Here is a 60,948-nt window from a genome sequence, read left to right on the forward strand (position 1 = left end):
GTATTTGCCGTCGCAATCACAGTCGTTGTTGCCCAAAAATACAGACTTGAATTGAATTATAAATATGTCTATATGTATAGGATTTGTGCTGTCCTGCCTTATTCAAATATTCAACCTTATTTCTTATTAGTATCTCAATTTTTAATTTCTTTTGTATTCTTTAGCTCAGAAAACAAGAATAAACAATAATAACTGGAAAAAGGAGAAATGCAAAAAATTGCTTGAACTAGAAACATGTCAAGTTTGAAAGTATTTGAACTTTCTGTTTTCGAATGGATGAAGAGTCCTTTGAAAGCAAAGAAGATCCATGAAACTAACTAAATTGTTGTTATAATTTTGAGCGCAGATGATAGCAATCACAATGATGATGAAATTGAGAAGACACTAGCCATCCTAATTGGTCTCATAGCTGGTGTTGCTCTAATCATCGTTTTCCTCTCCTTCTTGTCCAAGGTCTGCGAAAAGCACAAAGGTAATCTATGCTTTCTAATGTGTTTAAACATTTAATTCATCATCATGCATGGTTCTAATACGTGGATTATTCTTTGATTATGCATGTAGGTGGTAAATAAATAAAGAATGCTTTTTTCTTGGTAAAATTATTAGTCTTTTGGTGGCTAAATTTGTAGCATATAGGCTAAGATTTGTAGAGATGGTTGTACCCTGTGGAGATCCGAACGATCCACATTATAGAAAAAATGCTTTTGGTGCTAGGGAAGATGGCTTGGGAAAAAATGCACATTCTCTCAAGAAGGTTTCAGATCACATATTTGTAACATGATTTATTTTTTTCAAGAGAAATTTATGTATCAATATTTAAGTTTAATGAAATATCTCATTTTGTAGTAATTAATTTCAGTATATTTATATTATGCATAATGATAATAATTGTTAACAAAAATAATTGAGGTTTTAGAAAAACAAAAAAGATAGTTCATTGTTTCTAAAAAAATGAGTATAATATAACTAAAAAAAGTCTTAAGATTTTAGTGGTAATAGATAATGGCAACTAAAAGTGAATAACATTACTATTTTAGAATAATTTTTAGTGGCCATATAAATTTCCGGTAAAATTGGTATTGGTGGTAATAGTAATACTAATAGCTATTAAAAGTGAATAACATTACAATTTTAGAATTCTTTTTTGTGGCCATATAAATTGTCAAGAAAATTGTCACTAAAAGTTATATACTTTTTATGGCTATTAAAGAGACTTTTACCGGCAAATGTTATAATTGCTGCTAAAACCTTTTAGCGACGAAGTATAAGACGGCTAATGTCTAATTGCCGGTAAATGTATTAGCGACTATTTTTATTGCCACTAAAAGCAAAATAAATGGCTGCTAAAAGTGATTTTTCTTGTAGTGTACACAAATACATTAGTGGCTGATTTTAGTGGTTAATTTCGGTGTACAAAGCTACAAATAGCATTTTTTTTAATTAATGTTATATTAATTTGATTACCTATTTTAAGAACAACTATTTTAAAGTTAAACTCTTAAGAATTGCAACTAACTTGATTGATCGAGTGATAATCTTTTAATTCGGTGGGGTTTAATGGAAACCATATTCCTAAAAGTAGCTTCTATATTCTCATTTATATGCATGTTACAATAGTCATTTCTCATTTCTTATATATGATAGATGTATGAATAAAAAGTAGTGTTTACATATTCAATTCTTTAAATGAATTACCTTCACATCATGGGTTAATGCTAACGCTCTATATAGGGGATAGAACCATCACTCTCTATCTCCAACTCTCTAATAAGCTTCCATAATGAAATCAGTATTCATTATTTTTCATATTATACGTTGCATCTTCATCTCATCCTACTAATAATGTGGCTATCAATTCTTAAACAGGTCTAACAATGACCAATATATCCTTTCTACTTATCCTTACACCTGAAAAATTGACAACACAACTCTTAAAATTAAATTTCACAATACACGATTTGTAGCCCACAAATGCATTTTATCCTTGCCCACTATCTTGTCAAGCAATAAATTTTAAGGAAGCTTGGTGAGTTTACTAATTAGATTTTATCCATTTTTATTTATTTTATTATTTAATAAATTAATTATTAATTATTTTTGTGATTTATTCTCTTATATAAGGAATTTGGAACCTTAATTAGCAAATGATTGGCCAAATCTAATAGACAAAACATACAATAGTTATTTTTTGTCAAAATAATGAAAAAAAACATAAAACTTGTAGCCTTGTGAAGTTTAATCAAGTCATTGCTATTAAAATACTCCTGTAATATTTGCTTGTACATAATAATAATAATAATAATAATAATAATAATAATAATAATAATAATAATAATTATTATTATTATTATTATTATTATTATTATTATTATTATTAGGGTAAAGTATATTTTTTGTCTTCGAAATTTGGCAAAAATTTTAAAAATAACCCTAAATTTTATTTTGTTTCAATTTTGTCCCAGAAGTTTTCGATTTGCATCAAATATACCCTCGAAGGCTAAACTTTCAAAAAATTTAAGACCAATATAACAATAATTCGTGAAAATTATGATTGATTTACTTGTGTTGAGGGGTTGTTCTTATGAAATTGTTGTTGAATCGATCTTAAATTTTTTGAAAAATTAGCCGTCAGGGGTATATTTGATGCAAATCGAAAACTTCTGGGACAAAATTAAAATAAAATAAAATTTAGGGATATTTTTAAAAATTTTGTCAAACTTTAAAGACAAAAAATATACTTTACCCTTCTTATTATTATTATTATTATTATTATTATTATTATTATTATTATTATTATTATTATGTGAAAAATAGAGATCAATTATTGATTCTTTAGATATAAATAAATATTACTAATGACAAGAAGCAAATTTTTAATTTGAATCAAATATTACATGTGTACAAAGAGAGGAGGCTTATTAATGAATTAGTGTTACAATTACAAGAATAACATATGAATTTGTATATTTATTAATCAATTAATTCTTGTGGTGAAAGAGAGGAGGTTTTCTTTGTAAATCCATGCACCAAACCACTCTGCTTTGATACCAATATTGTGAATTATTTTGCCTGTGATGACATCAAAGGAAGCCAATTCATCGTTATAGTTTTCGATAAAATATATTACATCACATTTGTTGCCCATTCCAAATGGAAAATCAATTTCTAGAAAGTGTCTAACTGTAAAAAGCTTCACCCAAGATTCTTTCACACCAATTTCACCCAAAATGGATATTTCAATACAGCTATTCTCAGCAAGAGAGGAAATTAGAGCAAGAGACTCGTTGAGCACTACCAAAACTCTAATAGGGGGAGCATCATTTCTTTGCACCAAAACAATCGATGTGGTTTGAAACGTTTCAGTGCTGAGGTTAAATGACACAATTACTTCTTCTCCATACTCTTCACAGCACCAATGGCATACTCCATTTAAGTACTTTACAGAACCTTGTTCTAAAAATTCATTGTGATTCATTTCAAGCTCAAGTTTTTTCCAACAATTATTTTTTAGACTATAAATTTGCCAAATTGGAGAAGGTCCATCTAAGTAAAATTCATAATCAATATAATATACACATTGAATCACTTTATAGTCATCATTCATATTATCATAACCAAATCCATGAACACTTACCTCTAGATCAAAGCCGGGCTCATCGATAATAATACTCGGAGGAATAATTTTACGCTCATCAGTTTTGGGGTTCCAAAGTCCAATTTTTAGTTTTTTTCCCTTACGACCATAAGTTTCAGAGTAGCATATGATACCATTAACACATTCTATAACCATGCCGGGAACATCATATTCCTCAACCAGACTTGGCAAAACTAATCTAACTATGTTTTCATACTTCTCTCCAGAAAGCAAATACACATCTTTTTTATAGACGTTGTTTCCATCACCTCTTTGGTCATAAAAATTTCTCCATAGAAGCAGAGACGATGAATAAGCAGTTTTGGATTTTAAATTCTCGTAGTACATACTCTTGAAATTAGAATTCTCAAGTAAATTTAGCCAAGACTTTTGCACGCAACTAAACCGCTTCAAAGATTTAACAGGTAATTTTGCTAGAATTTCTAATGCAAGATCATTAGAAATCTGATCGTATTTTTTCTCCATTTGCATTGAAGATGAAGATGCAAAAATTATAGGATAGGATTTTGTGCTTGTGATGTGCCTCGCAAAATGTAATGAAATAAAGTAAAATTTTAAAAAATTCAATGGTTTTACATTTTTGTCGCTCTATTTATTTCTCTCCTAATTAAGATCTCTAATATTTAAGAGTAAACATCAAACCAATCAAACGATTGATGGGTTATATATATAGAAAACCTAAATAAAATAAAAAGAAAGCCAATATAAATTGTGAGCATTTGAATTACATTTGCAATCACAAATATAAATGTATAATTATTATTCATTACGCTTGATTTATTTATAAATGTTACCTAGATTATTTTTTATTAGTTTAACTAGTGTATGTTCCCGTGTCTTGCACGGGTAATACATAAAATTATATAAAAAATTTTATTAAAATTTAAATGAAAAATATATATAGTAATTATTATTATAAATATTTTATAATTTAAAAATATTAAAAATAATTAATATTTATTTTAATAAATTTAGATTGGTTGAACAGTTATCTCATTTGTCTGCTTAAGCAAGTATTTGGAGTTCGAATCTCACCCTTAATAATAGAGCATCAATATGTGGTGGATTAATTCTCAACTTGTCGAGTTAGAAAATCCGTAGAAAACAATGGTATTTGTTTTTAAAATTGATTAATTTTTCATTAATAGCAATACTTATGGACTTTTGTCTTTGTTAAAATTTACTTAGGACAATTTTATTTGTTGGTATCGTATTCATTCTTAAAGTCAAAACAATATGATCAACATTGTTATTTGTTAAAACTTCACATGTTATGAAATAATTTTTAAATTTTCAAATTCATAAACTTATGCCATTACAAAAGTTATTAGATCGATTAATATTTTATGATAACATGGTGTACCGAAACACCATCGTTGAGTATTAGTTAGTGTGAAGAGAAACCAATAATAACTTTTGTTATTCAATATATAATTTATTATATTGAAAAATAAAATAATATTTCCTAAATTTATAAATACATTTTCTTCTAATTTCTTACACCATTTTATTTGACAATATTTACCATTAAAAAATAGCAAATGACCATATTATCCCACAATATATATATGATGTGCAAAATAATTTCTTGTCTTGAAATTAATTCTAATTAGTGAGATAAAATTTAAAATATTTTTTATTTTCTTACTTAAATTTAAATTTAGAATTGATTAATGACTATTTTTTTAATTTCAATAAAAAAATAAATTGGTTAAATGTAAAATATTTAGCATTTAATAATTTCAATCATTTAAATTTAATTACCAAAAATTAGATTAAAAATTAATTATAAACTTAATAATCGATAATATATATATTATATTAGTACGTAAATAATAATATCTAATGTATTAATTATTTATTTTTTTGACAGAATTAATGTATAATCTATTGAGGATTGATTTATTATCCAAAATATTTTTCATAAACTTTGTAATATGTAAAAATAGTGATCTTATTTGTTATTATTATTTAAACAATTTTTTATAATTTTTTAATTAGGTAATTAACTTAATTAATAACCTTTATTATTGCTTTTATACTAAAAAAATATCAATTTATACTATTTACATATTTTTTACTACTAATAAATAAATAAATAACTAAATATTTATACTATTATATTTATTGTCCTAGATGATGACTTAATTTACTTATTTTATATGTTAAATAATATTTTGTATGTTAATTTATTAAATATTAAGATAAAAAAATTGTTCAATAAATTATATAAATAGTCATTACAGAAAAAAAATTATATATCATATATAATAATCGTTGATATATATAGTGTCATGTATATTTTAAAATTATTTATTTTAATTATATTATGTGAGTTATTATTGTTATTTTTACTTTTTTATTACATTAAAAAATAATATTTAAAACTAAAAAAGAAATAATTAATTTTTTAATTTGAATTAAAAAAATATCTTGTAAATATATTCAAGTTTTACATATACTAAGTGTTATAATATTAAATAGTATAGTATTTACTATAACAATGACTCAAAATATTAATCCAAGATATATTTGGGCCTAGTAAGACCTCAATGCAAGCAAGATCAACTAAAATCTATTGTTAGGGTCCCAAATCTGACTTAGGTTCATTACCTTAAAGGCCCAATGCAGACGAAGTCCACGCGTCCCCTCTTAAATCGACTCAGATTGGATCTCTGTTGCTAGTTAAATATGGTAATGAGTACTCAGAGGAGCGTGAGAAGCCCCCTTCCCATCCCTCACTCGTATTTAAAAAAAAATACCCCCGTTCCTTTTCCATCATTGCAAGTTCTTGTTTAATTACCCCTTAGAGAATGCAGATCTCCTCGGTAAACTTTTGAAAAAAATTAATACAAAAAGATATAATATAATAATCATAAAATAATCAGTTCAATATAATTCAACACAATTTATAACATATTATTTATGAAAAATAACATTTCAAAAGGATAAAACATAAAAACATATTCCAACATAATAACATAACAAAATTTTTTGGGACGATACTGAGCGACGTAGTGACGGACTTGAGAGGCAGAGAAAGTGAGTTAGAGAGAGAGGATCGAGGCTGAGAATGAGTCTAAAAGAAAAAGGAAGAATTCAAATTGGAGGCAGAAATTAGGGTTACTAAATTCAAGAAATGAATTTATGTATATATAAATTAGAATAAATTAATAATTTTATTCCATGGGGCGGGTACTTATGTCTGTGTCCCATTAGAGGTGGCAAACAAGAAAGTCTGCCCTGTCTCGCCAAAAGCCCGCAATTTGGTGGGCTAGCCTGCCCCTGCCCCGCCTAGTAAGGCGGTTTTAAATTTCTCTCCCGCTCCGCCTAATGGTAGGCTGGCGGGTTGGCGGGCTCTCCTTTTTTTTATAAATCATTAAATATTAAATAATATATATAATTTCACAATAATTTCAATAAATTTATAATTTCTAAAAATATAAAAAAATTATAATTATAAATATGTAATAAACATAATTATAAACCAAATTTTTAAAACAAAATAATAAAATTAATATTGTCCAAAGCAAAACAAATATTGTCTAAGATATATAATTAAACATCTTCAAGTTTATAATCAATCAAACATAAAAATATAATCCAAAATATAATTTAGAAAATTTTCAATTATCATCTTTATCCTCTTGTAGATTAATAACATCATAGAAATTTGTAAAAAAATGGTCTTGAAAAAATAAAAGCTTGGCCCAGCGGAAAAATCTGCACCATCCCACCGAAGCCCGCCAAAGCTCATGGATTAGGCGGTGCGGGGTAGGCAGGCTCTTTAAGTTTGACAGTCTCAAATTTTCAATCCAATCCTCTTTTTTTGTCGGGTTATGCGGGTCAGCTTGATAGATTTTGGCCTGTTTGCCATCCTAAGTCCCCATCCATTTTCGGGTGGCAGGTCGTGAGAATTTCATGAGTTCCCATTTAGCTCCAAAATGTGAGTATTCCCAGTAAATACCTTTTTTGGCTGTTTTTGTGATCATTCCTATTGCTAGTATTCATTAGTTTGTGACGTGGAGCTATTCTAGCCACTCAATAAATTCTCAGATAATCAAAGTTTAGGTTATATCACTTTTATACAGTCACATGTATCTTTGTTATAACAATATTAATAGAAGATAAATAGATAAACACTAAGCTATTGTTTGAATATAAGATAAAAAATAAGAGGAAAGAAAATAGAAAGAAAGAAAATAAGAGAAAATAAAATGGAAAGAAAAGTATATTTTTGTGTGTGTTTAGATGAAGAAAAAATGAATGAAAAAAAATAGAGGAAAAAATTTCTTTTGGTTGGATGGAAGGATAAGTAAGAAGAGAAAAAAAATTATAATAGAGTAAAATTATATTAATGTTTTTATATATTATATATAAATTATAATTCAAATGGTAACTCTGTATTTTAACCCATGTCTGCACTTCTGCATAAGTTTTTTTCGCAACTTTGAAGAGAAAAAATTTACATGAGCTCCACATACATTTTTATGTTTTTTATTCAATTTTTTTGTTGATCCAAACAATAAAAAATTGATTTTTCATCTATTTTCTTCTCCAACATTTTATTTTTCTACAAATTCTTTTAATCCAAACAATGCATAAATAACTCACATTTTTCATATATATATATATATATATATATATATATATATATATATAACAATAACTAATATCACATATTAGGTTAATTTATGTTGATAAACCAAAGGCACCCAAAATTACCTAAATTTTCCAAACCCAAAAACGTTACCTAGTTATCTCCATTTACATTTCTATATAAATCGAATTTAATGAATTCAAATTAAATTAGGGTAATAAGTAATAAATCGAATCTATAGGATTCGAAATACTTGATATTTTGATTCGAAAGTAAATTGAATTTAATGAATTCAAATTATGTCATCCCCCACTAAATCGAATTTATAAATTTTGATTTATATGGTCCATGCTAAATCGAAGCAATAAGGTTCGATTTATACTCACTTAATAGCAATCCAGCTCATTGTAAATCGAATCTCCTTCATTCGATTTAGTAGCATAGATAGCATCCAAGTAATTTGAATCTTATAGATTCAATTTACTACGAAAACACATAATTCGAACTCCATAAGTTTGATTTACATAGATATGTAAATTGGGACATGCGCGTAATTTTTTTACTTTGGCAGATATACGTAAAATTAGTTTGCAAATGGTTTATAAAGGTGATTTACTCCACATATTATAACTTGTGAAATCATAATATTTTGAGAAATGATGTATAAACAACTTAAATGTTGATAAGTCTGAAAAATTTTAGAAAAAAATAAAAATATAAAAAAATTACATGTTGATCCATAAAGTTTTTTTAAAAATTTGTCCATAGTCTATGATTAATAACTTTAAAATTATATATATTTTTTATTTTTATTTTATAGAGACTTATAATTTTGTTATCGGCGATGTTAGTGGTTATAGAGAGATTTTTACCTTTAAATAAATTATAGAGAAATTAAAAACAAAATTGGTTACTATTTTTCTGACAATTTATTTAATTTTTAGTTTAAATTAAAATTAAATTATATATTCAATTTATATTTATTTATTTATCCTAATGATTGTATATAATAGATAATATATTTAAGCATGTTTTGAAAGAAACTATTGAATTTTATATAATTGAAAGTTAACTATGAAATTGAAGCTAAGATGAAGTGAAATACAATAAACATATGAGGAGTGAAATTAAAATAAATAATTAAAAAATAAGGTAATAAAATAATTAAACAAAGTAAAAAAAAGGCAAAAAAAATATGCATGTAGTTGATAAAAATACACTATAAAAAAATTAGTATAATTAATGAACATAAAAGATGAAAGACAAAAATTAAGATATATTTTTGTTAAAAAATTCAAAAAAAACATTGCGAAGAAGAACCTATTAATCAAGTTTTATGAAAATATTATAAAAAATTTAAAATGTTAGTAAATAAAATAGTAACTCCTTTAAGAATTATTAATCAAAATACATAAAAATACGTTCTGATTTCTAGATATAAAAAATAATAAGAAAATAATTCAAATTAAATTTATTTATTTTATTTATTTGTTTATTATTTATGAAATAATTTAATGTTTATTTAATTTTAGTCAAATTAGATAATATAATTAATTAGTTATAATTAATGTTGTTCACTCTAATGGTTTAATTGAAACATATTGAAACTCTAAAGGTAAAATTAAAACTAAATGTTAAGGATAAAATAAAAATAAAATTGAATTTGCTATCTTAAATTTTTTTTTAATAAAAATTTTATTTATACATCTTTAAAATGCATCACTTTAATACAATGATATTTTTATTAAAAATAAAAATTATGATAAATATCTTATATATTTGTTAGTAAATTATATACAAATATTTTTGAAGTATATCATTTTTATTATATAAAAATAACTTAAATACTTTTAAATGTGATTATGATAATTCATTAAGTATTATATTTTTTTACTAACTTATATTTAATAATTTACCTCTAACTTCTAATTATAGTAAAAATGTAAGATATGATGCCAAAAAAAAAAGCTAAAGCGACATAAATTTTTTACTAACAAATTTTTTTTTTAGATACATATCTATTTTTTTAAGTTATACATTTTAATTTATATATATTAATGACAATTAAATGTATAAAAAAATACTAATTAATAAAGAAATAAAATTTAAGATAAACATGTCCTGAACAAATTGAAATAAATAAAGACTTTTAATTATGATAATTAATTATAATCACATATATTTACTTCAAGATTTATACTTTAAAAACTCAGTATATTAATATTTTGTATTTTTATCTTTTAATTTTAGACTATCACAAATATTAGTTATTCTCCAATAATGACAATGCTTTTAAAAAATAAACATAATTAAATAATTTTAAAATTATATAATAATTTTTAAAATAACAATAAAATATACAATTACTTAAAATATAATATTTGTATAGTAATTAAAATTTAATTGCCAATATAAAAGTAACATATAATATCATTTCGTAATCAAATAAGTATTTAATCAAATAATTTAATATTTATATATATAATAATATGACAAAATAAATAAAAGTTTGAGTTTAACCATAACATAAATTGTACTTGATTTGATTTAATAATTTAAAAAAAATTGACTAACCCTTTTTAGAAATATGCCAATCTAAATAATATAGATTGAAGATAAAAAAATATAACTAAATTATTAATACAACATAATATTCTTAAAAATTTATTTTATAGCAGATCTAATATCAAGATATTTATCATCATCTGTGGTTTAATCTAATTTTACAATTATTTAAATGTTGTTTTTATGAAAAATCACATTATTTATTTTAAAAAAAATATTTACTCATTATTATAATTTAAATAGAATATAAAATAGATATTAAATCAATTATTTCTTTTAATAATTACTCAGTCACAAATATCCATCAAGGACATGAGATTTAAGAGCATACAAAGTAAATATAATACTTACAACTTTTACGCTACTACGATAAGATGATTATCACAAGTCTTTTTAGCATAAATTAAATAGAACAACATATAATAATAAAGAAACAATCAAATAAAAAAAATTATAGAACACCTGTCATACACTACGACGGTTAGTATTGAGAAAGCTTTCAAAATTCTATATATTCTTGCCAAACACAATATTATTATGCTTTTTTTTATAGAAACCATTGAATGGAAGAACCGTTAGTAAAAAGATGAGGTTCTCTTATAATATGTATGACTTTTTATGATAATAAAATAAAAATGAAAAACATAAAATAATGTTTTGTATATTTAAATTAATTTTAATCGTTTTTAGTAACCAGATTTGTCATAATGTAACTGATAAATAATCACAGTTAATACTGATTGGATATGTTTTGAGTATGCTATACATTTTATGATTTTGTACGGAATAATATTAATTTTAATTTATATATTTGTTATTGGGTATTAAAAATAAAAAGTATTTGTATGGTTAGCATTTTTCAAACCTTCCTCAACTCTGATCGTGATTAGGCCTAAAAAATCACCTACCTCGTTGGACATAAATGTAATCCAATCAATTTTCATCTGATAGTGCTATGCATTCGCATAATCATAAGAGAATCACATTCGCATAATCATAGGAGAATTAATTTTAGCGAGATAACAATATGGTATTTAGTTACCACATGAGTATTTTTATATATAGAATTATCAATCAATTATGTATGGCTTCTGTTGAAAATAATATATTCAACATGGATATTGTTTGTTAGGTAAAAGATAACAGATTGATAAAGAAAATTAATTACAATGGGTATATTCATTTTAAAAAATATTTTTTTATATAATACTATAAAAAATATCATGGTTACCCTGAATTACTACAGATTCAACTTCCATCGACAGCGGTAAAATGTCTAAATTGAGACACTTTTAGACTATAATATTTGTGAAACAAACAATTAATGAAACACTCATCCATACATTCTCATTTTGAGTATATTTATACATAAAAAAAATTAAAATAGCAAAAGTGATAAAAAATGATGATTTTTATAATTTTGTGTGGCTATCTATATATAGAAGACCAGAAGACTATGATTATCTAACAAAATTAATTTTATTTATTGCATTCAATTTGAATAAGTAAAAAATCATCTTATTTTATTTTAGTCCTTAATTCACATGATTTAAATTTAGCTCAATATATATGATTTGATTTGATTTAATTATTAGTGAAAAAATATGTTGAGAACCTATTTTATGCATAGATTTGTTATTTTAATAATTAATTAATTAATCTAATTAATTAATTAATACATATAATTAGTATAATTAATTTGATTTAATAAATTAAAAAAATAAATTAAAAAAATACTACCAAATCAATTTGATATAAATTATAATAAATTATGTGATATTTAAATATCTAATCAAATTAATGAGTTGATATAGTTGATTTATCATAATAAATTGTATTTAAGGAGTTAAAATAAACAAATCGCTAAATACTCTCATAAGCATGCATGTCACGTCAACTCCATCATTAAGTACAGAAAGCTGATTTTTATATAATAGAATAGATAATAAATAGAATATATGAGAATATGATATGAGACATATTTTAATTATAAAATATTGAAATTGGTATTATATAATAGATTTTTTCTAAATTCTTATTGCTTGTTCGTTGCAAATTTTTACGTAATTACTTAATAATTTTCGCCTATGAAACTATCAACTACCTAATATTATGATTTAATTAATAAAAATGATGACATTAATATTTTTTCATAAGTCTTGTTATTATTTATAATTAGGAAATACCCATAAATAAATTTATTTCCTTAACGAGTGTTAAATTTGTTGTCAAATTCTATATTACCTTTAAAATTTTAGCGTAATTAAGTCTAATTTTTACATTTTGAAATGAATTTACTCAAAAAATTAATATGTAAATCACATTATTATTACAAATTACTTTTTTAACATAGTTAGTGGTGCTTATTTGAACCATTAAATTTAGCTTCTAATGATATTAAAGTCAACCTATTTTATTATCTTGTGCCTTCAAAGAATTTACACGACTAACATAAAAATATAACAATTGAAAAAAAATTGTTACAATGGGTATATTCATTTTAACAAATATTCTTCTATCTAATACTATAAAAAAATACATTGGCCACTTTGAATTGCTACAGGTCAACTTCCATCCACATTAGTAGAATGCCTAAATTGAGATATATTCATCAAGCAAACAATCAATAAAACACTCATCTGTACTTTCTCATTTTGGGGACATTTATATATAAAAGAAATTATACATAAAGAAAAAAAAGAAGAAGAAAAAAAGAGTTGAAAGAGCAAGAGTAATAAAAATTATGATTCTTATAATTTTATGTGGCCATCTATATATAGTAGACCAGACAACTATAATTATCTAACAAAATTAGAGAAAAGGACAAATAGGTCCCTGACCTTTTGCCCTGCGAATATTTTCGTCCCTGACCATTGAAAAATACTTTTAAGTCCCTGACCTTCGCAAAACTCGGACGGATCAGTTCCTCGGTCAACGGAAAATGCTTGTCACGCGTACACGTCGCCTGAAAAACTTCCCTCTCACGCGTCATGCGTACGCGTCGCCATGAATTTAACAATACCTCATTTTTTTATTAATTCTCCACTTTGTATTTTTTTTCCATTTCTTTCAAGCCATTCTTGCCTTCAAAACTTTAAATCATTCAAACAAATATATCAAGATATCGAATGATAGAAAAGTAAATTAAATTTAGCAATTTAGGATGTGTTTAACTTAGCGTTTGAAGCATCAACCGTAGGTTTAATTTTTCTTGTTTATATACATTTTTTACCTATTATTTTTTTTGTATGGAATAATAATAGTAAAATTATAGCGTACTAAAAAAGAATATTAAGAGTATTAAAAATATCTATATAAAAATATCATAAAAACTTTTAGATTTATTTTCATCATTGTCAAGATAAATATTTAATTTTTATTTTTTTTAGTACTCTCTTTTATAATTGTAATTCTTGTGTACTATATTTTAGTGTAATTTTTTTATAATATAATCATAGGTAATAATATAATCATAAAGGTTGAATTCCAAAATAATATTACGAATAAAATTATTGAGAGTACTGTAATAAGAGTACGATGTAAAAGAATACTAAATTAACATTTTGATATATAATGCAAGGCTATGATGATGCAAAAAATAAAAAAGAAAATGAAAAAAAACGACAAAAAATGTTACTAATAGTCTCATCATTATAACTTTCTTTAATCATGTAGAGGCTGTATCATTCTTACTTTTCTCTCATTCAATACTTTGATATGTTTGTTTGAGTTATTTAAAGTTTTGAATGAAAGAAATGAGAAAAAAAATATGCAAAGTGAAAAATTTATGAAGAAATGAGGTATTGTTAAATTCATGGAGTTTTCCACACGACGCGTACGCGTGAGAGGGAAGTTTTCCAGGCGACGCGTACGCGTGACACACGCGTACGCGTGACAAGCATTTTTCGTTGACCGAGAGACTGATCCGTCCAAGTTTTGTGAAAGTCAGGGACTTAAAAGTATTTTTCAATGGTCAAGGACGAAAATGTCCGCGGGCAAAAGGTCAGGGACCTATTTGTCCTTTTCTCACAAAATTAATTTGTATTTATTGCACTCAATTTGAATAAGTAAGAAATTATCTTATTTTAATTTAGTCTTTAATTCACATGATTTGAATTTAGCTTAATATATATTATTTGATTTGATTTGATTTAATTATTAGTTGAAAATATCTCAGTTGTCTATTTTATTCATAAATTTATTATTTAATCACTAATAAATTAATCAAATTAATTAATTAGTACACACAATAAATTTGGTTTAATAAATTAAAAGAATTAAATTAAAAAATACTAACAGAATATTAAAATAAATAAATTAAAAAATATTACCAAATCAAATTGATATAAATTATAATAAATTATATGATATTTAAATATCTAATCAAATCAATTAGTTGATATAATTAGTTTATCGTAATAACTTATATTTAATGAGTTAAAAGAAATAAATCGAAAAACACTCTTAGAAGCATGCCACGTCAACTCCATCATTAAGTGTAGAAATCCGATTTTTATATAATAGAATAGATAGATAGATGTTGATTATAGTTAATTATGATAAAAATATATAATAGGTCTTTTATCTTATATACTCTTCGCCTATTTATATTTTTCAACGATATAGAACTAATTTTTTATACTACTCATATCTACAATGTAACGATCCTCAATTTTAAAAATATAAATATAAATCAGTTATAATTTATTTTATAAATTAAAGTTTCTTATTCTTAAAAATTATGTTATTAAAAATAATTAAATTAATTTATAACTATTTAAATTGAACTAAATTCATATTATTATATATTTTTGTTATGATAAAATATTTTACATAATTAAAATTATAATTTTAGTAATTTATAAATAATAAAAATTATATATATATATATATATATATTATAATTTAAGTAATTAATATTTTTAATAAAAAAAAAAAAAGAGTGGCCGGAAGCCGTTATTATACATATATATGCCATTATATATATATTAAAGAAGGAAAAAAAGCAAGCCGAATGTGGCTTACATGCTTTCATATATATATATATATATATATATGACACCTAAACCCCTTTGTATGTGTAACATTTTCCATAAATCATGATCATTAGCACCTAATTAGCATTGCATTGCTTCATTCTTGGGTGGTACAAGAGAGATAGAACCGAGAGAGAAAAGAAAGAAACCGTGAACTTTTCAAAAACTTTCACTTTCGATTTCTTGAGATTCGTAATTTCAATCAAAAATTTAATTCAGTAAGAGTGTTTGATGAGCGGATATTTTATACGCTTTTTGGCATCACTTTCATATAGTTTTTAGTAGTTTTTATTTAGCTTTTACTAAATTTTTATTGGTTTTAGTGTTAAAATCACAGTTTTTTATTCTACTATGAGTTTTTGTGTTTTTGGACAATTTTAAGTATTTTCTGGCTAAAATTGAGGAGTTGGAGCAGAAATCTGATTTAGAGACAGAGAAAGCACTGCAGATGTTGTCTAGATCTGATCTGCCTGCATTCGAAAGAGCTTTTCTGGAGTTATAGAATTTCAAATGGAGCGTTCTCAACGGCTCTGAAAAGCTCACTTCCAGAGCTTTCCAACAATATATAATAGTCTATACTTTGCTTCGAATTAGAAGGCCCAAAACTGACGTCCAATGCCAGCTTCTTGCCCCCATCCAGGCGTCCAGCGCCCAAAGAGCAGAGCCTAGTGTCCAAAGGCCTAGAGAGGACCTCCTAGCCAGCGTTTCACGCCCTAGGAGCCTCATAGCATGTGGATCTCCCTAAATCTCAGCCCAAACACTCACCAAGTGGGTCCCAGAAGTGAATTTTAGCACTAAATAGACTGTTTTACCCTTACTAGTTATCTGTTTCGTATTTAAGGGTTAATGTTTATGTAATTCAGGAGTTCTTCGAACCTTTTACTCCTTTCGTTGAGGGAGGTCTGCTGTATTTTCGTTTTTCTATTGTATTTTTACTTCAGTATGAGTCTCTAAACCTCCTAAGTTGAGGGGAGGAGCCCTGCTGAGTCCTATAAATTAATAAAAGTACTACTATTTCTCTTCGATCCGTGCGTGATTAATTCTAAGATGATCTAACCAATTAGCTCTGTTCATCACATTTAGACAAACGTGCCTGACACGCGTCTACTTGGATGCATAACGCGTCTTTCACCGGACAGTGACGAACAACAACTTGAATATACATCTCTCAGACGGCTAATCCGTGACTTCGTTGGGGACTTCTCGAGACATCAGTTTAGCCGATTTCCGGGGAGATTAGGGTCTCTGTGGTAGAGGCTAGAACCCAAATGCAGCATTCTCTGATTCGGAAGATCCAACCTTATCTGTGGCGTTTTGAGTAGGATCATAAAGGAGAATGGACTGTACGTGCTTCACCCTCAAGTAGAGATGGATCCACAGTAAACCTGGGGTTCAGATCTGGAGGAGTATTGGCAGCTGCTCAAACCAGTGTCAATCATATACAACCTGTCATTGAAGAAATCACTCACAAGTAAGGAGAGCAGTAGTACCAGAGATAATTCAAAAAGGCAAAGCAATTCCAATCCTCAACTCTATCTTTAAAGTATCAGCACCCTGTTATAAAAATCCAACAACCTTATGATCTACCTGATTAAGACCTGTAAGATAACCATAGCTTGCTTCAAGCCAACAATCCTCGTGGGATCGACCCTGACTCGCTCAGGTATTACTTGGATGACCCAATGCACTTGTTGGTACAATAGTACGAAGGTGTGGGGAATCGTGCTACCAAGTTTTTGGCGCTGTTGTCGGGGATTGTTGAGTTTGGACAAACTGGCGGATTGTCTTGCTCTAGTACTTTATTTTATTTTATTTTATTTGAGTCTTTTATGTTGTTTTCTTCTACTCAATTTTCGAAAATTTCAAAAGTTTTTTTAAAAATATTTTTCTTATCTTTGTTTAATTTGTGTTCTTAATTTGAGTCTTTTGTATTTGTTCTTCTTGAGTTACACGTTTTTCTTGAATCCTATTTTCTAAAAATTTTCAAAAATAGTTTCTTTGTTTAATTCATGTTCTTGGTTTTTGAATCCTGCCTGTTCATGCTCTTCAATTACAAAAATTTTGAAATTTTTTAAAAAAATATTTTCCATATAGTTTATTTTTGGCATCCTCTGAATTGTCTTTAAGTCCTTCTTTCAAAAACTTTTCAAAAATAATTTTTCTTTGTTTAATTCTCGTTTCAATTTTTTGTTTAGTGTTTTCTTGTTTATTTTCTTGTGTTTTTTGACAATTGTGTCTTGGTTTTCTAAAAATTTTAAGTTTGGTGTTCTTTTTCATGTTCTTGATTTCTTTGAGTCTTTAATTTTTGTTCTTTATGTTCTTTTTAGTATTCAAAGTGTTCTTGAGTCTTGCATATGTTTTGATCTTAGAATTTTTAAGTTTGGTGTCTCTTTGTGTTTCCCTCCAAATTTTCAAAAATAAAGGGGCGCTAGATCTAAAAAATTTAAATCTTGTGTCTTTTTTATATTTTTCACTTTCATCATAAAATTCAAAAAATAAAAAATATCTTTTCTAACTAATTTTTAACATAATTTTCGAATTATTTTTTATAAAATTCAACTTTTGATTTTAAAATTTTATCTTATCATATTTTAGTTGTCAAGTTTTCAAAAATCAAAATTTTTCAAAAATAAAAATCATATCTTTTTCAAAAAAATCTTATCTTTTTCAAATCTTATCATATATTTTTCAAAATTCAAAAAATTTATCTTATCTTTTTCAAATTTTATTTTTTAAAATCTTATTTTTTTCTAATCTTAAATTTTAATTTCAAATATTTTCTTATCTTATCTTCTATTTTATTTTTAAATTAAAAATCTTTTCTTAATTAATATCTTATCTTCTCTCTCATCTTTTGCAAAACCACCTAACTAACTCCCTTCTCTCTCTAAATTTTCGAAAATTAATTCTCCTTCTCTCTCTTCTATTTTCGAAAATTTAACATTTAAATTTTAAATTCTTTTTAAATTAATTAACTAATTTTCGAAAATAATTAAATAAATAAAATAAAAATAAAAATATTTTAATTCTTATTTACTTATTCTATTTATACTTCTTCTCTTCTTATCTCTATTCATTCAACTCTACTTTCTTCAACTCTTTGCCTACAATTCTTTATCCTCTTTCCTTTCTTCTTCACATCTCACTTGGAGCTTCTTGCCAATTGGCACAAAAAGCTTTCTTGTGATTTCCTTTCCTTCTATCTTCTCTTATTTACTCTTATCTACTATATTCAAGGTATTTTTCTTTTACTTCTTTTATTTCTTTCCTTTTTCTTCTTTCTTCTACTTCTAACTTTAAGAAGGAGCTTCTTGCCTATTGGCGTGGTCTCTTCTTCTTTCTTTTTTCTTTCTTCTTGTTTATGACCAGGAACAGGGATAAAGAACTCCTCTTGACTCTTGATCCTGAACCTGAGAAGACTCTAAGGAGGCGTTTACAACAAGCTAAAGCACAACACTCCAGAAGAGATCTTTCAAAAAGTTTTGAACAAGAACACAGAGACATGGCCGAACCACAAGAGGAGCTCAGAAAGGTCCTTGGTGACTTCACCATGCCTACCTGTGACTTTTATGGCAAAAGCATTGCTGTACCTGCCATTGGAGCTAACAATTTTGAGCTTAAGCCTCAATTAGTCTCTCTTCTACAGCAAAACTGCAAATTCCATCGACTTCTAATGGAAGATCCATATCAGTTCTTAGCTGAGTTCTTACAGATTTGTGATACTGTAAAGACTAATGGAGTAAATCCAGAGATTTACAAGCTGATGCTCTTTTCCTTTGCAGTAAGAGACAGAGCTAAAAACTGGTTGGATGCCCAGCCTAAAGAGAGTCTTGACTCTTGGAAAAAGCTAGTTAATGCTTTTCTTGATGAATTCTTTCCTCCTTAAAGCATGAGCAAGATTAGAGTGAAAGTTCAACCCTTTAGACAAAGAGTAGGTGAATCCCTCTATGAAGTTCGAAAAAGATACAAGCAGCTGATCAGGAGATGTCCTCCAGACATGCTCTCAGAGTGGTCCATCATAGGCGTGTTCTATGATGGTTTGTCTGAGATGTCCAAAATTTCATTGGACAGCCCTGCAGGTGGATCTTTCCACTTGAAGAAAACGCTGCAAAAGCAGGAGAGCTCATTGAGATGATTGCAAATAACCAATTCATGTATACCTCTGAGAGGAATCCTGTAAATCATGGAACCCCTCAGAAGAAAGGAGTTCATGAAGTTGAGACTCTGAATGCCATCTTGGCTCAGAATAAGATCTTGACCCAACAGGTCAATATGATCTCACAACATCTCATTGGGATGCAAACTGCAGTTGGTAGTAATCAGGAAGCTTCTCTTGAAGAAGAAGCTTATGATCCTGATCAACCCACCATGGAGGAGGTGAATTACATGGGAGAAGCCTATGGAAACACTTACAACCCTTCATAGAGGAATCATCCTAACCTTTCATGGAAGGATCAACAAAAACCTCAGCATGGTTTCAATTAAGGTGGCAGGAACCAAAATAGGTTCACCAACAGACCACTATTCCCATCTTCTCAAGGAAATATGGAGACCTTTAAGCAAAGCCTTTTTGACTTAGCCATTACGGTTTTCAGCCTCACTAAGACCACTCATAGTTTCATTAATGAAACAAGGTCCTCCATTAGAAACTTGGAGGTACAAGTTGGTCAACTGAGCAAGAGGATCCATGAGATCCCTCCTCACACTCTCCCTAGTAATACTGAGGTTAATCTTAGAAAAGAGTGCAAAGCCATAACTATAGAGGTTGAGGCCGAATGGGAGGAGAATGGGAAGGCATTGAACGCCAGTGAAGAAGCCTTCACTGGGCGTTCAACGCCCACCAAAGACGATCTTGTTGAGCTTGAAGTGCCTCCATGATTTCTTTATTTGGCGAATTCTTTTCTTTATTTGATTGAGATATATCTTTTGGTGTGGTGTTCGCGTTCTTATGCGGTGTCCTGTTCTCCAGATCAGAATCGTGGTCGTTGTCAAGGTTGTCCGCCATGATGATGGGATGACTTCCAGGTTCCCCGGCAACGGCGCCAATATTCTGAGGGTTACCTGAAATTGTAGGTCGATCTCGGACGAGATCTGTGGTGGTGGTCGGAGCTGATGTGTCCGACTTGTTGGACTTGATGGTGCTGCTGATCCTTTGTCACCGGAGGGGGTGGTACCTGCAAGAGACTCCAATGCTTAAGTTAGCACGGGCTTTAGGCAGGTTTTTAGTAGAATCAGAGTATGAGTTATACCTGGGTGCTCCAGTGTATTTATAATAGTATGGAGTGACCTTTCTAGAGATAAGATAGTTATCTTTATCTTATCTTTGAGTGAAGTCATCTTATCTTTTTTTAGGGGAACCGCCTTTAGATTGGGCTGTGTTCCTTTGTTTGGGTCTGCTTTGGGCTTCTGTGGTGATTTGGCCGAACTCTTCGATAAGAGGTCGGGGACTCCGTACCTGAAGAGGTCGGTCGACTTGTCTCTTAATCAGCCCGGATCGTACAGCTCGACCCAGGGCATGAACACCAACCTTGATTAGTAAATTTAGTATGACTAATTTACTACTAGTATTGAACCTATGGGGTCACACACTAACGAGTGTTCTAATCTTATTTTGATTTGATCAAATAAATAATTATATTAATTCAAAATAGAATATTATTATATTTTTTGCTAGTACCAAGAATATAATAATAACATGATAATTGAGAATATTAAATGAGAGAATAATTAGTTATTCTATTTCTAAATTTGAATTCTAAATTAGGATGAGATCCTAACTAATTCTGTTTCAAATTGAGTTATGATATGATTCATAAATTTGAAAGATTCAAGTTTAAAATAGTAAGATACGATTCAAATTTGAATTGAGATTCAAATTTAAAATCATTAACAAATTTCATACTATATATATATGTGAATGCCAAGAGTAGAGGAGATACAGAGGAGAATAAAACACAAGGGTTTTATTCCTTTACCTCTACACATATAAACGTATGTGAGCCTGATTCTTGGAGAAGAATTTTATGATGTGCAAAGAGTTGCAAGAGGTTTCTCAATTTAGATCAGATGTCCATTGGTCAAAGAGTTAACAGCAAAGGTTGGTCTCGGTGTGGATACGCATAGCACCTTCGTACCATCGAAGGAGAAAGTGATTTTTACTAGCGTACACAAGTATTTAGATATGATCTATATATTGTTTATTTGAATAAAATTTAAGCACAAAATAGATCTTTAGGATTACCTTCTTTTCTTTCGCTACGTGTGTTATGAACACACAGTAATCCTTCAGATGTTTCTTCTCTGCTCACGAACCTCTTTTGTGTTTCAGCTTTGGAACCCAAGAGTATCGCTAAGGACAAAAGTGAATTATTATTTTATTTTCAAATTAAAATAGTATATTAACACATTGGATTAGTAAATGCCACGTGGGAGGCCAAACTAACAGTGCATCTTACAAATTAATGTTTGGTTAGAAATGTCAAACGAAATAAATTTTTCATGGTTATAAAGTATATTTAAATTAGTCATGGCCAGTATTGTCAGCGCTTCCATCTTTTATGGTTAGAAAGGATTATTTACTCTTATGTTTATATGCATTAGATAATTAGATTAGTGTAGTACTCTTTGAGTTGCATGTTCCCAAGAAAAAATAAGATATAGATACATTTCAAAAGTGATTTTTTTTTTATTCAGTAAATTATCCTATTTTTTCTTTGTCAAATACTCAAATACAACAACATTGTAGCTAATATTCATTTCTCTCTTTTAATATAATCCAATTTTGCTTTTTCCAAATGTTAGCAGGTAGAGAACTAAATACAAAGGACTCTAGCATGGATGAATTGGAGATTGAATTACTAAATAACACAAATGCAACAACAAAAGGCACATGATCATTGAATCAGATGATGAAGACATTGATTTCAATTTCAAATATGTGAAACATGTTCTTGAGTATCTAGACATGGGAAATGAGGAGAACATTGTTCAACCGTTGCAACTAATTAAGCCATCCTTGCTCATGGATTTTGATACATCTTGGTTCCATGAAATCGAATCCAATGGAGAAGATGATATCAGATCCAATCATCATCATTACACCTTCTTTCTAAGAGAGTAAAAGAGGTGTTGCTCCAAATACATGAGATGTCATCAACTTACTTTCGTCAAGATATATTTTTGTTTCTGGTGTCAAAGATTTCAGAAGTATCTTCTTTTTTCCTCCAAAAAAGGGGGAGGGGGAATTAAAAAAGAAACAATGAATTTGGTAGTTTTAGAACCAATGTGAAAATGGATTAAAATGAAAATTATGGGATGTATCTTGGCATTTATACGTATATTTATTTTCTCCAATCTTGGTTCATTTAATTATGACATGATACCTAAAAGATGAGAACTCTCTATCAATCTACACATTTATTCTTATGCTTTTTAATATCACAAATGATTTTGTAGGGTCAACGAACAAAATAGTGAAGTTTTGGGATTTAAAATCCTTTAAACTGATTGGATATACTAGACAAGAGGTATTTAATTTTGTTAAATATTTTTGCTTTTTAGGAATAGGTCACTACAAACCAATATATATGCCATTAAAATGCATATCTAGCACTTCTCAATTGAAATTTGTGGCAACATCTCTATCAGTTTTATAGTTATACGATTACAAACTTTATGGAAACTGTTATATAAGTTGTGTAGTGAATCACCAATCTTGATCCTTATAAACAATTTTCCAAAACATATTACTAGTTGTGAATGTTTAGCCCTTTTTCCATTCTATGGTTTCCAAGTTTAAATATGTTAGTATATCATCATAGAAAATATGGGAGCAAGTAGCCAAGTAGTACTAAAATTTGTGAAAAGATGATAGTTTGCTTCAGTTTCTTTTTGGTAATTGAAAGTTTTCTAAATTGCTTTGCTGCTTTGGGATAGATGCAATATGCAAAAAATTGGTAGAGAGATGTTTGCATATTAGTCTCTTTTGTACTCCCTTGAGATTCATAAATTTAAAAATAGAATCTAAAAATTTTATTTTTTGCGAATAATATTTTTTTCCTATCATCACCTTTTAGGATAATTTCTATATAGTAACACTTGGCCCCTCCCTTTCAATTATCTCAATTTGTTGCTCGTCATTGCTATTTTGTTTTTGGTCATTGCTATTTTCTGGTCTGTTTCTACTACTGATATTGTTGGTTCTTCTGTTCCCATGGTCATTGTTCTTTGTTTTGAGTGATTGAATGTGCAGATGCTGAAACTTTAGCTCTCAGGTTGCTGCCCCACAAGTTAATACATCTAACATATTTAAACCAAAATGTGATAATTGGATCTAATAATTTCTAGGTGTGCTAACTAGTTGTTATTCAAATTGAATATGTCACCAAGATCAAATTATGTCGCCTCCTACATTCACTAATATCCAGTTAAGGCCTCCTCCATCGTCTACAAACCCATCTCTCCCTACTGTGGCCCCAGAGACAATGCAAGGTACTAGTGTTGGCACAACAAGAAAATTCATGCAGTTCATGCCTAATCCGAGCATGGGAGGAACATCAACTGTACTGGAGTAAGAGGGCCAATTCCTGGTTTTAAAGCCCCAACACCTAACTCAATCAACGTATTCTCCAGTGGTAGTAGCAATTCTACCCTAACTTGATGATGCTTGTGATTTCTAGTATTGTACTTTGCTTCTATGTTTTTTTTTTTTTGGTGATTTATAGATGTAACTGAACACTCCTATCTTTTTTGCTACTTAAACCAGTGGCGGAGCCACATTGGAACAAAGGAGACAATGGTCCTCCCTAATTTTAAATGTTTACATGTAAATTATATATTAATTTTAATTTAGCTCTACTTAAAATTTTATTTTAGTTTTATTTTATTTCGTAAATATTTTTAGTCTCTCTAATATTTTATCTAACTCTGCATCTGACTTAAACAATCGTCATTAGACCTTGAAAAAGACTTTTGATGTTTGTTACTTTTAATTTTAGTGTTGGTTTCGATTATGTAATTTTCTTGGATTATGACACAGCATAGTTGTGCTACTAGATAATGTGAATAATGGATTTAGTATTGTTAAAATAGTCTTCTTAGATGTTGGCTACATATTATTGCAAGTGCTATTTTTGATATCTAATTGACTGATTCATCCTTTCTGTCTATATATGTCATTTTTTTAAGAGTAATTCTCCACATACAAGTAATTTTCCATACAAGTCATTTGTATTTACGTCGTTTTACGTTTTTTTTGTGCATCTTTTTCTTCTTCTTCTTTCTCCGTGCTTCCTCTTTCTCTTCCTCTTCCTCTTCCTCTTCCTCTTCTTTCTCTTTGTCTCTTTTTCTTCTCTTCCTCCCTCTTTTTTTTATTGAAATTTCTTCTCCTCTTTTCGTTTTCTCTTTATCCTTCATCAAATCACCAGAAAAAATGAAGAAACATTATTCAAGGTACGTTTCTTGCCTTCTCTTTCTCCTTCTTCTTCTTTTTGCTACACGTTCTTCTTCCTCTTCCTCTTCTTCTTCTTCATTTACGTGCTTTTCTTTTTGTTTTCTTTCTTCGTTATTCTCGGTTTCCATTGTTTTTTGACATCAAGCTCTGTGAAATCGTTTTTGAAGAAGAAGCAGCAACAGAAGATGAGGAGGAAAAAGAGAAAGAGTTCTGAATTATGCATAAGGTGTACTTCAACAAATTTTGGGTGTATTTCTTAAATTTTTTGGCGTATTTTTGTAATCCTTTGGGTGTATTTCTATAATTCTTTGGGTGTATTGATTTCAAGAAGAAATATACTGTCTCTCCCTATATTGGTGTATTTCTTAAATCCTTTGGGTATATTTCTTAAATCCTTTGGGTATATTTCTATAATCCTTTAGATGTATTTCTATAATCGTTTGGGTGTATTTTTCTAATCGTTCGGGTGTATTTCTGAAGTTTCATCATCTTCAAAACAATTTCAAAGCTTGATTTCAGAAACTATGAAAATAAAAAAAACAAAAGGAGATCGAAGGCAAAGAGAGATCAATTTTCCATACAAATCATACAAGTCATTTATATTCACGCGTGTTAGACCCAACTTCTTCTTCTTCTTCTTTTGCTTCTTCTTTGTAACGCGTGTGTTAGGCCCAACTTGTAAACAAAAATAACTTGTATGTGTAGCACTCCTCTTTTTTTAATTAAAAATGGTTATATGTATCATATTTTAAAAAAAAACTGGTCACATATGTCTAATTTTAAAACAAACGTGACTATAATTGTCAAAGTTTTCATTCTCATTTCATACAAATATCAATAACTACACGACTCAAAGAGAAGACAGATTCAACCCTAAACCATTATCATCTTCTAACAGAGCTCTTACTTCACCCTAAACACTAACAAAATGTTCATGATGAAACACACTAACAAACCCAGAGAAAGCATAACAAGCCACACTTTCATATATTGAATTTCTGCTTTAAGCTTCCCCATCTTCGTCACAATCTTCTTCTTTGCCTCATTATTATCGCTTCCTCTGAATTCTCTCAGTTGAGTAGTAGCTTCAACCTCATCTTTTTTTGCCCCCATTAGTGTTCTGGACAAACCCACCAACCACCTTCAATATCATCAACCCAGACAAAATATTGACAGTCCTTTGTGTACAAATACATAAATTTCTTCAATGTAACTCACAGAAACTCAAAAGCCATTAAAAAAATTCAGACTTAATGCATACCGCCCGTAGAGGACAACAGATGAACCATCTCCCAGGATTGTTCATAGTGCCAGATTCCAACAACATCACATTGAGTCCACAATTACATTTGCCATCAACTTTCATCACATCCTTCCTTCTGAAATTGGAAGCTCCAGAATCACTACTATTCCCCATCGAACTAACATGGTTCAATCGTTGCCTTGCCATACCTTGTATTCTCTTTTCTACTCCAGGTTAGGTGTCTAATTTGTTAAATAGGGTTTTTCAATCTGGTTGCTGTGATTTAGGATATAACAACAACACATTTGGGGATTTAGGATTTATTTTATTTTTAATTTCTTAAAATTGTTTAATCTATTTATTTAATAGAATTGTCATGTCAGAGTGCCATCTTGGACACTAACGAGACAACTAGGATCGATCACTAACGCCATTATCCATCAATGGACATTTGGTTAGATTCGACTAACGGAAGTTATCTTTTGTGAATACTAAGTTGCTTTTAAATCTTTTATAATCAGTTTTATCACCGTCTCAATCTTTTGTGGCCAAATTTAATACTCTAGTCAAATATTTTCTTTTGTTTTTTTAAGTGTATGTAATGTATAATATTCTCCAAGTTAATAATTACTAAACATAATTTACCATTTTACCTTAATTAAATTAGGGAAAACATATTGTAATGATTGGATGAAAATGTATTCCAGAGATTGAACCAGGTGATGAATTTTACAGCATAGAGAGCATTACAGATGACATAAAAGAGGAAATAGGTTTTACTCCAGGGATTAACTGCAACATGGATTCTGAACATAATAGCTGGCTCTACCAAGTTGACATATGCATCAATGCTTCTGGTTCAGATCTCATTTAGTGTCCTCTACTACTTCCAAAAAGCAAATTTGGTTCACAAATTCAATTATCAAACTTTAAAAAAATTTAGTTATTGAGCAACTAGATAGCACGTGCTTTAATTTAATTTGTTTGTTGTATTTGTAACTTAAAAATCTTTACATTATTTTCAGCTTTCTTCTTTCCTTTGCATGAACTATTTCTAGAAATAAAAGTATAATAAGGGTTTCCCTTATCTTCCAGTGAAAATTCTAGATGAGTGCTTAGGTTGCTATTACATGTTCAACAAGGACTTTAATGCTAATTTCCTTTATTTTAGATTTTAATTTGAACATACAATTTTAAATAAAAGATATTTCTAAAATAAGCTCAACTAACTCTATATGCATTAGATATGCTACTCTTTTGATTCATTGGATTTCATAATATAAATGAAAATAAAAAAAAAGCTATAAAATAAGAGTGTTGAAAAATTTTAATAAATATAGAAGATATTAGAATATAAATAATTTTTTAATATAGAGCACTTTAAAATAAAAAAATGCAACATTTTTTTTAAATAAATATAAAACATATAAATACATAAAAATATAATTTTTTTTATTCATTAAGAGTAATTATTATGTTGTAAATTTTATAATAGTAAAAATTCATATTAAAATGTTATTTTTAATTATAATATATTAAATATAAAATAATTCAATTTTATTTTACATTACTTGACGGATACAATTTTAAATATTGAATAGTAAGAAAATTTGGGTAGTGCATGCTCATAAATTATATTATGGTAGTTAACTATTTAATTTTATTCATATATCATCAATTTAATCAGTTATACATGACAAAAAGTTATACCATGCAATATATTTATTATGAATTTCTTTTCATGCTCGTAAAAAACAGAGATGTAAATGAGTTATAACTCAAATGGCATAGTCTCCCCATACTCAATTAAGAGGTCACGGGCTCGAGTCTCTTATCTTTGGTTAAAAAAAAAACAGAAATCCATACACTAGTATTTAAAAAAAAAAGATAATTTCTAATCAATTAATACGTAATTTATCCTCTATGACATGTTAATTTTTTATTTAGTCACTAACTACACTATTAATTTGGATTTTTCAAATTTAACCAAAGTTAATATTTAGGATCACTTTATAATTAAGTTATTCTTTAAACGTATACCCTTATTGTATAATTAAGTTTATTCTTTAAAACTTTTTTTTTGCCTCCTTTTTTTGTCAATGTTAGAAGTGAGACTCGAATAATTCGAGAACTCTAGGTGAGGAGGGGAGATTATGCCATTAGACTATAGTTCAAATGATATAGTCTTCTCTCTTTTTCGCCTCCCTTATCCGTCCATTTTCTGCATCTTTGATTCAATGCTTCTCTGCATATTTAAAAATTGGATAATGATATATCTTTCTACATCTACTTTTTCTTAATTATTTTATCATTAAATTATTGTTAAAGTTGCAAGTGTGAGGAGTATAAGGAATTAGTCCTACGTCGAAAAAAATATAAATAAGTGAAGAGTATATAAGATGAGAAACCTATTAACTTGATGCTTAAAGATTTAAGTTGGATGTGACATTTTCTCATCTTGTATTCTCTCATTTTGATTCCTCTATGATAACGCAACACTCAGTGCAAAATGATAAAAATTTACTTTTATATTTATTTATTATTCAAAATGATGAAATTATTAATGAATGCTAAATAAAACAAGTTTGAACTAATTTTTTTATTATCTTTCTAATATTACTATTTTTTCGAATCATATTATTTTGATTTAACCTCCAAAATTCTTTTTTATTTTGTTTACTAAACAACACAGCACAAATGATGATAAATTGAGATCTCTTTTAAAATTCATTTACTTTACTATTTTGCACAGGCAAAATATTAATGACATGGAATTATTTTCAACTCTAATTTTTTATTATCTTCCTTATATTACTGTTTTTTCAATTATATCATTTTGATTTAACTTCCAAAATTTTTTTTTATTTTATTTGCCCAACAACATAGCACAAACAATAATAACTTGAGATCTATTTTAATATTCATTTACTTTACTATTTTGTACAGGCAAAATAATAATGATAAGTAATTATTTTTAACTTAGGTTGTTTATTATTTTTAAATTAGTAGAATCTAGTATTGTTTAATGAGTAATAATTATACATTTATGTTTGTAATTGCAAATACAATTTAAGTGCTCACAATTTAGATGGCTTTCCTTTTATTCTATTTAGGTTTGTGATATATATTCCCAATCAATCAATTTGATTGGTTTGATATTTAGTCCTATATATTGGAAATTTTGATTAGGAGAGAAACAAATAGAACGACAAAAATGTAATACCATTGAAATTTTTCTAAATTTGTATGTAGGAATCTAATTTATTTTTTATTATATTTTACGAGGCACATCACAAGCGCAAGACCCTATCCTCTATTGTTCCATCTTTATCTTTAGTGCAAATGGCAACCTATAGCAATCAGATTCTTAAGGATTTTGTATTGAAAATTCTAGCAAAATTACATGTTAAGTTTGAAGCGATTTAGTTACGTACATAAGTTTTGGCTAAATTTACTTGAGAATTCTAATTTCAAGAACATATACTACGAGAATTTAAAATCTAAAACTGCTTATTCATCGTTTCTCCTTCTATGGAGATATTTTCGTGATGGAAACGTCTATGAAAATGATGTGCATTTGCTTTCTGGAGAAAGGTATGAAAACATGGTTACGTTAGTTTTGCCAAGTCTGTTTGAAGAAATTGGTTTTTATAGAGTTATAGACTGTGTTAATGGTATCATATGTCACTATGAAGAAGATGGTCTTAATGTAAAAATAAGACTTTGAAATCCAAAACTGACGAGTGTAAAATTATTCCGCTAGGTATTACTGATGATGAGCCCGGCTGCTTTGATCGGCGTGTAAGTGTTCATGGATTTGGTTATGATAATGTGAATGATAATTATAAAGTTATTCAATGTGTATATTATATTTATGGTCCAATTTTTTTTACAAGAGCTTGTTCTAACAATTTGAAAAATTTATAGTCTACAAAATAATTGTTGGAAGAAACTTGATCTTGAAATGACTAAGAAGGAATATATACATGATGCTTCTGTAGCATACTTGAATGGAGTATGGTAACGAGTATGTCACTAATGGACTTGAAGAAGAACAAGTACTTGTGTCACTTAACCTCAGTACCAAAACATTTCGAACCACATCAATTGTTTGGCTGCAAGAAAATGATAATAGCCCTATCAGAACTTTGGCAGTGCTCAATGAGTCTGCTACTCTGATTTTCTCTTTTGCTAGGAATAATCGCATTGAAATATCCATTTTGGGTGAAGTTGGTGTGAAGAAATCTTGGATGAAACTTTTCATATTTGAACCCTTTTCATTACAACTTTGTCATCCAATGAGAATGGACAAATGTGATCTAATATTTTTTTATCAGAAACTACAACAGTGAATTGGCTTTCTTTGATGTCATCACGGGCAAAGTAATTCACAATATTAATATCAAAATAAGTATGTTTAGTACATGGATTTATAAGGAAAGCCTCCTCTCTTTCATCAAAGAAATTAATTGATTAGTAAATATACAAATTTAAATGTAAGATATACTTAAATCGGATATGAAAAAAATATGTAAACTTTTTAAGATGAAAACTAATTTTAATATTCATGTTAGTAGTTAAAATTGATTTGATAAGTCAACTTGTATTACATTTTAATATTCTAAAATGGTCAATTATGTTTCATATTTTAAAAAATATGACTCTTGGTGTTAGAAAATAATAAATTTTGGATATTTAAAAATATGCTATAAAAGAAGCTATAAATATGCTACTCTTATGATTCATTGGATTTCATAATATAAATGAAAATAAAAAAAGCTATAAAAGACGAGTGTTGAGGAATTTTAATAAATATAGAAAATATTAGAATATAAATAAATATTTTTTAATATAGAACACTTTAAAATAAAAAATGTAACATTTTATTTTTTTAAAATAAATATAAAACATATAAATACATAAAAATATAAATCTTTTCTATTCATTAAGACTAATTATTATGTTGTAAATTTTATTATAGTAAAAATTCATATTAAAATGTTATTTTCAATTACAATATATTAAATATAAAATAATTAAATATTATTTTAAATTACTTGACAAATACCATTCTAAATATTGAATAGTAAAAAAATTTGGGTAATGCATGCTCATAAATTATATTATGGTAGTTAACTATTTAATTTTATTCATATATCATCAATTTAATCAGTTATATATGACAAAAAGTTATAATATGCAATATATTTGTTTATTATGAATTTCTTTTCATGCTCGTATAAAACACAGATCTATACATTAGTATTTAAAAAAAATTAATTTTTAACCAATTAACATATAATTTATTCTCTATGACATGTCAATTTTTTTATTTAGTCACTAATTAACTACACTATTAATTTGGATTTTTAAATTTAACCAAAGTTGGTTGATATTTAGGAATACTTTATAATTAAGTTATTCTTTAAATGTATCCTCTTATTGTATAATTAAGTTTATTTTTAAAATTTTTTTTTTCTTTTTTTTTTCAAAGTTAGGAATGAGATTCAAATAACCTGAGATTTCTAAGTGAGGAGGAAAGATTATGCCGTTATTATAATTCAAATGGCATAGTCTTCTCTCTTCCTTGTCCGTCCACTTTCTACATGTTTGATTCAATGCTTTTCTACATCTTTAAAAATTGGATAATCATATATCTTTCTACATCTTATTTTTTTAATTATTTTATCATTAAATTATTGTTAGGGTTGCAAGTGTGAGGAGTATAAGGAATTAGTCTTAAAAAAATATGAATAAGTGAAAAGTATATAAGATAAGAGACGTATTAACTTGACGTTTAAAGTTTTGAGTTGAATATAACATTTTTTCATCTTGTATTCTCTCATTTTGATTCCTCTCTGAAATCTTTTGGTAGTAGCGCAAAATGATAAAAATTTACTTTTATATTTCTTTATTATTCAAAATGATAAAACTATTAATGAATGTTAAATAAAACAAGTTTGAACTGATTTTTTATGATCTTTCTAACATTACTATTTTTTCAAATCATATCATTTTGTGTTAACCTCCAAAATTCTTTTTTATTTTAGTTGCCAAACAACGTAGCACAAATAATGATAAATTGAGATCTCTTTTAAGATCCATTTACTTTAGGAAAAATTATTGTAAAGGACCGTTAGGAATATTTAATTATTAAAAAGGATCTTTAATATTAAAATTATTAAGAAGGACTAAATCTTTTGATAATATTTAAGAAGAAGAACCAAATCTTTCTATAAAGAGACAAATATATCTTTAATTATTTTTTATTTATTTTTTATAATTTTTATATTAACAATTTTTATTTTTTCTAAAATTTTAGTAATTTTTATTATTTATTTATTTATTTGTTTACTTTTCTGATCTTTTAGCTTTATTTTTCTCGTTGGGTAAAGATCACAAAAATAAAAAAATAAATAAAAATTATTAATAAAAATTATTAAAATTTTTAGAGAAATAAAATTTATCAACATAAAGATTATAAAAGGTAAATAAAAAATAATTAAAGATATATTTATCTCCTTATAAAAAAATTTAGTTCTTCTTCTTAAATATTATAAAAAAATTTGGTTCTTCTTAATAATTTTAGTATTAAAGGTCATTTTTAATAATTAAATCTTCCTGACGGTCCTTTAGAATAATTTTTCCTTTACTTTACTATTTTGTACAGGCAAAATATTAATGACATGAAATTATTTTCAGCTCTAATTTTTTATTATTTTCCTAATATTATTGTTTTTTCGAATCACATAATTTTGATTTAACCTACAAAATTTTTTATTTTATTTGCCCAACAATATAGCACAAATAGCAATAACTTTAGATCTATTTTAAGATTCATTTACTTTCCTATTTTGTACAGACAAAATATTAATGATAAGTAATTATTTTTAACTTAGGTTGTTTATTTTTTAGAACTAGTAGAATCTAGTATTATTTAACAATAAACTAAGCTTAATGAGTAATAATTATACATGTATGTCTGTAATTGCAAATCAAGTGCTCACAATTTAGATCGGCTTTCCTTTTATTCTATTTAGGTTTGTGATATATATTCCCAATCAATCAATTTGATTGGTTTGATATTTAGTCCTATATATGGGAGATCTTGATTAAGAAAGAAACAAATAAAGCGACAAAAATGTAATACCATTAAAATTTTTCTAAACTTATATGTTGGAATCTAATTTATATTTCATTACATTTTACGAGGCACACCACAAACGCAAAACTCTATCCTCTGTTGTTCTATCTTCATCTTCAGTGCAAATGGCAACTCATAGCGATCAGATTCCTAAGGATCTTGTATTGGAAATTCTAGCAAAATTACCTGTTAAGTCTTTGAAGCGATTTAGTTGCGTGCATAAATCTTGGCTAAATTTACTTGAGAATTCTAATTTTAAGAGCATGTACTACGAGAATTTAAAATATAAAACTACTCACTCATCGTCTCTCCTTCTATGGAGATATTTTCATGACGAAAGAAGCGATGGAGACGTCTATGAATATGATGTGCATTTGCTTTCTGGAGAAAGGTACGAAAACATAGTTACGTTAGTTTTGCCAAGTTTGTTTGAAGACAATGGTTTTTATAAAGTTTTAGACTGTGTTAATGGTATCATATGTCACTATGAAGAAGAAGGTCTTGATGTAAAAATAGGACTTTGGAACCCCAAGACCGACCAGCGTAAAATTATTCCTCCGGGTATTACTGATGATGAGCCCGGCTTTGATCGGCAAATAAGTATTCATGGATTTGGTTATGATAATGTGAATGATGATTATAAAGTGATTCAATGTGTATATTATATTCATGGTCATACTTTTGTAGAAGAGCCTGTTCTAACAATTTGGCAAATTTATAGTCTAAAAAGTAATTGTTGGAAGAAACTTGATCTTGAAATGACTAAGAGGGAACATATAGATAATGCTTCTGTAGCGTACTTGAATGGAATATGCCACTGGTGGGGTAGCGAGTATGCCACTAATGGACTCGAAGAAGAACAAGTACTTGTGTCATTTAATCTGAGCACTGAAACGTTTCAAATCACATCAATTGTTTGGCTGCAAGAAAATGATGATAGTCCTATCAGAAGTTTGGTAGTGCTCAACAAGTCTGTTACTCTGATTTCCTCTTTTGCTGAGAATAATTGCATTGAAATATCTATTTTGGGTGAAGTTGGTGTGAAAGAATCATGGGTAAAGCTTTTTACACTTGAACCATTTCCATCAGAATTTTGTCGTCCAATGAGAATGGGCCACAAATGTGATCTAATATTTTTTATCAGAAACCACAGCAGTGAATTGGCTTCCTTTGATGTTATTACGGGCAAAGTAATTCACAATATTAATATCAAAACAAGCATGTTTGGTACATGGATTTATAAAGAAAGCCTCTTCTCTTTCATTAAAGAAATTAATTGATTAGTAAATATATAAATTTAAATGTAAGATATATTTAAATGGAGTATAAAAAGAGTATGTAAACTTTCTAAGATGAAAATTAATTTTAATATTCATGTTGATAGTTGAAATTGATTTGATAAGTTGATTTGTATTACATTCTAATATTTTAAAATGGTCAATTATGTGTCATATTTTAAAAAATAAGACTCTTGGTGTTAGAAAATAATAAATTTTAGATATATGAAGTTTAATGAAAACAAATGGGATAATTGTCCATTATACAAAGGTGTTTGCTACGGTACGTTGATAAATTAATACGTACTGATACGTTTAAAATATGAATAAATAAGAATAAGATATGTGGAATTTATTTTCCATGTCAGTATTTAATTTTTTTTTTTTAAATATATAGTATATCACCACTTTTACTAAAATACCCTTTTAATTAAATAAAAATTAAAAATATTTATTTATTTAATTTTATAAAAAAATTTAAATATCATTTCTTTATTTGATTAGACAAAAATACCCTTTGAATACCCCTATTCTAACAGCTCCTCCCCAAATCAAAAAAGGAAGTTGAAACAGAAACTCTAGCTTCTCCACCACCCCGTCCGTCGCTCTCAGGCACTACCATCGTCGTCTGGTCATCCGTGCTTCTTCCTCCTTCAAGAATCGCAGCTTCTTCTTCCTCGACCTCTGCGCGTCAGTTCCTGGTATTCATCTGCTCCATCGCGCTCCTGCCGCCGTCCGTCGGGCGCTCAGTCACCATCGTCTTCGTCTGGTCGTCGCAGATTCTTCCAACCCACCACTGTCTTCTGAGTTGTGTTCGTCGCCTGGCCTCTGTCTCCGTCACGATTCTGCCCCCCTCTTCTCAGGCTGCTCAGAAGAAAAACCCATCTCCATTCCAGTTTCCTTCCTTCGAGTTCAGAGAGCAGAAGCTCAACCAAGAAAAAAACCTTAGACTTTGACGGTCAGTTCACTGCTAACTTCTTCTGCGTTTTTTATTTATTCCATTTTCAATGATTATTTGATTACTGAATATTTGAATGTTTTGTGTTTTAATTTTCTATTGAATGATTATTTGATTACTAATGAGCTCTAGTTCTGCTGTGTTGCTATTTTTGTGTGTTGTGATATTTTTTTGAATGATCTTCTGCTGTGGTGCTGTTTTGTGTGTTGCTGTTTTGCTTTTTTATGTGTTCTTTATTTTTTATTGACATGCATCTGAGTGATATCACCACTGTAACTTAACTACTTGCTCTGTTGATGTGCTTTTGATTTCTGAATGTCATGCCACTTGTTATGTTGCTGCTGCTGATTTAGTGTTTTTTAACTTCTGAATCTGCTGTTTTTGAATTTTTGTTGATAGATTTATTGATTTTAGGATTTAGGGTGATTATATGTTGCTGTATTCTAATTTTAGTTGCTTATTGTTGTTGATTTCTGGCTCTGTTTAGTATGTTGTGCTGATTGTTCTTGATTTTTGGCTCCGTGAGTGTTGTTCTGTTTTTGGTCTATATTTGATCTTGTTCAAATTTCATGATTTTGTTACTGTCTCCTGAAAGTTGGGTTTCTTTTTCTAATATGCTTAACATTAGAAAGATTTGGAAAAATTTGTTACTCTTTGTTAAGTATGTGCTGAAACTTTGTTAAAATTTGCCTGAAAATTTTGTTATAAGATAGATAGATAGATGGATAGATAGATAGATAGATAGATAGATAGATAGATAGATAGATAGCTTTTGATATGAATATACAGTGGTTCCTCTACAGCTATTGATCTGGTTGATGAAGCCACTGCCAAACTGAAAATGAAAATTACTTCTAAACCTACTGCACTTGATGAGATCAACCGGTCAGTCTTGAAACTAGAGATGGAGCGACTGTCTCTAACAAATGATACAGATAAGGCCTCAAGAGATAGGCTAAATCGTCTTGAGACAGAGCTCTCTCTTTTGAAAGAGAAACAGGCTGAGCTCACTGAACAGTGGGAGCATGAAAAGTCAGTAATGACTCGAATTTAATCAATCAAAGAAGAGGTGTGTTATTGTTATTCAAGTGTTCACTCTCTTGTTTAAAATAGATTGATGAAATGTATGTGAAATTTGTTTTGTACTCGTGTTTATATCAACTTAAATAACATGTGCTAGTAAACAGGTGGAGTTGGTGATTATAATTGAATATAAATTTAATCACGTAAAAGATTATTGTAAATTGAACATCAATAGCAGATACTCATCGCTGGTTAATCTACATATGCAGATAGACAGGGTGAATCTTGAGATCCAACAGGCTGAGAGGGAGTATGATCTTAACTGTGCTGCTGAATTAAAGTATGGCAGTCTGAACTCCTTGCAACGGCAACTGGAAACTGCAGAGAAGGAATTGGATGAATACATGAGCTCCGGCCAGTCTATGCTGAGGGAGGAAGTTATAGGAAATGGTATTGCTGAAATTGTAAGCAAGTGGACAGGTATACCTGTTTCAAAACTATAACAATCAGAGAGGGAGAAGTTGTTGTATTTGGAAGATGTGCTCCATAAGCGTGTGGTCGGTCAAGACCCTGCTGTTAGGGCAGTAGCTGAGGCAATCCAACGGTCAAGAGCAGGTCTTTTGGATCCTCATCGTCCAATTGCTAGTTTCATGTTTATGGGACCAACGGGTGTGGGAAAGACAGAACTGGCTAAGGCACTTGCTTCCTACTTGTTCAACACAGAAGAAGCACTTGTAAGAATCGATATGAGTGAGTACATGGAAAAGCATGCAGTTTCAAGATTGATTGGAGCTCCACCTGGATATGTTGGGTATGAAGAGGGAGGTCAACTTACTGAGACAGTTCGCTGCAGACCTTATGCTGTTATTCTGTTTGACGAGATCGAGAAGGCACATGCAGATGTTTTCAATGTATTCCTTCAAATCTTGTATGATGGAAGAGTGACCGACTCGCAAGGCTGCACAGTGAGTTTTACTAACACAGTTATCATTATGACCTCGAATGTTGGATCCCAATACATAATCAACACTGATGATGAGACCGAGTTGAAAGGATCAACTTATGAAACCATAAAGCAGTGCGTACTGGACGCAGCAAGAGCTGTTTTCCACCCAGAGTTCATGAACAGAGTTGATGAGTATATTGTTTTCCAGCCTCTAGATCGTGAACAAATTAGTAGCATTGTGAGGTTACAGGTAATTTAACTACCAAGTACATTTTCAGCTACACTTGAAAATTTCTCTTATGTCCAAATTAATTGATGATTCTCATCAGGATTAGTGTGCTTGATCAGTCTATGATTGATGCTAACTACATTCTTGACCTGTTAAAATTCGAAGTTTCATCTTACAGTCGATGGTCTAACACACTCCTCCTCTTGTCAATTACAGTTGGAGTGCATGCAGAAGAGAATTTCGGACAAGAAGATGAAAATCAAGGTGACAGATGCTGCTATTGAACTTCTTGGAAGTCTAGGGTATGATCCAAACTATGGTGCAAGGCCAGTAAAGCGAGTGATTCAGCAGAATGTAGAGAATGAACTTGCCAAGGGTATTCTTAGAGGAGAATTCAAGGATGAAGACACAATCTTAATAGACACAGAAGTCACAGCGTTTTCCAACGGCCAACTTCCCCAACAAAAGCTTACTTTTAGAAAGATTGAACCTGATTCAGCAGAACCTTCCACTCAAGACAGCTTGGAACCTTTTCCACAGACATCTTAAAAGGCATTATAGTTCCTTATCGTATCACATACCAAGTATCACATAATTTTGAGTGTATATTGGTTTTGTTAAACCGATTGAATAATGATCCTGGTATAGTTTGCATCAAATATATAGTAACAAAATTGCTTAGTGACCAATGATCAATACAAATACCACACTTCATAATTCACACTTGTCTCTCAAAAGTATTATAAATATTTATCTAATAACATATCTACTGTGAGATTAGTAAATTAACCCATCATAATTCATGATGTTAACAGTGCTAAATATGAACAAGGCTTAGTTTGTTTTTAAGCTGTGCCGAACTTGGACGTTAAATTACAGTTTTGGTCACACATTTTCCCGACTGCAGAACTCCGTTACACAATAATCAGCTTTACTTTTAATCCCGTTCTTCTGTCAACATATTCATTTTCTGAGATGTGTTCTTTCTTATCCTTTAAAATATTTGTTACACTTTCTAATATATCTTTCAATTAATAACAACAACAAAACTTTAGCTAACTGGATGAGATTGACATATCTTTCTGGGTGATTATTAGTTTCATGTTTCTTATATGCTTTATTTGATTCCAGGATCTGAAGTCATTCTCTTCATTTATCATGGCTATTCTCTCAAGGTATTTCCATTTTTCATTGTTTCCCATTGTAGTTAGAAATTGTTGTGCTATGGGTAATTTGAGAGACTAATATGTTGTTGGTTTCTCCTTGAAGTTCTCATCATGAATCCTTGAAAGCTCAGAAAGCAATTAATGAGGTAGACTTATCCCCTTCAGATGATTGTTGACTTGTATTGTAGTTTTATTGTCTTGATATAATTTAATAGTTCCTGATTTTCAACAGCTTTTTGTAAAGTACAACATCCAATTTTCTAGAGTATCTAAAAGCTTTTTTAGGATATCAGACAAAGACAACCATACTTGTGGACTGGGATTTTCATATTTGGTTTCTCAGATTGGCTCTATGAGTTTTGATTCCACAGGCTTGCATTGGCGGTAAATGGCAACTCATTTGGCCTTCTTTCTTTTCATATTTGACTAGGTTTTAAAGTTGTTTAACACTCACTATAGATTGAGATGGCCTGACACATGCTTTAGGCTTTGTTTCTTCACTACTTTTGTTTTATCTTATTCATCTTTAGTTTGCTTTCTGCTTTACATCTTTTTGACTTGTAAATGCTTTCTATTTTATAATTTTGCACATTCAAAGCCTTGGCTCAATAAAATACTTTTCTCTTTCAGGTATAATTTAATGGCTAACAGAGTTTTGCTCTTGCTAGCTTTGGCTTCTCGGAACCACCCAAATTCATCAACTAGAATCCTGAGTGAAACAACTGGTTTGTATTGCTTGTTATATACTTTTGAATCCTCCTTTGTGCTATCTTTTGTGCATTGTGTTTACTATTTATGCTTTTGCTCGTATAGGCCACTTTTTGAAGAATTTGAAAAGTCAACTTCCTCAGACAAGGATACTTGCAATTTCGGCTTTGAATACACCTTAAAGAAATCACCGAACAAGCTGTCACCTGGTGAGAAATCTGCTGTACTCGAGGATTTGCAAGGCAATGCCAAGTCATCCCTTGAAGAAGCTTTAACTCACACCTTTAATGGCTGATATGGCTAGAACAATTTTGAGAGATTCTGACAAACACAAAAAAAAAGTGTGTTGCATGTCAGTGGTTTTTCTTTTTCTTTTTCCCCAACCTTGTTTTTGTTTTAGTCTATTCTTTACAGTTCATTTTTGGTGCTTGACCCTGGTGCCATTTAATTCTCTGGGGCCAGTCCCTGTACTTTTAGGTAACAAATAATGGAAAAAAATTTCCTTCTTTGTATGCTACCATTTTTGTTGTATGGAATACAATTTTTTTTCTCCTTCTCTGTGGCAAGAACAAGGTGTCCCCATTTATGTGTGGGATTGATTTTAATTGAATGTTGTTATGACCTTTGGTTGTAAGTTTCAAGCTTGTTCACATCAATACAACAATAAAGTTACAAGCCATGATTTTTAAATTAGTTACATGCTCATTGTAATGTTCATTGAGAAGATTGTGCATTAAAATATGCAACTAAACAAACAAATTTAAGGGAAAATATTTCATAGAATAGCTTCATATGAAAAACCATTATATGTAAATCAAATTCAGCTAGCTAACTTAAGAGTTCAAACTTGTTATGCATAATAGTAATAATAATATACAAAATTATTGCTAAAGTAGAAATGGTAGAGCCTCTTAGTGTCATCATCCTTTACCATGTCTTCCCTCCTTTTGATTGAAGAAGTCCATGCATGCGACCTAGATATATAATAATCTTACATAATACAGTTTCACATTTCCATGCATACACCATTAAAATAGTTGGTTGACATCTCTAATAATATATATTTTGGTTGTAATTTTTGTTACAAAGAGAAGTTACAAAATGTAACATAAATAACCAATCACAGAGTAACACGGCAGCAACTACAAAAAAAAAATTGTTTTTGCCATTTTTATGTGAGTCTCCCCCTCCTGAAAATTAAAGTTCCTCCACTCATTTTACAAAGAATAGCTAGATAGTGACATAAAGTCTTACTTGAGTTCTTATATTCTGTGCAATCTGTACAGGGAGTATAATCACTTCCAAGATAACTTATAAACAACTAGGAACTTGGCTTTTTTTAAATAAACAACTTTAAGAGTTGTATACAAGAAAATTGCCAACCAAAACCAGGAAGCAAACAGTAGATACCAGAAAAGTTGTATACAGTAAGTAAAAGAGAACAGGACCTATTCATTATAGAGCTCAAAACCGGTAATGCTAAATTGGTACTGAGAAGTGGCACTTGAATCTGAGTTGGCTAAATTAAACAGCTCCTCAAATCAACAAGAGAGTTTGCTGTATGAGTTTTCACCGGTGATCAAATTGTTATGAAATATGTGTATTGTGACAATCCTGAAAATGAAGGCATATTAGAGAAAGGCACTTGTCTAAATTAGTGAACAGTACCAAGGAAAAAAACCAGGACAGATGAACATAAAATTGCACGATAATCTTTCACTTACTTTTTACCCCAGAATATTATCATGGTAATAAATTTGAAGAAACCTAAGGCAAACTAATGGATCTTGTTGCTTAATTAGGCCATTATTTTATTACGATTCATGCATTACATACTTCCCTCTTCTATTGTTACTTAACCGAGTCAACCAAGTGCAAAACTATTTTTGTGAAATAAGAAAATTTGTACATATTATAATACAACCTCCTAAGTGCACTGATATCACTAACTACCTTAGTGGAAATAAGCTATCAGTTAAAGTATATCATGCAAAAACAAACTGAAATTATGAAGTAATGTACAATATGAGCATGTATGTTGTGAGCAGGGAAGTTAGACCATACAAATGAGAAACATTAATCTTTAGTTAGTATTTGATGCTTGAACATTTGGTAATCCAATTGCATTATGTTTTAGCAACATAAGAAGAAAAAATATCTCTTTGCATTTTTAATGTTAAAAGTTTACATATTCATATATTCTCTTAACTGTTACTTTTATCATTATCATATTTATTAATTTCTGAATTTGTTGTTATTTACTGGCTTCCTTAAAGTTATATGAACCATTACAATTCTGAATGTCCATTTGCATTCAAGATTTTATTTTCCTTCCAATGGTTGGAGTCATCTTCTATCTATATTATAAAATTTAGAGATATGTGAAATGTGAATGGAAATAAGACTGGCTGTATTTTCCTTTCGGAAAAGTTCTGCATACAAGTGATTAGGGCTTGTAAGAATTACAAGTCAATTAACCCCTAATCCCCCAAAACACGCTGCAAGTACTACGTCACTTACACGCGCTATATATAACTACCAAATTTAAAAGATTTGTTTCCTTCTTCGTTCTCCTTCTTTTCAAATTTGCTCGTTCTTCTTCTCGCGCGTCTTCCCCTACTTTTTCGATCGTTCTTTTCTCCTCCTTTCTCACTGGTTTGTTCTTCGTCATTGACGTTAGTTCCTCTCTCTGTAACTCCAGCTTCGTTTTCTTTTTGATTTTCTGGTTTCTGAAATCAAAGTTTGAACTCGTTTTGAAGATAATGGATGATTCAACCTCAGATTGTCAGCTGAATCAAGGCGAAGTAGATTATGAATTTGAATCTAACGTAGTTCCTGAGGTTTGATTTACATACGATTACTTTGAATTTTTTGTTATTTTAGTTGAGTTGTTATCGTTCGGGTGTATTAGATCAGACATGATTGGGTGTATTTTTTGTTTTTGATATGGTGTATTCTGCAGCCTCTCTCTATTGTTGATGACCAGTTTGTTCCCAAGGTTGGAATGACCTTTACCACCCTTGAAGATGCTGGAAAAGTTTACAGGAACTACGCCAAGGCTGCAGGATTTTTTACAAGAGTTTGGAGCACAAATAGGAAGGGAAACGAGATTAAGAATCAATTGATTACATATAGCAGAGAGGGAAAATAGAAATCTAAAATATCAATTGATTTCAGGTAATGTTTGTTTAAAATCTGCAGCAGAGGTGTAAATTTAATTTTTTTTGGGTGTATTTATAGTCTGTGTTTGGGTGTATTCTGCAGATCTCTATGAAGACCGTCATATATGGGTTCTAATCTATCTGGATCACCACTTCTGGGCAGGGATGAGAAGCACACAAAGGAGCGAGAGCATGCATTCTTTTGGGTGTAAAAGCAGTGTTCTTTTGGGTGTATTTCTGAATTTTCTTGTATTTCACATTTTACATATATATACATATATATACTTCAGAATCTTGTTTTTATGTTATAAAATACTGTTTGTTTTTTTTACAACGGTTTAAGGGTTTTAGGTATTAGGGTTTAGGGTTTACAGTTTAGGTTTTAGGGTTTACGGGTTAGGGGTTAGGGTTTAGGTTTTAAGTGTTTAGGGTTCAGGATTTTAGGGATAAAGCATCAGGGGGATAGATTTTTGGGTGTATATTCAACTTTTTTTGGGTGTAAAAAATGGCAGGTTATGGGTGTATATTTGGTTTGATATTTTTCTTCATATTATAGTACTTGTAATTCATACATTTTGAATACAGCAGAGAGAGTTTAATTATTGAAAGAAATTTTACAATAAACTGGATTATAATTGAAAATTTTTTACAGCATGAGTTCAATTTGTTACAGGACTATATAACATTTACATTAATCAGTGTCAATATCCTTAGAATCTATCTGACAATTTGGTGATGCACCCTTAGCGGCGGGATGTGCATCAGGCCACCAAATCCCAAATCCCTAACAATTGGTTTCTTCTCCTCGCTCATGTTTCTGAATTTCTCACTTAACAAATGTGTTGCACACTTAAGGTCTTTGATTTGCTGTAAACAAAGCAAAATTATAGTCAGATATATTTCTATTATATAAAACTGATTTCATCTAAGACATATATTTGTTCTTACATTTTTTTCAGCTTAGTTTCTGCCTGCCATTTTTTCTGAAATGAAAAATACACCCATAGATATCAGTAAGATACACCCATAGATATGATTCAGATACACCCATAGATATGAGTCAGATACACCTATAGATATCAGTCAGATATCACTCAAACATGCATTAATATACAAGGTCAAGCAATATACACCCATGGACAAGCAAATATTAGAACAGTTGCAACTGTTGACTATATTACAGTATATCAGTTCAGAAATATACACCCAATAAATTATGCTATATACACCCAACAAAATACTCAATATACACCCACCAAATCACGCAATATACTCCCAAAAATCAGTTACCAGAAGAACTAGAACAACAAGAACAGTAACATCTAAAACAACTAAGAAGAACAGAATAACCTAGAAGCAAGAATAACAGTAAAACCTAGAACAAGTAGAACATTAAAAACTGTAAAATGAGACCTAGAACAAGAAGAACAGTAAAATCTAGAAGAATGTAGAAGAACAGTAAAACCTAGTTCTTCGTTTTCGAAATGTGAAAAATATACAATATAAGTAAAATAGTAACGTAACGCACCTTGAGTATTATAACTTCGTTTTTTTCTGGAGATTGTTGATCGAGAGTTCTATGTTGTGTTGATGGAGAGTTCTAATCTTCGCGACGAGTCCTATCTCTGCAGTTTGGAATGTTGCTCGAAAACGAACGGTTTGTGTTTTCTTCGAAGGGCTTGGAGAAGTGGAAGAGTGCGCCATTAAGGAGCGTTATTTTGCGAAGAGCAACCGTTGAGTGGGGCGCGTGTAGTTTACGTTCCATTCAAAGAGAGATGAGTGCGCGTGTGAATGAAGTGTGGGCTGGGAACTTGTATAACTTGTAGGGCCTTTTTGCTTGTATGTGTAGCAGGCCCGTTTTCCTTTTGTCAATTGGGGGTTTAGCTTGTTTGCTTTTATTTGATCTAAATACCCGAATGGTGTATATGTTCAGTTTACAATTTTTTTTAATTCATTCAGGGGAAATAAGCTATCAGTTGAAGTATATCATGCAAAAACAAACTGAAATCATAAAGCAATGTACAATATGAAAACTGTAGAGATAAATATAATAGGGGGTGTTTGAGCAAGACAGCAACAAATTGTAAGCCCGGTCATATGAAAACTGTAACATACACAAGTAGTGCATAGAAAACAAAATAGGGGGTGTTTGAGCAAGCCAGCAACAAATTCAAGGTTCGATGATAATCAGTAACAAATTCAACTCTGATGATTTTTAGCAAAGAAAAAAAATTAAACTCGGTGATTATTCAGCAAGACAACAACAAATTCAAGATTCAATCACTAACAAATTAATTGATTACCAATTCAACATCATCTCAAAATACAGGGAGAAGGGAATCTGGGAAAGGGAGAACAGGGAAAGTGATGATGCATGGACTTACCAACGGCGACTGGGTGACGAAGAGGATCCGACCCCAGAAGAGGACGAGCAACGAAGCAATTGACGACCCTACGACGGTCCATGATCCACGGCGACTCGCGACAGCAAGTACTTAAAACCAGAAGACGATGAGCGACGACGATCTGATGAGTGCTTCTGTCGTCGACGAGGAGGAGCCCAGGGAAGGCCGTGAGACGTTGAAATGCCGGCGACAAGACGAGAGCAGCAACGAGACGCTGGTGAGTGTGAACGAGTAGAGAATCTAGTGAGATCGAGAGAGACTCTAGTGGCAGTGAAAGAGAAGAGACAGTTTGAGTCTCAGAATTGGGAATGAGAGAGACGTTCGTTGAGAGTGTGCTGGTGAGAAATCCGGGAAGATGAAGACACAAAGCTCTGTTCTTTTATTTTTTTTTCTCAGTTTTTCAGATGATTTTTTGGTATGAATAATTATAGATGAAGGTTGCGTGAGAACCCAGTAAACAAAGAATAAAGTGATTTTGTTTAGTACTTTTTAAATTTATTTAATTTTGTTGGTATGAATGATTGATTAGGATTTATAAAAAGACAAATGATTTTGTTAAATGTATTTTTATTTTTATTTTTTAGATTATTTAAATTTTAAAATTATAAAATTAAACACTTTAATTAATTTAAAAGAATAATTTTTGTCTAATATATATAAAAAAGGTATTTAAGTCTTTTTATAAAATTAAATAAATAAATATTTTTTATTTTTATTTAATTAAAATGGTGTTTTAATAAAAGTGGTGATATACTATATATTTAAAAAAGAAAAAATTAAATACTGACGTGGAAAATAAATTCTACATGTCCTATTGTTATTTGTCCATATCTTAAACGTATCGGTACGTATTAATTTATCAACATACCGTAACAAACACCTTATTCAAATGGCAGTGCGTTCTGCATCACTTAGCAGTTTCAGAAAGCCCCTTTACCTAGGGAACTTGATGATTCGAGATTCTACCAATAACGGCTTCTATACTGAAACCTTAAACATATACACTTCAATGGTTTCACACACTGGTGGGCATGGGAACACCTTCACTTACCCTTTGCTCCTAAAGGCCTGTGCCAACCTGGGTTCCATGATTCATGGGACTATGATTCATGGCCATATTCTGAGACTTGGCTTCCAAGATGACTTATTTGTTCAAACTGCACTTGTTGGCATGTATGCTAAGTGCACTTATGTTGAGTGTGCACGCCACGTGTTTGATGGAATGGCGCACAGAAGCGTCGTGTCCTGGAACTCCATGATTTCGGCTTATTCTCGTGGGTTTTTTATGGATGCGGCATTCAGCCTCTTGAAAGATATGTGGGTTCTTGGCTTTGAGCCAAGTTCGCCCACATTTGTTTCAATTTTGTCAGGTTGTTCGGATTCAGATTCAGATTCCTTTAGCTTTTGGTGGCAAGGGATGTCGATACATTGTTGCTTGATCAAACTTGGACTTGTGTATTCTCAAGTTACTTTGGCCAATGCGTTAATGGGAATGTATGTTCACTTTAGCCAAATGGAGGAAGCGAGGAAGGTTTTTGATTTGATGGATGAAAAATCAATAATTTCTTGGACAACTATTATGGGAGGTTATGTGAAAGTTGGCATGTTGCGGAAGCATATAATTTATTCAATCAAATGCAGCATCAAAGTACTGGCATAGATTTTATTGTATTTCTAATTCTTATATCTGGTTGTATACAAGTAGGAGATCTCTTATTAGCTTCATCCGTTCAAGCTTTTGTACTTAAATGTGGATGCGATAAAGAGGAGTTCATTGAAAATTTGCTAATAATTATGTATGCAAAATGCAGTGACCTTGCATCTGCTAGAAGGATATTTGATTTGATTATCAAAAAGAGTATTTTCTCATGGACATCAATGATTGCAGGATATGCCCATTCGGATCACCCATTGGAGGCATTGCATTTGTTTAGAAGGCTTGTACGGACAGATTTTAGACCCGATGGACCAACCGTTGCTACTGTTATATCAGCTTGTGCTGATATAAGATCAATTAGCATAGCACAAAAGATGGAAGATTATATTTCTCTAAATGGATTGGAATTCGATCTACAAGTCCAAACATCTCTCATACACTTGTACTCCAAGTGTGGAAGCATCAAGAAAGCCCAAGAAGTATTTGAAAAAGTGGCAGATAAAGATTTAACTGTTTGGTCTTCCATGATAAATAGCTATGCTATTCATGGGATGGGGAAAGAAGCGATTGACCTATTTCGTAAAATGACAACTACAGAAGGGATAATTCCATATGCTATTGTTTACACCAGTGTTTTGCTGGCTTGTAGCCATGCAGGGTTAGTAGAAGATGGATTGAAGTACTTCATAAGTATGCAAAAAGATTTTGGAATAACTCCTAAGATAGAACATTGCACTTGCTTGGTAGATCTTCTTGGTCGAGTTGGCCGGCTTGACTTAGCATTAGATACGATTCAGGGGATGCCCTTGGAAGCACAAGTGCAAGCCTGGGCTCCCTTGCTCAGTGCTTGTAGGATCCATGGTAATGTTGAGCTTGGGGAGATTGCTGCTGTCAAGTTACTAGAGCTTAGTCCTGGAAGCTCTGGAAATTATGTATTGATGGCTAATTTGCACACCTCATTCGGGAAGTGGAAGGAGGCGCATGCAATGAGAAAATTGATAGATGGTAAAGGACTGGTTAAAGAATGTGGGTGGAGCCAGGTTGAGATCGGTGGTAGATTTCATACATTTGCAGCAGGAAATCCGTCACGTGTTCAGTTGGCCAATATCTATAAGATGCTAGAAGATCTAAATTTTACTCTTCAAGAAGGTAGCTATGCAGGACAAGCTGTAACAATGAATAATGACCCGTAAAAAAGAACCACCTTTGAAGACATGAGGTTATACAACAAAAACTTTTGCTTCTGGTCATGTCAATTTGTAATCTTGCATTTATAAGATTATGCCAATTTCAAGTGATTCTTACCCTACTACATGATTTGTCTCTGTCTCCTAGAACAGATGTTATTTCATTTTCTCCAAATGAAGAGACCAAGGAAGCACTGATAATAGTACGAGACTTCACCATCAATAATAATGATGCTTCAGTGTTCTTGGATGCTCAACATTGCTGCATCATGAAAACCAGCTTAGATTATCTCTCCAGTTTGTCTGCTAATGATGGTTTATCAGGAGCAATGAGAGCATTGATATCTGAAACTTCAACTGTGTTTGCACATTGTAGTAGTAGCTACATTGAAGCAAATATGAAAATTGAGTCCACTGCTTCAGAACTGTCGAGAGCTGATAACTTAAAATCTGACCTTGAAAATAACAAGAATCAGTTCAATGATATGGTGGCGTCAGAAAAAGAGCTGCAGCAAAAGTTGGCACGTTTGGAGGAAATGAAAAAGGAGCTAGAAAAGCAAATCAGAACTACTAATGCCAACATCATGGCTTCTCGAAAAGAACTGAACACGACTCGAAAGAGAAAGAGAGGTGTTTATGTGGAAGGAAAGGCACTCAAAGCTCAAATGGATGTGAAGGAGAAAGTACCACGTTTGCAACATGAGCATGACTTGGCAAAGGAAAACCAGGAAAAAATCAAAGCTGAATGGTCAGAGTTTGGAGAAAAAATTAATAAGATTGTTGTAAAGTCAGCTGTACAAGATTAGCGAGAGGAGTTTGGTTATTATATTCAAAACACAATTCTTTTATTATTAACATTGTGATTGAGTATCTATTTTGTTTTGCTCAACTTGGAGTTGAAATTGTTCCGGTCCTCATTAGCCCAGTTTCATACTGATTCCTCTCGCTTCATCCCAAGTATAAAGTTTAACTTTTGTATGGTGACTATTGTTTTTATGTGAGATTATATGCGTGTTATATCTCTAACTTGCACATATTTGTAAAATCAGGCATTGTCAGCAAAGGTAGTCATTGATGCACATTCTATACGAAATTTTGGGAGGCCTTTGCTTCTAATATAGCCACTTAATATGTCTATTTCCAAACTGAAGCACAGGCTTCTTGAGCTTCAAGAAACTCATCCCCAAGAATGACCAATGAAACTGTTTAGAAGGCTGTAAGTGCTTGTCTTTTTATTGAGTGTGTTCATTGCTCATTGTGTCTAATTCGATATGTTGTATAAATCATTATGCTTGTACTCATTGCTCCCATTGTTTTTTTCTCAGGCTGCTGCCTTGAAAGGTTCTAAGGCTGCTTGCACTAGAAGAACCAACTCAATTTTCTGTTTCAGGTGTTGATTTTTTGTTTGTTATATTAACAAAAGGGTGCTTTTATAACACCTTCAAATTTATAATTTTATATAGATTTATAACTATTGAATGATAATTAATAAAACAAGTCTATACTTAATAGTTAATACTATAATTTACCCTATTTATTACACTAAAAAAAAAAATTTTCGCACAAAAAGTAGCATGTTGGTAAACTGAACGGACAATAAATTATTATTAAAAGTAGCATAAGTTGCTTAACTTTTCATAATATGGAGAAAATTAGAGCAAATTAAACGATATTTGGTAATATAAAATTAAGTTTGATGCATTAGGTCCATTCGAATATTTGAAAAATCATTCAAAATGATTTCTAATTCGTCATTGATTTCATTGATTTTATAAGTATTTTAGAGTTTGACCATGATTGAAGTGTAAAGTTTGTATGTTATCATTATTATGATAACAATATATGGCTTTTAAAGTTAATAATAATTGCAAAAATAAATTGTGTTAATAGTGCGATAATATTTTATTGATAACTATATGAAAATATATTTATAATTAAACCAATAAACTATATATGTTCCTCAGTACATATGTTAAACTTAAAATCTTTTTAATTGTATATAACTATTAAATTTTATTGAGAAGGAAAAAATAAAAACTTTATACCATTTTTAAAAACTAATTCAGCAATATTTAGCATTTATAAACTTTAACTAATTTGACTTGAGTGAAGTTGACTTATTTATAAGTAAAATTCTCAATATTTGATCCTAAAATTTAATGCTCCTAATTGATAACTAACCACATACCCAAACATCATTTTTATGGTCCTGACTTATAACCTCCAAGAAATCTTCATCACTTACAACTGCAATGATTTAAAGGAGAAGAGACTAAAACCAGAGACTTACATTGAATCTACACCAAGGATGAAAAAAATGATGTATCTCCACTGCATCCATCATGTTCTATGTGATATTACTGCCTGTTAGGTATAATGTTTTCACATTTCGAGGTCACTATTCCTTCAACCCCTTCCTCCTGCTTCTGTGGTACTAACATAATTCAAATTTTACATCTTTATTTGAATTTTCTCTCACATTTTCTATAAAAGTGACTCGAGAGGCCTAATTACAAAGAATGATATCACTGAAAGCAGTGCCATTGGAATGTTCCAAAATGTATTTTCTCATGGATGTATATTATGTTCTTGTAAACCATCAGTTGGTTGAACTGAATGATTTCCAATAATTGACCATCCTTTTTATTTGCTTTGCAGTTGCCAGCTCATATCAAAATAAAATATTCAGGTGTTGATCCTGGAGCTAGGAAGAGAAAAGGAGAGCGTAAGGAGGGAGAGGGCTCATTGCTCCCATTGTTTTTCAGAACCAAATCAATTACCTGTTTCAGTGTTGATTCTTTGTTTTTTATATAACAAAAGGGTGCTTTCATGTTTCTTAGAAAAAATAAATAAATAAATAAGGAGAGCTTATTTTTCTTGTTAGAGTATTTGTTTTTCTTTTACTCTTATATTTATCATTTGAAGGAAAAAAAATTTAGAAATCTTGTAGAGAAAATATTAAATAATGCAAAATAAAAAAGAATTTAGTCATATTAGAAGCCATTTTGTGATACTAATTTTATCCTAATTATAATTCACATTTTAATAATTTTACCAATATATCATTTTTAAAGTAGTTGGTAGGTGGATGGAATCATGAAAGAGATGACATAGAAAAGGATAAAAAAAATATTTTACAAATTATTTTTATAGTTTTTTTTAATAAAGATCATCTAATATTTTGGTTGTTCATTGAAGTTAGCTTCTAGTCTTTCACAAAGCATTGTTCAAAAAAGAACTAGCTCATGGACCATTTAGATGTTAGACCCAAACTCATTTTTTGAAAGATAAGTAAACGGTCAAAAATTAGGTAATTTCACAATCTTTATTGATGTTACCTTAAAATATATCCAAATTTAATTCAATTCCATTATAATAATAATTGATCCCTATTTTTTCACACCAAATAATAATAATAATAATAATAATAATAATAATAATAATAATTGAGAACAACAAGCATATTTATTTAGAGAATCAATAATTGATCTCTATTTTTCATTCCATAATAATAATAATAATAATAATAATAATAATAATAATAATAATAATAATAATAATTGGATACAAGCATATTTATTTTTGAGAAATCAATAATTGATTTCTATTTTTCACACAACAACAACAACAACAACAACAACAACAACAACAATAATAATAATAATAATAATAATAATAATAATAATTTGATACAAATAAACTTCACTCGGGTATGTTAATGAGATTTCCTTGGCATGAGTTGTAACCATTACCACATGAGATATATGTAGCTCCGTTGACATCCAGACACACCCGAACCTCAAGCAATAACACAACATTATTGTGAGGCATTACGCAGTATAGTTGAGGCTCATACGGACCAATTTTAGCTTTAATTGCATCAACAATATCAATATAATTATAAGTTACGGTTGCATTAGGCCTTATTCCTGCATTTTCGAGCATGCGCAGGATGTCCAATTTATTTTTAATACCAATGGCTAAACTAAAATATTGAAGTTGCTTAAAGTTATTAAGACTGCAGGTTCCATGCTTCTTCCATTCATCTTCCCAAAAGTTGTTATTCCATTTTTGGCCATTTAGATTTGGCCAATCAATTGCTAATTGGCCTCTCAAACTAGTTATCTACAAGAATAAATCACAAAAATAATTAATAATTAATTTATTAAATAACAAGAAGATAAATAAAAATGGATAAAGTTTAAATAATTAACTCACTGTCTTTATGTTAAATGAAGCTGAAGTGCTTCTAGAACAGAATTGTGGCCAAGGGCGAGAGAAATTTTGCGGCCATAATCCATGTATTGTGAAATTTTTTTGAGTTGTCAGTACTCCATATTGCTGCTGATAGGATGGTGGCCATTGTAGGGATAATTTGAAGTATTGATAAGTACTATAAGTAGGACGAAATAAAAATGTAACTAGTATGATATAAAAAACAATGAAAACTGATTTCATTGTACAAGTACAAAGGATTGGAGAGACTGATAGAGGTTAGAGGATTGGAGAGAGTGATGATTCTCTCCCCCTTATAAATAGAGGGTTAGAATTCATCTAAATTAAAATTGATTTAAGCAATCAAAATTTTCTATTCACAACCTGTTATTTAATAAATTAATTATTAATCAAACTATCTAAACAAACCGACATTGATAACTTTGAATTAATAATTATTTGGAAGAGCATCAATTTATGTATATTGCTTTAATTGTTATTAGGCAGATACACCAAAGCTACGCATGAATTGTCAAGGGCAAGTTATGTGTTTGATGGTGCAAATATGGAAGAAGAGTGCAATAAGCTAAGGTTCCATTCAATTCTTGAATACTATGCACGTAACTGGGGCATAATTGTTTCCAAATAGAGACAGGTTAGTGCTTTCATTCTTTCATACCATCCTAATTATCGGAGCTTACCAATGTCTGGCATAGTTGATTTCATCAATGGAATGGAAGGGACTGTTTGGTAGGTTGGATTGTGAAGGAAACTTCCCAACTTCTATCAGAGAGGATTCTTACCAAATATTAATATGAAATGAAACTATCATTTAAAATGAAATATTTACCAAATATTTATTTATGCCAAAATATTTTAATGCAATCTAAATATTTCATAATTTCTTTATCTTAGTTTTTTTCTTGGAGTATTTATATGATTTTATTTTATTTTTTCAATCAAGTTTTGATATATAAAAAAAATTCTAGAAAGAAAGATCAAGGCCTTTTTTATATAATAAAAAATTAAATTCTATCTATAAAAACGTAATAAATAGTACCAGAAAAATAAAATAATAATAATAATAATATTTTCTTCTTTTATGTTTTTATTTTTTATTTTCTTTTATATTTTTATTGCCCTTGATATTTTGCATGTAATTTATAAAATCTTTATTTTTTACACTACTGCATATAAAATTTTTATTTTTCATTTGTCTAAATTAAGTTTAGAGTTATTTTTTTTAATAGATCACAAAAACTGTGGAAGCTAATCTCTTACTAAAATTGGTTAGTTTAGACAACATATTAAGTTAATGCCAATAAAAAGTTTGAGCAAAAAATTCACAAAATTTAATGAATTTAATTAAAAATAACAAAAAAAATTTAAAATAAATGACTATTTATATCCATAAAAGATGAAAACATTGATATATATATATCCACACTAGATCGAAACTAAACTTGTACCCACATAAGATGTCCTTTGTGTGACAAAAGTACTCTACGTGGCACTCTAACCTTCCAAAGACAGGGTACTTTTGTCACACAAAGGACATCTTAAGTGAGTACAAGTTTAATTTTAATTTAGTATGGGTACATATGTCAGCGTTTTCATCTTTTATGGGGGTACAAATGGTCATTTATTCAAAAAACTTACCACCCAAAAAATAAGCTCTATTTCAAATATAAAACTTTTGCACGTCAAATTGGTGAATTATTGATTTCTCTAAGGAAGAAATTAGAATTCCTTCATTTTTCATTAATTTATCCATACTTTATTCCTTTTAATTATATAATAATTGTTCTTCGTTAAATTTGATTTTTACATTATTTTGTAGTGGGACGATTTTTTGTCACAATAACTTATGTTTGAAATGGTTTGTATTTAAGATAAAGTCAAATTTATTCAAATATTATATCTTTGTGTATTGTAAGAATTGATATATTTATTTGATTTTGAAATGAGATTTTAGTGTAGATACTTTTTTTTGAAGAAATATATGCATTTATAAGAATAAGTTCATACTCTTTACTATTCATGTTAAGTTTAAGATAAGATTTGTATTTAGGCGTTTTAAAAAAATACAATTTCGACTTAATGAGCAGAACTTAAAACTAGAAAAGTGTACGATTAAAGTTAGATTTGTTGGGTTATGTTTTTTAGGTTACATATTTAGAAGAGAATTATTTTTCACGTATAAGTCTTTACAAGTTATTTATATTCATGCATTTTGTGTTGTTCCTGTTGAAAAAACTTAACAAAGGTTCAAAACAAGAACTTGTCTAACAGCGGAAACATCAAAAATAATTTTCCCACAACCTGTGCGATTAAATAGACAATACCAAAGATACTCCAAGCATCAAATATAATGGCAGAAATTAAATAATCAGACACCAGAATTTTAACGTGAGAAAACTCCCAAAAGAGGGACAAAAAATCCATGGGACCTAGTCCAGTAAAATCTTTCACTATCAGAATAATGGGTATACAAACAGTCTTCCTAGTGACACTAGGGCATCTCAACAATCAACAAAATACATCATCAAAACTGATGGAATCAACATAAACCCTCCACAAAGTGGGTATCTCAAATCAGGCAAAAGAGAATGCAATACAACTAGCAAGTTATATCCTAATGTTCATCTCTACACCAGGAATAACATACTGAAATTTCATAAAAAATTGAGCGAATTTACCAGATCAATCGGATCAAGATAGCTTGCCATTTCCCCCAAATTTTCTCTTCTCACTGGATGCCTTTTTTTAAAGGGATAAGTATTGTTTTGGTCCCTCACGTTGAGGGTCGGAATCGAATCCGTCCCCGATCTAATTTTCGATTTAGAATCGTCCTTAACATTTTTTTTCGTATTAAAATCGTCATTTTTAATTTTTATTCCTAAACTACCCTTCCTTTTTAATAAAATTAAAAAATTAAAAAAAAATAAACCACAGTCTCCCCTTTCCCACCCTCCGGTCTCCCCCTCCCCCACCCCTCCGGTCTCCCCTTCCCCCCACCCCACCCCCGGTCTCCCCCTCCCCGTCTCCCCTTCCCGCCACCCCCACCCCCGGTCTCCCCTTCCCCCTTCCCCCCTCCCCCACCCTCCGGTCTTCCCTTTCCCCTTTCCCCTTCCCCCTCCCTCATCCCTCCGGTCTCCCCTTCCCCCCACCATCCACCCCCACCCCACCCCACCCCACCCCCGATCTCCCCCTCCCCGTCTCCCCTTCCCGCCACCCCCACCCCCGGTCTCCCCTTCCCCCTTCCCCCCTCCCCCACCCTCCGGTCTCCCCTTTCCCCTTTCCCCTTCCCCCTCCCCCTCCCCTTCCCCCCACCCCCACCCCCACCCCCACCCTCCCCCTCACTGCCTCCCCCTTCCCCCCACCCAGCGTCCCCACCCGCCCCCTCCCCGTCTGCCCTTCCCCCCACCTCCACCTTCACCTCCACACAGAGAAGCAAAAACAGAAAATCAACAAATCATAAACAGAAAGCAACAATTCAGAAATCAACAGCAACAATTCTTCCATAAACAGCAAATAATTCAGAAATCAAGAAATTCAGAAATCAAGAAAACCAACAACTCAAAACCAACAATGATTCAACAAATCAAGAAGCAGAAGAAGCAGAAGACGAAGCAGCGAAGCAAGAAGCAGAGGCGGCGAGCAGCAGCGCCGAGGCGGCGACCAGCAGCGGAGCAAAAGCCGACGACGACGAGGAGGTCACGGCGGCGACCTCCATGTTTCCCCCCCTTCTTTCTCTCTCCACCCCCGGTAGCGTGGTGAGGACGACGGCGGCAGCGCGGCGAGGACGCGGTGGTGATGAAGACGCGGCGGCTCCAAGCCCGTGACCCCCTCACTCGCGATCCAGCAGCGAGCTGCTCCCTCCTCGGCGCCATCCCCTTCCCTTCCCCTCCCCTCCCCTCCCCTCCCCCTGCACCTTCGTATACCCCCCCCCCACCCACGCATTTTCTTCCCCCTCCCCTCCCCAAACACGCGTTTTGTTTTTTTTTTAATTTAATATATTTTATTATTAAAATAGGAATAGGGGTAGTTTAGGAATTAAATTAAAAATTTTAACAAAAAGGACGATTTTAATACCAAAAAAATACGTTAAGGATGATTTTAAATCCAAAATTAGAAGAGGGACGATTTCGATTCCGACCCTTAACGTAAGGGACCAAAACAATACTTATCCCTTTTTTAAACTACGGGCCCACTTAGTTAGAGACCCACAAACAAATCTCCCCCATCAACAGGAGGTCTAGTGAAAGCTATGTCTAATAATGAGCATAAGGAAGATTGGTTGAAGGCCATGCAAGAAGAAATGAAATCCTTGCACAAGAATCATACTTTTGAATTGGTGAAGTTACTGAAGGGTAAGAGAGCATTCAAGAATAAATGGGTGTTCAAATTGAAAGCGGATGAAAATATCTCATGACCAAGGTACAAAACTCGATTGGTTGTGAAAGGCTTTGAGCAAAAGAAAGATATTGATTTTGAGGAGATTTTCTCTCCAGTTATGAAGATGTCCTCTACTCGAGTTGTGCTTGGATTGGCGGCTAGCTTGAATTTAGAGGTTGAGCAGCTTGATGTGAAGACTGCATTCCTTCACGGTGACATAGATAAAGAAATCTATATGGAGCAACCAGAGGGTTTCGAGGTTAAAGGAAAGGAGTACCTTGTATGCAAGTTGAAGAAGAGCTTATATGGGCTGAAGCAAGTGCCAAAGCAGTGGTACACAAAGTTTGATTCCTTCATGGAAGGTCATGGGTATAGTAAGACTTCTTCTGATCATTGTATGTATGTTAAGAAATTTTCTGATGGTGATTTTATAATTCTCTTGCTTTATGTTGATGACATGTTGATTGTTGGTCATGACACTAAGAAGATTGAAAGTTTTAAGAAAGACTTGAACAAATCCTTTGCTATGAAGGATTTGGGTCCTGCAAAGAAAATTCTTGGCATGAGTATCACTCGTGACAGGAAGATTGAGAAACTGTAGTTGTCACAGCAGAAGTATATTGAGAAGGTTTTAGAGAGGTTTAGCATGAGTAATTCCAAACCTGTTAGTACTCCACTTGCTAGTCATTTCAATATGAGTTTGCAGCAATGTCCTACAAGTGAGAAAGAGAAAGCGGAAATGAAGAAGATTTCATATGCATCTGCAGTTGGCAGTTTGGTGTATGCTATGGTTTGCATAAGGTCGGATATTGCTCATGCCGTTGGAGTTGTTAGTCGGTTTCTCTCTAATACTGGTAAGGAACACTGGCAAGCAGTGAAGTGGATTCTCAGATACCTTAATGATACTTCCAGAGTTTGTTTATACTTTGGGAGTGGCCAACCTGTGTTGGATGGTTACACAGATGCGGATATGGGTAGGGATCTTGATTCAAGAAAGTCTACTTCTGGTTATATGATGACTTTTGCAGGGGGAGCTGTGTCGTGGCAATCTCAACTTCAGAAATGTGTTGCTTTGTCTACTACAGAGGCTGAATACATTGCTATTGTTGAAGCTTCTAAGGAACTCTTGTAGATGAAAAAATTTCCTACAAGAGTTAGGCATCAATCAAGAGAAGTTTATGTTATTTTGTGACAGTCAGAGTGCTATCCATCTCAGCAAAAATCTGACGTTTCATTCCAAATCGAAGCACATAGAGGTGAGGTATCATTGGATACGTACGTCAAGCACTTGAGATGAAGTCATATGCACTTGAGAAGATCCATACTGATGATAATGGTTCAGATATGATGACTAAGAGTTTACCTGCAGTGAAGTTTGATTTCTGCAAAGAGAAAGAGAGCTTGGTAGAGCAGCCTATCCCCACTTGAGTTGGTAAGGGAGAGATTTGTTGGTGGGTCCCCAACTAAGTGGAGCCCACAGTTACTACATATTCTTCTTGTTCTTGTTACTGCACGTCTTCTTCTTCGTTATCATCGTCATCAACACTACCACTTTCTCCTCCTCCTCTTCCTCCTTCTTTTTTCATTGAAATTTCTTCTCTACCTTTCTTTTTCTCTTTTTCCTCCATCATCAGTTATCTCATTGTTGAAGATAATAAATAATTTAGGTTCATATTGTCAATTGAATCAGAACAAAATTGATTATTGTTTTGAATCTAATCAAGTGGCTGAGGTGTGGTTCAATTTAGAAAAAAAAATGTACCATTAGAGGAAGTATTTTTCTGTATTTGCAGCAAATTTGTGTGTAACACGAAGATATTTGGGTGTAACACGAAGATGTTTGGATGTATTTTAAGAATTTTGGATGAATTTTTTTATTCTGATAAGTTCTGCATAATTCAAAATTCTTCCTCTTCCTCCTCCTCATCTTCTACTGCTTCTTCTTTTCTTTTTTCATCATCATCACCATCTTCTTCTTCTTTTTTTCTTATTCATCTTTTCTTTTTTGTTTTACCTTCTCAAGTTTTTTCTTGTTTTACTCTCTTAACAAGAATAAAAACAAAAAAATCAAACAAAGAAGAAGAAGAAACACATAATGCTGCAAAATTACTTGGAAGAGGATGAACTTATATTCATTTAACTAAAAGATATAAAGAAATAAGGAAAAAAAGAAGAAGAAAAAAATGAAGCATTAGAGAAAATATTTTTCTGTATTTGCAGCAAATTTGGGTGTAACACGAAGACATTTGGGTGTATTTTAAGAATTTTGGGTGTATTTTTATTCTAATAAGTTCTACATAATTCAAAACTCTTCCTCTTCCTCCATCTCATCTTTTGTTACTTCTTTTTTTTCATCATCAACACCATCTTCTTCTTCTTTTTTTCTTATTCATCTTTTTCTTTTTGTTTTACCTTCTCAAATTTGTTCTTGTTTTACTCTCTTAATAAGAATAAAAACAAAAAAATCAAACAAAGAAGAAGAGAAAACACATAATGCTGCAAAATTACTTGGAAGAGTACATTCATTTAACTAAAAGAAAGAAAGAAATAAGGAAAAAAAAGAAAAAAAATACAGCATTAAAGAAAATATTTTTCTGTATTTGCAGCAAATTTGGGTGTAACACGAAGATATTTGGGTATATTTTAAGAATTTTGGATATATTTTTATTCTGATAAGTTCTGCATAATTTAAAATTCTTCTTCTTCGTGCTCCTCATCTTCTACTGCTTCTTCTTCTTCATTTTCTTATTTTATTTTCTTATAATTTTTCTTAGGAGAAAAAATCAAACAAAGAAGAAAAAAATACATAATATTGCAAAATCAATAGAAAGAAGAGGAAGAAACAAAATGCAGCAACAATAACAACAATAAAAGAACCACAATGAGGATGAAACACGCGAAAAAAAAGAAGAATGAATGCAAAGAAAAAGGAAGAGGAATACAAAGAAGAAGGAGAAGAAGAAGAAGAAGAATGAGATAGAGAAGGAGGAAGAATGTGGAATACAAATGTTGAAGAAGAACCGTTTCTCATTTCGCGCTATTCAAAGTTGAGGAGGCGCGTGTTTACACGTTCTCTAAATTGAGGGTTATTTTTGTTAGACTTGGACTAACTTGTATAGACTTGTATGCCAAAAAGACTTATATGTGTAGTAAGTCTTTTTAGAAGATAAATCTAACATGATAATTTTTTGTGACAAAACTAGGATATTAAATGTACAGTCAAAATAATTTCCAAAATATTTATACAATTTTTGGATATAGTATATTTTTTTTATCTATTAAACTTATCTAAATAGTTAAAGAATTATTTGTTACTATTTTTTAACAATATATTATTTTCTACTACTCAAATCAATATTTATTTATTTATTTATTATTATTATTATTAATTTGACAACGTTTAGTGAATATATATAAAATCCATTTTAAAATAGTTTAGTTCATGTTTTTTTATATACATTGAATTATTTGTTTACTGTGTACTACACCTTTTCTTTATTAAATCTAACTACTTTGTAATTTTTTTTATTTTGTAAATTATTTGGTATATATTAATATATAACAAAAAATATATGAGGTTTGTTTTATATAATTTTTTTGTTTTATAGATTATTTGGTATATATTAATATATAACAAAAAAATATATGAGGTTTGTTTTATATAAGTTAAATATATTCATAAATAATTTATTTTAAAAAAATATTTCAGACATAAATACAAAAAATAGATATTTTTTATGTATTGAGTAGATATATTAGTTATATAGTAGTGTATGTACCGTACAATGCATAAGAAATATTTAATATTTTATCTATATCTAAAGTATTTTTAACAAAAAAATTTCTTCAACATATTAAATTTTAAATCAAACTCAATTTGTATCTTTTTATTCATTTGAATAATAAACAATAGTACATAACAAA

At 30.3% G+C, this 60,948-nt stretch overlaps 4 protein-coding genes, 1 long non-coding RNA gene and 2 pseudogenes across 8 annotated transcripts in view; 5 read left to right on the forward strand and 2 right to left on the reverse strand.

Annotated features, from left to right (window-relative positions):
- Positions 1-849, forward strand: part of LOC107644657 (uncharacterized) — a 2,536-nt gene extending 1,687 nt beyond the window's left edge. The window contains exons 3-4 of the long non-coding RNA XR_001621368.3: positions 347-472; positions 562-849. This is a non-coding gene — a long non-coding RNA (uncharacterized LOC107644657). The remainder of the gene's footprint in view (positions 1-346; positions 473-561) is intronic.
- Positions 850-2,974: 2,125 nt separating this feature from the next.
- LOC107641441 (F-box/kelch-repeat protein At3g06240-like) lies at positions 2,975-4,120 on the reverse strand. The gene has a single exon (XM_016344934.1). The coding sequence runs from the start codon at positions 4,118-4,120 to the stop codon at positions 2,975-2,977; it is 1,146 nt and encodes a 381-aa protein (XP_016200420.1).
- A 25,772-nt stretch (positions 4,121-29,892) lies between these two features.
- On the forward strand, positions 29,893-31,023 carry LOC148566300 (F-box protein CPR1-like; annotated as a pseudogene).
- A 2,796-nt stretch (positions 31,024-33,819) lies between these two features.
- Positions 33,820-34,974, forward strand: LOC148566301 (F-box/kelch-repeat protein At3g06240-like). Its single transcript, XM_088486349.1, has one exon. It carries the CDS (start codon positions 33,820-33,822, stop codon positions 34,972-34,974), a length of 1,155 nt encoding a protein of 384 aa, XP_088342475.1.
- Positions 34,975-35,206: 232 nt separating this feature from the next.
- LOC107641443 (chaperone protein ClpB3, chloroplastic-like) lies at positions 35,207-40,148 on the forward strand (annotated as a pseudogene). The gene is made up of 10 exons (XR_015883385.1): positions 35,207-35,254; positions 35,511-35,661; positions 35,780-35,929; positions 36,733-36,998; positions 37,222-38,148; positions 38,344-38,679; positions 39,259-39,302; positions 39,397-39,439; positions 39,924-40,018; positions 40,107-40,148. The product of XR_015883385.1 is annotated as a chaperone protein ClpB3, chloroplastic-like (transcript).
- A 6,308-nt stretch (positions 40,149-46,456) lies between these two features.
- Positions 46,457-49,834, forward strand: LOC110262439 (pentatricopeptide repeat-containing protein At4g14820-like). Of its 3 annotated transcripts, none has more exons than XR_015883604.1 (3): positions 46,594-48,443; positions 48,565-49,627; positions 49,737-49,834. XR_015883604.1 is itself a non-coding variant. In XM_088488488.1 (3 exons), the coding sequence occupies exons 1-2, from the start codon at positions 47,203-47,205 to the stop codon at positions 48,415-48,417; spliced, it is 975 nt and encodes a 324-aa protein (XP_088344614.1). In that variant the 5' UTR covers positions 47,026-47,202; the 3' UTR covers positions 48,418-48,443; positions 48,565-48,702. The 3 variants fall into 3 exon arrangements, 2 of the variants coding, with proteins under 2 accessions (XP_088344613.1, XP_088344614.1); XM_088488488.1 differs by lacking the exon at positions 49,737-49,834 and having other exon boundaries at positions 47,026-47,215; positions 47,456-48,443; positions 48,565-48,702; XM_088488487.1 differs by lacking the exon at positions 49,737-49,834 and having other exon boundaries at positions 46,457-48,443; positions 48,565-48,702.
- Positions 49,835-51,920: 2,086 nt separating this feature from the next.
- LOC110272162 (ribonuclease S-4-like) lies at positions 51,921-52,899 on the reverse strand. Its single transcript, XM_021124045.2, has 2 exons — positions 52,630-52,899; positions 51,921-52,536 (listed from the first exon to the last, which is right to left on the reverse strand). Exons 1-2 carry the CDS (start codon positions 52,867-52,869, stop codon positions 52,114-52,116), a joined length of 663 nt encoding a protein of 220 aa, XP_020979704.2. The 5' UTR covers positions 52,870-52,899; the 3' UTR covers positions 51,921-52,113.
- Between the last annotated feature and the right edge of the window lie 8,049 nt (positions 52,900-60,948).

The sequence above is a fragment of the Arachis ipaensis genome, chromosome B5 (genome assembly GCF_059453495.1).
Source record: "Arachis ipaensis isolate K30076 ecotype BB chromosome B5, ASM5945349v1, whole genome shotgun sequence".
In the NCBI taxonomy this organism is placed as follows: Eukaryota; Viridiplantae; Streptophyta; class Magnoliopsida; order Fabales; family Fabaceae; genus Arachis; species Arachis ipaensis.

Coding starts and splice junctions, on each gene's coding strand:
- LOC110262439 (XM_088488487.1), top strand. CDS start 47,203: ATGCAGCATCAAAGTACTGGCATAGATTTTATTGTATTTCTAATTCTT.
- LOC110272162 (XM_021124045.2), bottom strand. CDS start 52,869: ATGAAATCAGTTTTCATTGTTTTTTATATCATACTAGTTACATTTTTA. Junction 52,537..52,629: donor CTTCATTTAACATAAAGACA/GTGAGTTAATTA, acceptor TTATTCTTGTAG/ATAACTAGTTTGAGAGGCCA.
- LOC107641441 (XM_016344934.1), bottom strand. CDS start 4,120: ATGGAGAAAAAATACGATCAGATTTCTAATGATCTTGCATTAGAAATT.
- LOC148566301 (XM_088486349.1), top strand. CDS start 33,820: ATGGCAACTCATAGCGATCAGATTCCTAAGGATCTTGTATTGGAAATT.